At 40.5% G+C, this 71,642-nt stretch overlaps 6 protein-coding genes across 6 annotated transcripts; all 6 read right to left on the reverse strand.

Annotated features, from left to right (window-relative positions):
* Positions 1 to 14,447: 14,447 nt before the first annotated feature.
* LOC138902958 (uncharacterized) lies at positions 14,448 to 14,984 on the reverse strand. The gene has a single exon (XM_070190863.1). It carries the CDS (start codon positions 14,982 to 14,984, stop codon positions 14,448 to 14,450), a length of 537 nt encoding a protein of 178 aa, XP_070046964.1.
* Positions 14,985 to 29,989: 15,005 nt separating this feature from the next.
* Positions 29,990 to 31,249, reverse strand: LOC104100507 (late embryogenesis abundant protein 46-like). The gene is made up of 2 exons (XM_009607748.4): positions 31,068 to 31,249; positions 29,990 to 30,526 (listed from the first exon to the last, which is right to left on the reverse strand). The coding sequence occupies exons 1-2, from the start codon at positions 31,152 to 31,154 to the stop codon at positions 30,143 to 30,145; spliced, it is 471 nt and encodes a 156-aa protein (XP_009606043.1). The 5' UTR covers positions 31,155 to 31,249; the 3' UTR covers positions 29,990 to 30,142.
* A 746-nt stretch (positions 31,250 to 31,995) lies between these two features.
* On the reverse strand, positions 31,996 to 33,241 carry LOC104100506 (protein LE25-like). The gene is made up of 2 exons (XM_009607747.4): positions 33,019 to 33,241; positions 31,996 to 32,348 (listed from the first exon to the last, which is right to left on the reverse strand). Exons 1-2 carry the CDS (start codon positions 33,091 to 33,093, stop codon positions 32,169 to 32,171), a joined length of 255 nt encoding a protein of 84 aa, XP_009606042.2. The 5' UTR covers positions 33,094 to 33,241; the 3' UTR covers positions 31,996 to 32,168.
* Positions 33,242 to 55,214: 21,973 nt separating this feature from the next.
* On the reverse strand, positions 55,215 to 57,180 carry LOC138902959 (uncharacterized). The gene is made up of 4 exons (XM_070190864.1): positions 57,009 to 57,180; positions 56,228 to 56,925; positions 55,559 to 55,747; positions 55,215 to 55,331 (listed from the first exon to the last, which is right to left on the reverse strand). Exons 1-4 carry the CDS (start codon positions 57,178 to 57,180, stop codon positions 55,215 to 55,217), a joined length of 1,176 nt encoding a protein of 391 aa, XP_070046965.1.
* A 594-nt stretch (positions 57,181 to 57,774) lies between these two features.
* Positions 57,775 to 59,072, reverse strand: LOC104100505 (late embryogenesis abundant protein 46-like). The gene is made up of 2 exons (XM_070191900.1): positions 58,891 to 59,072; positions 57,775 to 58,313 (listed from the first exon to the last, which is right to left on the reverse strand). The coding sequence occupies exons 1-2, from the start codon at positions 58,975 to 58,977 to the stop codon at positions 57,930 to 57,932; spliced, it is 471 nt and encodes a 156-aa protein (XP_070048001.1). The 5' UTR covers positions 58,978 to 59,072; the 3' UTR covers positions 57,775 to 57,929.
* Positions 59,073 to 59,825: 753 nt separating this feature from the next.
* Positions 59,826 to 61,073, reverse strand: LOC104099154 (protein LE25-like). Its single transcript, XM_009606068.4, has 2 exons — positions 60,911 to 61,073; positions 59,826 to 60,190 (listed from the first exon to the last, which is right to left on the reverse strand). The coding sequence occupies exons 1-2, from the start codon at positions 60,983 to 60,985 to the stop codon at positions 60,011 to 60,013; spliced, it is 255 nt and encodes an 84-aa protein (XP_009604363.1). The 5' UTR covers positions 60,986 to 61,073; the 3' UTR covers positions 59,826 to 60,010.
* Between the last annotated feature and the right edge of the window lie 10,569 nt (positions 61,074 to 71,642).

Below are 71,642 nucleotides of genomic sequence, written 5' to 3' on the forward strand. Positions count from 1 at the left end.
ATATTTCTTTATTTATGTTCTTCCCTGTTACACCCTATATTTTCGTATGTAAAAATGCGTCGTAAGCAAACTAATGTAGGACAAAAAAATGAGATAATATTTAAAAGTATATAAAGTAAGTTAATCATGTTACCTCTGAGGTTACAAATATTGAAGATCATGAACAACAAGTACAAAGAGGGTTGGACAGTTCAGAAGCTAAAGCAATTAAATAAAACAATGTTTCATCGAAAGTCGACAAGTTGGGAATGTTATAACATGTACCTTTGGGGTGAGACTAGGGTGATTAACATGATAAAGAGATTATGTTATGATTTATATTAGTCGTATTACATCCGTGTGTTATGTTTTTAAGTCAAGCGAGTTGTGGAACAAAAGTCGATGAAAGTCATCACAAGTTACATTCATAAGTTTTACTGAAACTTTGGGTCAAATGTAACTGCAATTTTCTCCCAATATACTTAGAGTTATGGGGTGTTCCACCCATCAAATTAAAGATCTATGAGTCTATTTTCCAACGCATTAAACCATTTGTCAATACGACATCGGAGTAGAGAGATATGTGCATTTTTGCGATACTGCGCAAGCTGCTAGGTGACAAGTAGGTGTGTCACCTACTTGCTTAAATGAAAGCCCAAAAATGGGCCATTTCGGGTCGTCCAAAGAGGCCTTTTAAGGGCCTATTTTCTTCATATATTAGACTTAAAATAGAGCATAATAACCAGACATAAGCTCTGCAAAGAATCCTCCCAAAAATTTCCCACAAACCCTAATTGATTTTCTCTCCCTTTCAAGTTCCAATTGGAGGTAAAACTTAGAGTTTGAAGAACCAAGATAGGAGCTGAGTTATCCAACAAATAAGGTGAGTTTACTGCTCTCTTTCATCCATTTTTTCTTCTGTAAATTCATGGTAAGTCGTTCTATACTTGTAAGAACTCACGGGATGGTGATCGGAAGCCGTGAGTTCGAGTTATTCACTTGTAGCGGACTGTTTTGTGGACTGTTTTGTGTTGCTGTTGGGCTGCGTGTTTTATTACTATTTTGTGGAGTTTTGGAGGAGGAAGGGGGTTTATAAACACCATATAAATGTAGGGTGGTTGGCTGGTCGTTCGTCATAACATTTTCGGGTCGTTTGACACTACTACGGTGGTCGTTTTGTGTACGAAGAGATTGGGGTGTGTTGGGCTGTTTTGTAGTATTTGATGGTGTATATAGGGCTGGAAAATGATGTATATATGTTGTTATTGTTCTGTCCTTGTATTGTTGGTGTTATCTTGAAGTTGGAGGAAGGGCATATTATAGGGGAGATGCTGCCCGTTTTAATACAAAATAGGTTTGTCGTTCGTTGTGCGATAGTTGTACCTTTCGTAACTTAACGATAGTATTATTATCATTCTTGTAGATTAAGGTGCGAAGAGGTGAGTTCAACTTGGTGATTGAAAAGATTGTGATAAGGTATGTTAAGGCTAAGCCTTCCTTCATTTTGGCATGATCTCGTAGCTACATGTGTTAGTAATGAGACAAAAAGAGAAGTTCATATTCATGAATTTATTCACACTATTCTAGTCTCATAAGTTACAATATTATTCCTTATCGAGACTCTATATTCAATTTTAGTATTGTCTTCTTTCAGTCAAGAGAGCAGCAAGCCTATATATACAGTATTACAGTATTTTCATTACCATCGAGCTATAATCGATGGGCAGGCCCCTATTGGGCAACCTCTGATCAGATGGAAAGTTATATACCGAGCCTACTGTGGCCGAGCGCCTATGAGCGAGCCCAGCATGGCCGAGATACATAGCCTAGTATGGCCGAGCGCCTATAAGCGAGCCTACTATGGCAGAGCAGTTATATATACCGAGCCTTATAAGGCCGTACAATTATTTTACTTACTATATTGAAGGAGTTGAGTCAGTATCAGCAGGTAAGTATATCTCCAGATCATCTTTGACTCCCAGTTAATTTCAGTTATCATATTATCAGTTCAGTTTCAGATTTCAGTTATTTTATTGCCTTACATACTCGGTACATTATTTCGTACTGACGTCCCTTTTTTGGGGGCGCTGCATTTCATGCGTGCAGGTTCAGACAGACAGACGGGTAGACCTCCTCAGTAGGTGTTTTCCGAGTTCCGCCTGATCGGTAAGCTCCACGTCTTTCGGAGTTGCCAGGACTAGAGTTTTGTGTACATCTTATGTATATCTGTATATATGTTATGGGTAGGTCGGGGCCCTGTTCCGATCACAGTACATCTATCAGTAGAGGCTTGTAGGCATATCCTGTTGGTTAGTGCAGTATGTTGGGTTTGTATAAATTGGTGGTTTGTCAGCTGTAGTAGCTATGACGGCCTTGTCGGCCTAGCTTTATATTGATATTTAGTTAGTGCTAGTTTCCATTCAGTTTTATATTTTGCTTCGCAAATTGTCTTGCAAGGTGGCCCCATGGCCAAAGTATGACATTATGTGTTCAGAGTCCCTTGGTCGCAATTTGGTACGCCAGGTTAGGTGAGGCACCGGGTGCTTGTCTCGCTCCTAGGTTCGGGGCGTGACAAACTTGGTATCAGAGCAGTTCTGTCCTAGGGAGTCTACAAGCCGTGTCTAGTAGGGTCTTGTTTATAGATGTGTTGTGCACCACATTATATAAGCAAGGAACTACAGGGCATTTAGGAGTTGGTTACACTTCTTTGAAATCTAAATCGTGCTATAGAACTGAGTTATAGGAAATTTGAATTAAACTTATGTGTTGGTGTTTGCATGCACAGATGACGGTGACTAGGAAGACTACGGCTAGCCAGATGAGAGATACAGTAGTAGGTGAGGGGACCAACAGGGTACCTCCAGTAGATGGGGCCCAGTCTGAGGCTCAAGGGGAGACCCCTACTCAGCCATTACCGGCTCCTCCACCAACTACGGAGATTCCTAGGGAAACCGCACATCCAGTTCCCCCTCCACTTCCATCAGATCAGGACTTAAGGAGTGCGGTGCATTTGTTGACACAGTTGGTAGCTACCCAGCAACATGCTAGGGCATCAGCTAGTGCAGGAACTTCTGAGGGGTCTGGGAGTTCAAGGGTCCGAGAGTTTATTGCTTTGAGTCCCCCAGAGTTCACGGGGACAGATCAGAGGGAGGACCCGCAGGATTTCATAGATCAGCTTCACAGGATCTTTCGTGTTATGCATGCCACGGAGAAAGAGGCAGTTGAGCTAGCAGCTTTTCGACTCCGAGATATAGCCATCCTTTGGTATGAGGGATGGGAGAGGTCCAGGGGACGTGATACACCTCCAGCTATTTGGGAGAATTTTTCAGATGCTTTCCTTGACCAGTACTTACCGCGGGAGATCCGACAGGCTCGAGTCGATCAGTTTCTAGCCCTCAAGCAGGGTAATATGAGTGTTTGAGAGTATAGTCTCCGTTTTGACTCATTGGCCAGATATGCACCATCCATAGTTTCTACTATGCGGGACAGGATTCACAGGTTTATAGCAGGGTTAGCCCCAGAGTTAACCGAGGCATGTGCCACCGCTGCATTGCAGGATAGTATGGATATCTCCCGGATTCAGGCATTCGCCCAGAATATAGAAAGGGGTAGGCGTCGGCAGCAGGGTACAGAGAGGGCTGAGCAAGGGCAACGTAAGAGGATGAGATTTCCCAGGTCTCAGGAGCAATCTCAGGGTAGTTATAGGACCCAGTACTTCGGACGGCCACCTAGGCCTCCGCCACCTCAGTTACAGGGTTACGGGTATGACCGCTATACTCAGTCAGGACCAGGTGAGAGCTCACGGGCGTCGGGTTTGCAGCGACAACGAGGTTCTACGCAGACATGGTCATTTCCTCCGCGGTGTGACATCTGTGGTAGAGGACACTTGGGTCAATGCCGAGCAGGTTCTGATGCTTGTTATACATGTGGGCGTCCGGGGCATATGATGCGAGATTGCCCAAATAGAGATTCTGGGGGAATGGCACAACCAGCGAGTTCAGCAACAGGATCGTCTATGTCCGTGCATCCTTCAAGGCGTGAGTCTCAGTCTTCGGCTGGTAGAGGTCGAGGCAGAGGTAGAGGTTCCAGTTCAAGTGGTAATCAGAACCGTATCTATGCTTTAGCGGGTCGACAGGACCAGGAGTCTTCACCAGACGTTGTGACAGGTATATTAACCATTTGCTCTCACGATGCTTATGCTTTGATAGACCCAGGATCTACTTTATCGTATATTACCCCATTTGTCACGAGGAAGTTTGGTATAGTGCCTGAAATACTAAGTGATCCTTTTGCGGTATCTACACCGGTCGGAGAATCGATTATTGCTAGACGGGTTTACCGAGGTTGTACGGTGACAATTTGTAGTCGTCAGACCTCAGCTGACCTAGTTGAGCTAGAGATGATGGACTTTGATGCTATCATGGGCATGGACTGGTTGGCAGCTTGCTATGCCACAGTTGATTGCCGAGCAAAGGTAGCCAAATTTCATTTTCCGGGTGAGCCAGTCCTTGAATGGGTAGGTAATACACCAACACCAGAGGTAGGTTTATTTCCTATCTGAAGGCGAGGAAAATGATCGCAAAAGGGTGCATTTATCATATTGTGCGAGTTAGAGATGCAGATGCTGAGATACCTACACTTCAGTCTATTCCCGTAGTCAAAGAGTATGCAGATGTGTTTCCAGATAAGCTTCCAGGTATTCCTCCAGAGCGAGAGATTGATTTTAGCATCGATTTGCTTCCAGGAACTCAACCAATATCCGTCCCTCCGTATAGAATGGCACCTGCCGAATTGAAGGAGTTGAAGGAGCAGTTAAAAGATTTGCTGGAGAAAGGTTACATCAGGCCCAGTACCTCACCTTGGGGTGCACCGGTACTATTTGTGCGGAAGAAAGACGGCTCGCTGAGGATGTGTATCGATTATAGGCAGCTGAACAAGGTAACTATTAAGAATAAGTATCCACTTCCAAGGATCGATGACTTGTTTGATCAGTTGCAGGGAGCTAGATGCTTTTCAAAGATAGATTTGAGGTCGGGGTACCACCAGGTCAGAGTTCGGGAAAAAGATATTCCGAAGACAGCCTTCAGGACCCGATATGGCCACTTCGAGTTCCTTGTCATGTCCTTCGGGTTGACTAATGCACCCGCTATATTTATGGACTTGATGAATAGCCTATTCCGGCCATTTTTAGATCTATTCGTGATAGTATTTATTGATGATATTCTGGTTTATTCCCGTTCAGAGGATGAGCATGTGGACCACCTACGAGCGGTACTCCAAACCCTCCGTGATTGTAAGTTGTATGCTAAGTTTTCTAAATGTGAGTTCTGGTTGAAGTCTGTAGCATTCTTGGGGCATATTGTATCAGATGAAGGGATAAAGGTGGACACTCAGAAGATTGAGGCTGTGAAATCTTGGCCTAGACCTACCACTCTGACAGAGGTTCGTAGCTTTCTAGGCTTAGCAGGATACTATCGGAGGTTCGTAGAGGGTTTTTCTTCCCTTTCGGCACCATTGACGAAGTTGACACAGAAAGAAACTAAGTTTCAATGGACAGAGGCTTGTGAGCGGAGTTTCCAAGAGCTTAAGAACAAGTTGACCTCAGCTCCAGTTCTAACACTTCCAGAGGGTCTAGAGGGTTATGCCGTGTATTGTGATGCATCAGGTGTCGGGTTAGGATGTGTCCTGATGCAACATGGGAAGGTAATTGCATATGCTTCAAGGCAGTTGAGGAAGCACGAGAGGAATTATCCGACCCACGACCTCGAGTTAGCTGCGGTTGTCCATGCACTTAAGATATGGCGGCATTATTTATATGGTGTTCATGTTGATATATTTACTGATCATAAAAGCCTACAATATATTTTCAAGCAGAAAGAGTTGAATTTGCGACAGAGGCGATGGCTTGAGTTATTGAAAGATTACGATGTTAACATTCTCTACCATCCAGGGAAAGCTAATGTTGTAGCAGATGCCTTAAGTCGCCGATCTATGGGTAGCTTAGCACATGTAGAGCCCGAGAAAAGACAATTAGCTAGAGATATTCATCAATTGGCTTCGTTGGGGGTTCAGTTAGTAGATTCTGAGGATGGTGGAGTTGTAATCCAAAACACTGCAAAATCATCCCTCATAGCTGAAGTCAAGGAAAGGCAGTACGAGGACCCAGAGTTGGTCGAGTTGAGAGAGCGAGTTCCGCAGCAGAAGAAGCCATTGTTAGAGCTCAAGGGAGATGGGGTTCTCAGATACAAGGGTCATTTGTGTGTTCCAGATGTAGCAGGGCTACGAGACAGGATTATGTCAGAGGCACATTATTCATGGTATTCCATCCACCCTGGATCGACGAAGATGTATCATGACATTAAGGATATGTACTGGTGGAATGATATGAAGAAGAACATTGCTGAGTTTGTCGCCCAATGTACTAGTTGCCAGCAAGTGAAGGTAGAACACCAGAAGCCCGGAGGGCTAATGCAGACTATAGAGATCCCGACATGGAAATGGGAGGCGATAAACATGGACTTTATCATGGGTTTACCTCGTTCTAATCGTAAGTTCGATTCCATATGGGTGATAGTCGATAGGCTCACGAAATCAGCTCACTTCCTACCGGTCAGATCTACATATACAGCAGAAGATTATGCAAAGTTATATATTAAGGAGATAGTGCGGCTACACGGAGTACCAGTTTCTATTATATCTGACCGTGGGGCTCAGTTTACAGCACATTTTTGGAGGTCATTTCAGAGAGGTCTAGGGACTCAGGTGAATCTCAGCACAGCTTTTCATCCACAGACTGATGGACAAGCCGAGCGCACAATTCAGACGCTCGAGGATATGTTACGAGTATGTGTGTTGGATTTTAAAAGAAGTTGGGATGAACATCTACCTCTTATCGAGTTTGCATATAATAACAGTTACCACTCCAGTATCCAGATGGCTCCGTACGAGGCTTTGTATGGGCGTAAGTGCAGATCTCCTATAGGGTGGTTTGATGTTGGAGAATCTGGGTTACATGGGCCAGACCTGGTTCAGCAGGCCATAGAGAAAGTAAAGGTTATCCGGGAGCGACTGTTGACAGCTCAGAGTCGTCAGAAGTCATATTTTGACGTGCGGCGACGAGACTTAGAGTTCAGGATTAATGACTGGGTATTCTTAAAGGTATCACCTATGAAGGGCGTGATGAGGTTTGGCAAGAAAGGAAAGCTTAGCCCACGGTATATTGGGCCTTATAGGATCATTCGGAGAGTGGGCCAACTAGCTTATGAGTTAGAGTTGCCCTCAGAATTGGAGTCTGTCCATCCGGTTTTTCACGTATCTATGCTACGGAAGTGCATTGGCGATCCTACCCGAGTGGTGCCCACGGATGATGTACAGATTATAGAGGACTTGTCATACGAGGAAATTCCAGTTGCCATCCTAGACCGACAAATCCGCAATCTACGAAATAAGGAGGTAGCTTCCGTAAAGGTTTTATGGAGGAGCAAGAATGTAGAAGAGATGACGTGGGAATCGGAGGAAGAAATGAAGTCTAAATACCCCCACCTATTTCAAAATGAAGATATGGTTCGAGATGGGACGCTACAACATAGCTCTATGTAGGCTAGCAGGTCATCAGGTAAGCTTTTATTTTTCACTTTCAATATTTATGATTTACGGTCGGTGAGGCAAATTGCTGCTATTTATAAAGATTGGCCATGTGTGGCATGCATAGTATGTTTCTGGCTACGTGCAGGTTGGTTTTAACCTAGTGTACGAAGGATACTCTGGAAAAAGTTTCCAAAGTCTCCAAGAGTAAACATTCGAGGACGAATGTTCCCAAGGGGGAGTGATGTTACACCCTATATTTTCGTATGTAAAAATGCGTCGTAAGCAAACTAATGTAGGACAAAAAAATGAGATAATATTTAAAAGTATATAAAGTAAGTTAATCATGTTACCTCTGAGGTTACAAATATTGAAGATCATGAACAACAAGTACAAAGAGGGTTGGACAGTTCAGAAGCTAAAGCAATTAAATAAAACAATGTTTCATCGAAAGTCGACAAGTTGGGAATGTTATAACATGTACCTTTGGGGTGAGACTAGGGTGATTAACATGATAAAGAGATTATGTTATGATTTATATTAGTCGTATTACATCCGTGTGTTATGTTTTTAAGTCAAGCGAGTTGTGGAACAAAAGTCGATGAAAGTCATCACAAGTTACATTCATAAGTTTTACTGAAACTTTGGGTCAAATGTAACTGCAATTTTCTCCCAATATACTTAGAGTTATGGGGTGTTCCACCCATCAAATTAAAGATCTATGAGTCTATTTTCCAACGCATTAAACCATTTGTCAATACGACATCGGAGTAGAGAGATATGTGTATTTTTGCGATACTGCGCAAGCTGCTAGGTGACAAGTAGGTGTGTCACCTACTTGCTTAAATGAAAGCCCAAAAATGGGCCATTTCGGGTCGTCCAAAGAGGCCTTTTAAGGGCCTATTTTATTCATATATTAGACTTAAAATAGAGCATAATAACCAGACATAAGCTCTGCAAAGAATCCTCCCAAAAATTTCCCACAAACCCTAATTGATTTTCTCTCCCTTTCAAGTTCCAATTGGAGGTAAAACTTAGAGTTTGAAGAACCAAGATAGGAGCTGAGTTATCCAACAAATAAGGTGAGTTTACTGCTCTCTTTCATCCATTTTTTCTTCTGTAAATTCATGGTAAGTCGTTCTATACTTGTAAGAACTCACGGGATGGTGATCGGAAGCCGTGAGTTCGAGTTATTCACTTGTAGCGGACTGTTTTGTGGACTGTTTTGTGTTGCTGTTGGGCTGCGTGTTTTATTACTATTTTGTGGAGTTTTGGAGGAGGAAGGGGTTTATAAACACCATATAAATGTAGGGTGGTTGGCTGGTCATTCGTCATAACATTTTCGGGTCGTTTGACACTACTACGGTGGTCGTTTTGTGTACGAAGAGATTGGGGTGTGTTGGGCTGTTTTGTAGTATTTGATGGTGTATATAGGGCTGGAAAATGATGTATATATGTTGTTATTGTTCTGTCCTTGTATTGTTGGTGTTATCTTGAAGTTGGAGGAAGGGCATATTATAGGGGAGATGCTGCCCGTTTTAATACAAAATAGGTTTGTCGTTCGTTGTGCGATAGTTGTACCTTTCGTAACTTAACGATAGTATTATTATCATTCTTGTAGATTAAGGTGCGAAGAGGTGAGTTCAACTTGGTGATTGAAAAGATTGTGATAAGGTATGTTAAGGCTAAGCCTTCCTTCATTTTGGCATGATCTCGTAGCTACATGTGTTAGTAATGAGACAAAAAGAGAAGTTCATATTCATGAATTTATTCACACTATTCTAGTCTCATAAGTTACAATATTATTCCTTATCGAGACTCTATATTCAATTTTAGTATTGTCTTCTTTCAGTCAAGAGAGCAGCAAGCCTATATATACAGTATTACAGTATTTTCATTACCATCGAGCTATAATCGATGGGCAGGCCCCTATTGGGCAACCTCTGATCAGATGGAAAGTTATATACCGAGCCTACTGTGGCCGAGCGCCTATGAGCGAGCCCAGCATGGCCGAGATACATAGCCTAGTATGGCCGAGCGCCTATAAGCGAGCCTACTATGGCAGAGCAGTTATATATACCGAGCCTTATAAGGCCGTACAATTATTTTACTTACTATATTGAAGGAGTTGAGTCAGTATCAGCAGGTAAGTATATCTCCAGATCATCTTTGACTCCCAGTTAATTTCAGTTATCATATTATCAGTTCAGTTTCAGATTTCAGTTATTTTATTGCCTTACATACTCGGTACATTATTTCGTACTGACGTCCCTTTTTTGGGGGCGCTGCATTTCATGCGTGCAGGTTCAGACAGACAGACGGGTAGACCTCCTCAGTAGGTGTTTTCCGAGTTCCGCCTGATCGGTAAGCTCCACGTCTTTCGGAGTTGCCAGGACTAGAGTTTTGTGTACATCTTATGTATATCTGTATATATGTTATGGGTAGGTCGGGGCCCTGTTCCGATCACAGTACATCTATCAGTAGAGGCTTGTAGGCATATCCTGTTGGTTAGTGCAGTATGTTGGGTTTGTATAAATTGGTGGTTTGTCAGCTGTAGTAGCTATGACGGCCTTGTCGGCCTAGCTTTATATTGATATTTAGTTAGTGCTAGTTTCCATTCAGTTTTATATTTTGCTTCGCAAATTGTCTTGCAAGGTGGCCCCATGGCCAAAGTATGACATTATGTGTTCAGAGTCCCTTGGTCGCAATTTGGTACGCCAGGTTAGGTGAGGCACCGGGTGCTTGTCTCGCTCCTAGGTTCGGGGCGTGACATTCCCTTTGGTGATTTTGTTTCATTTAATATGTAAATTCGTGTCTTCTTCTGTGATGTACTATCAAACTTGCGCACCTGCGCTCCATTAGTTCCGCATCTACGCACCTGCGGCCTCTCTTCTGCAGGTGCGAAACACCAGAACCAGCAAAGACACCATATTTTTCCTAAGTCCAAATTCAATCCGTTAAGCATCCGAAACACACTCGAGGCCCCCGAGACCTCAACCAAACATACCAACCAATCCTAAAACACCATATGAACTTAGTCGAGCCTTCAAACCACATCGAACAACAACAAAATCATGAATTAAGCACGGATTCAAGCCTAAGAATTAAGAAATTCCAAATTCTACAAATGACGCCGAACCACATCAACTCTAGTCTAAATGACCTCAAATTTTACACACAAGTCACAATTGACACTACAAACCTACAGTCACTCGAAATTCCATTCCGAGCTCGATATCAAAATTTTCACTATCAGCCGAAATTGCCGAAAAACTAACTTTCACCAATTGAAGCCTAAATCTACTACAGACCTCCAAAACACCTTCCGAACGAGCTCCTAATCCCAAAATCACTCAACGGAGCTAACTGAGTTGATGGAATTCCATTTCGGATCTATCTTCACGCAATTTCGACTACGGTCCATACTCTAAGGCTTAAACTCACAACTAGGGACTAAGTGTCCCAAAACTCTCTGAATTTCATAACCAATCACTCCGGCAAATCACAATAGTGGAAACAAACATGAGGAAAACAGTTATTAGGGGATTGGGACTCTAACTCTCAAAATGACCGGCCGGGTCGTTACACGTCACCTAGCTCAAACCAACCCACCGGGGACCGGCACCGTCTCCCATACAAAGCCTTATACAGAGCCATATGAATACTCGACTGGTAGCTATTATTCTAAGCAAACTCCGCGAGTGGAAGAAATGTATCCCAAGAATCCCCAAAATCAATGACACAAGCGCGTAGCATATCCTCTAATATTTGAATAGTGCGCTCGGACTGTCCGTCTGTCTGAGAGTGAAATGATGTACTCAAATGAACCTGTGTGCACAATTCTCGCTGTACTGCTCTCCAAAACTATGATGTAAACTGCGTACCCCGATCTGAAATGATGGACACTAGTACACCGTGTAGGCAAATAATCTCGCGAATATAAATGTCAGTCAACCGCTCCAAAGAATAATTAGTACCAACTGGAATAAAATGCACAAATTTGGTCAACCGATCTACTATCACCCAAACAACATCAAACTTTCTCAAGGTCCGTAGGAGCCCAACTACGAAATCCATGGTAATACGCTCCCATTTCCATTCCGGAATCTCAAGTCTCTGAAGAAATCCTACCGGTATCTGATGTTCATACTTCACATGTTGACAATTTAAACACCGAGCTAAAAACCCAACTATATCTTTCTTCATTCGCCTCCACCAATAGTGCTGCCTCAAATCCTGATACATCTTTGCGGCACCTGGATGAATGGAGTACCGCGAACTGTGAGCTTCCTAGAGAATCAACTCACGCAAATCATCTACATTAGGCACACAAAGCCTGCCCTGCATCCGTAATACACCGTCATCTCCAATAGTGACTTCCTTGGCATCACCGTGTTGAACCGTGTCCTTACGGACAAGCAGATATGGATCATCATACTGCCGCTCTCTGATGAGATCATATAAAAAAGACCGAGAAACCACACAAGCCAAAACTCGATTCAGCTCGAAAACATCCAATCTAACAAACTGGTTAGCCAAGGCCTGAACATCTAAGGCTAAAGGCCTCTCTGCTACCGGTAAGTATGCTAAGCTGCCCAAACTCTTCGCCTTACAACTCAAGGCATCGACCACTACACTGGCCTTTCCGGGATGATAGAGAATGGTGATATCATAATCCTTAAGCAACTCTAACAACCTACGCTGCCGCAAATTAAGATCCTTCTGTTTAAACAAATGTTGTAAACTCTGATGATCGGTATATACCTCACACTGGACACCGTACAAGTAATGCCGCCAAATTTTTAAGGCATGAACAATAGATGCTAACTCAAGATCGTGGACTAGATAATTCTTCTCATGTACCTTTAACTGTCTGGACGCATAGGCAATCACCCTACCGTCTTGCATCAGCACTACGCCCAGACCAATACGCGACGCCTCACAATACATAGTATAAGACTCTGAACCTATATGCAACACCAATACTGGAGCTGTAGTCAAAGCTGTTTTGAGCTTCTGAAAGCTCTCTTCACACTCATCCGACCACCTGAACGGGGCACCTTTCTAGGTCAATTTAGTCATAGGTGATGCAATAAATGAGAATCCCTCCACGAAACGACGATAATAACCGGCCAAGCCGAGAAAACTCCGAATGTTAGTAATTGAAGATGGCCTGGGCTAATTCTGGACTGCCTCTATTTTCTTCGGATCCACCTTAATTCCTTCACTGGACACTATATGTCCTAAGAATGTCACCGAACTAAGCCAGAATTCACACTTAGAGAATTTGGCATAAAGTCTCTCCTCTCTCAATCTTTGTAATACAATACCCAAGTGTTGTGCAAGCTCATCCTGGCTATGTGAGTACACAAGAATATCATCAATAAATACTACGATAAATAAATTAAGATATGGCTGGAATACACTATTCATCAGATGCATAAATGCTGTTGGGGCATTGGTTAGCCCAAAAGACATCATAATAAATTTATAGTGGCCATAACGAGTTCTGAATGTCGTTGGTAGAATATTCGAATCCCGAGTTTTCAACTGGTGATACCCAGATCTCAAATCAATTTTGCAGAACACTCTCGCTCCCTGAAGCTGGTCAAATAAGTCATCAATACGCGACAAAGGATATTTATTCTTGATTGTAAATTTGTTCAGCTGCCTATAATCAATGCACATCCGCATAGTACCATCTTTAGTTTTCACAAACAAAACCGGTGCACCCTAAGGTGACACGCTAGGCCTAATAATCCCCTTTTCAAGGAATTCCTGAAGTTGCTCTTTCAATTATTTTAACTCAGTTAGTGCCATACGATACGGAGGAATAGAAATGGGCTGAGTGCCCTGCACCAAGCCAATACCGAGATCAATATCCCTGTCGGGTGGAATATCCGGCAGGTCTATAGGAAATACATCCGAAAAGTCTCGCACGATCGGTACTGAATCAATAATAGGAGTATCTGCATCCACATCTCTCACAAAGGGACAAATATGACAAACATCCCTTTCCAACCATACGTTGGGCCTTCAAATAAGAAATTACCCTGCTAGGAACAAACTCTAGAGAACCTCTCCATTCAACCTTTGGCAACCCCGGCATTGTCAATGTCACATTTTTTGCGTAACAGTCCAGAATGGCATGACATGGAGACAACCAATCCATACCCAAGATTATATCAAAATCAACCATACTGAGTAATAAGAGATCAACTCTAGTCTCTAGTTCCCCAATAGTTACCATACATGACCGATACACACAGTCCACAATAATAATATTGCCCACCAGTGTAGATACACAAACAGGTGAAACTAAGGACTCACAGGGCATATCCAGATAATGAGCAAAATACGATCATACATATGAACAAGTGGAACCAGGGTCAAATAATATAGAAGCCTCCTTGTGGCACACTGAAACAATACCTGTGATCACTGAATTTGAGGCAACAACATCTGGTCTGGCAGGAAAAGCATAGAATCGGGCCTGGCCGCCACCTGACTAGCCTCCCCCTCTAGGGCAACCCCTAGCTGCTTGACCCCCACCTCGAGCTGGCTGGACGGGTGGTGTAACTGTTGGTGCTAGTGCCGTCGGTCGAGAAGTTTGCTATAGAGCCCCACTCAATAGCCTAGGACAATATCTCTTGAAATGACCCAATTTTCTGCACTCGAAATAACCTCTCCTCTAAGAGAATTGTTGCTCCTGATAACCCGAAGAATTACCTATAGAAGCCTGAGCGAACGAGGCATGATGAGAACTCTGCTCTGGTTGTGCACTGAATGAAGACTAGCCTGAGTGTGCACTGTAAGAACCGTGGCTAGTTGATGCACCATGATGAGCTGGACGAACTGTCTGAGCATGTTTGTAAAAATGACCCCTACCACGGTAAAACTGACCCCCTGAAGGAACACCGCTCAAAATCACCTGAACCACAAGGCCTCTTAGCCTCCCTCTCAACCCATTCCTGACTGTGAACCATCTCAATCTGACGAGCAATATCGACCACCTCGTCGAAAGTAGCATCAGACACACTCTCTCTAGTCATGAGTAATCGCAGCTGAAAAGTAAGGCCATATATGAACCTCCTGATCCTTTTCCTGTCTGTGGGAATCAACCAGATAGCATGACGGGCCAACTCTGAAAATATCATCTCATACTGTATCACAGACATATCACCCTGACGAAGCTGCTCTAACTGGCTACGCAACTCCTCTCTACGGGACTGAGGCATGAACTTCTCCAGGAATAGACCGGAGAACTGCTGCCAGGTAAGGGGTGTTGCGCCAACTGGCCTACACCTCTCGTAAGCCTCCCACCATCTGAAGGAAGTCCCAGGAAATTGAAAAGTAGTGAACGAGATCCCACTGGTCTCCAGAATACCTGTCGTCCGAAGAATCCGCTGACACTTATCCATTAAACCCTGAGCATCCTCTAACTCAGCACCGCTGAATGGTGGAGGTCGAAACCTCTCAAATCTCTCAAGACTCCTCTGCTCATCATCTGCCATAACAGGAACTACTTGGGCCTGAGCAGCTGCAACCGGCTGGGCTGGTAGTGCCCCCGGTATCTAAAGTCCCTGTACTACCTGGTCTGGAGTACGGGCAACAGGTTTATAAGTACCTCCTCCGTCCTGAGAAGTGGCAGGTGTGGCCTGAGCCGAAACCAACTGAGCAAGACCAGTACAAACTGTCAATATATGGGTCAGAGCCTCCTGGAGGCCTGGAATCACAATAGGTGTAGCTGGTGCATGAGCTGGTCTCACTAGCTCAACTGTATCCGAAATCTGCGCCTGAGCTGGAGCAACTGGTGGTACTAGAGGTGCTACTCCAACTGCTACACGAGCTATACCTCGACCTTTACCTCGGCCCCGGCCTCTACCACGACCCCGACCTCTCGCGGCCTTAACTGGTGGCTGACCGTCCAATCCGGTAGTACGTGTTCTCACCATTTGTGAGATAATAGAATAATAGAAATTTAGTTTCCGGAATCAAAAATTTGCACGACAGAATACAAGAAAGTGATGTTTTTCCTAAGGGTTCTACAACCTCTCGAAGATAATTACAGACGTCTCTGTACCGATCCACAAAACTCTACTAAACCTGCTTATGACTCGTGAGACCTATGTAACCTAGGCTCTGATACCAACTTGTCACGACCCAAAATCTCAACCAGTCGTGATGGCGCCTATCTCGATACTAGGCAAGCCGATAATCTCAATAAACCACAATTTCTCTTAAGTTTGAAAATATAATATTTAAATACAATACAAAATCCCACAAATACTTATACGAACACTCCCCAAAACCTGATGTCACTGAGTACATAAGCATCTAATATGAATACAAGTCTGGAAAATACGGTCTATAAAAGTCTAAGACCAAATACAGTAAACAAGGAGGTAAGGAAAGAGAGACAAGGTCTGCGAAACACAGCAGCTACCTTTGAATCTTCGGAAAATCAATTGTGCGAGAAAATCAACACCCGCTATGTCCAGAAGCACCTGGATCTGCACACGAGGTATAGGGTGTAGTATGAGTACAACCAACTCATCATGTAATAATAATAAATAAGTAATTGAAGATAGTGACGAGCTACACAATTATAGTTCATTTTCAGTAGTTCCAACAGAGAATAGACATGCTTTCAAATCCAGCAGTTTAAGTCAAATCAATTTATACAGTTCAAGTTCATGTAATCCGGATATAAAAGCATTCAGAGAATTTTACAACAATGACAAATAGCAACTAAGTGCAACAACAAATGAAAAACAAGTACAGCCTCTCAGGGCAATAGTCACTCCACTCGTCACAACAACTCAACTACTTCGCTCTCAGCTCTCAGCTCTCAGCACTCACACTCAATGGGTATCCGCGCTCATTGGGGTGTACATACTCCGGAGGGGCTCCTACAACCCAAGCGCCATAATCCGCACGGTTAACTCACGTGCTATAATATTCTGCACGGACAACTCACGTGCCATAGTATCCTTACCTCACTGACAGGCCCTCGGCCTTACTCAGTGCTCAACCTCTCTAGTCTCTCGGGCTCTCGGAAATCATAAAGATCAGCCCAAACAAAGATAACATAGTGTATCAACAAATATCAAGAAAGACTGAAGTATGATACACAAGTAAAATCATGACTGAGTACAATACATCAATTAGCAAATAATTCAACAAGTACGCGACCTCGATGGGTCCCAACAGTGCTATCACATAGCCTAAGCATGATTTCTAACATGATTTACAGTCAAATTTCTTCAACACATAGAGAGCATATAGCTGACAATAAATTATTCAACTTTACAGTTTCACGGGATGAACCAAATCACAATCCCCTCGGTGCACTCCCACACGCCCGTCACCTCCAAAATAGTCACATGATACAAAAACAAGGGTTTCATACCCTCAGGACCACATTTATAACTGTTACTTACCTCAAACCGTAAAATTCTTTATTCTGTAATATGTTTTCCTCGTGAATTGGCCTCCAAACGCCTCGAATCTAGCCACAAATATTTTGATTCAGTCAATAAAATTTATTGGAATTAATTCCATAAGAAAATACTAATTTTCCATAAAAATCCGAAAATTAGCTCAAAATCACCCGTGGGGCCTACGTCTCGGAATTCGGCGAAGGTTACGAAATATGAACGCCCATTCAATCACGAGTCCAACCATACAAATTTTACTCAAATTCGACATCAACTCGACCCTCAAATCTCCATACTAAACCAAGAGGCTTTGCACAATTTTACAACTTAATTCACCAATTAAATGTTAAAAACGACCATGGATTCGGGTAATTTAACCAATATTGAGTTAAGAACACTTATCCCATTGTTTCCTCTGAAAATCTCCCAAAAATCTCCTCTTCCCGAGCTCCAATTCGTCAAAAATAAGAAAATGGGACGAAGTCCCATTTTCAGAACTTAAACTCTCTACCCAATCATTTGCTATACGTGATCACGGACATTCCCACACGATCGCGAAGTACAGTTTTCCACAGCCCAGATTTAACCCTACGCGATTGCGTTACATAACATCACAGACCTACACGATCGCGAAGCACAAAATGCGTGACTTCAATTCGCTCCACTTATTCTACGCGAACGTGACTTTCTTCACGCGTTAGCGAGTCACAAAATCTCAATGCTACACTATCGCATCCCGCTTCACGCGATCGCGAAGAACAAAACTTAGTAGCCCTCAATTAACCTTATGCGATCGCGGATATCCCCACGCGATCGCGAAGCACAAAACCTCTACTGACTAACTAAGCCTATGCGATCGCAGACGCATTCACGCGATCACGTATAAGGAAATCAGATATAGATATCAGAAAATTCCAGCAGCTGTTGAAGTCCAAATTTTGATCCGTTAACCATCCGAAACTCACCCAAGCCCCTCGGTACCTTAACTAATTATACCAGCAAGTCCTAACATCATACGAACCTAGCCAAACCCTCAAATCACCTCAAACAACACTAAAACTATGAATCATACCCCAATTCAAGCCTAATGAACTTTGAAACTTTCAATTTCTGCAAACAACGCCGACCTATTAAGTCACGTCCGATTGACCTCAAATTTTGCACACAAGTCATAAATGACATAACTGACCTATTAATATTTTCAGAATTGGATTTTGACCCCGATATCAAAAAGTCAACTCCCCGGTCAAACTTCCCAAAATTTTAACTTTCGGCATTTCAAGCCTAATTCCTCTACGAACCTCCAAATAATTTTCCGGACACGCTCCTAAGTCCAAAATCACCATACAGAGCTATTGAAATCATCAAAATTCAAATTCGAGGTCATTTACACATAAGTCCACATCCGGTCAACCTTTTCTTACTTAAAATTTTAATTATGAGACTAAGTGTCTCATTTCACTCTGAATTTCTTCTGGACCCGAACCAACTAATCCGGTTAGTCATAAAACAACTGTAAAGCATAAATTGAGCAGCAAATGGGGGAACTAGGTTATAATACTCAAAATGACCGGCCGGGACGTTATACCTACCTATCATTTTATTACTGTTCATTATACGATACAATATTATATTTTCTTATAGACTTTGTATTTAGTACTCTTACTAGCTCATGTACTTGTGACACCTAATCTTGGAAAGAGGTTTAGATAGCGTTGGGTTATGGCCTTATTATATATTTATGAGTCTTTTCTCTTTATCTTTATAATACTGTTGTTCACCGTTAAGTTTGATTTACTTATTATTGCTAAGTGTTAGCATACCTAGCAATCGGTGTTAGGCACCATCATGACTCCTTGGTTGAAATTTTGGATTGTGATATCTACTTAGTGTAATTATGAATATATAGGCTAATCAATCATTAACATTACTTAAGAATACCACTAAAACACTTCTATTTACTATAATTATAAAACTATTTAGATAAAAAATCACTAATATTTCTTATGAATACCATTAGTTCACATCTACTTAGTGTGTGATGATCAATGTATAGGATAATCAATCACTAACATCACTTAATGATACCATTAATTAACTTCTACTTAGTACAATTATCAATTAATAAGTTAATTAGCACTAACATACTTCTAATTAGTGTAATTACCATGAATACAATGCTACTTAGTGTAATTATTAATGAATAGGCTAACTAATCACTAACACACCTATGTAAGCACTTATCGACGGTCTCACTCGCTGCTATTTATTAAAAAAGGCAAGATAATTAAGTATAAAAATTATATATTTATATTGCCGGCAGAAGCCTATCAGTGAAGTAAAAAAATTACAAAAATAATTATGTACTATGTATTAGCTAGAGATTCCAGTTGACACAATGTATTTTTTATTTGTTTTTTGTTAATACACCAACGAAGACCATCAGTATTGTAAAATCAAAATCCAAAATAATTATAAATGCAGTAGCGTTGAGTTCATCTGTACATTTTATGTTCTTTTTCATTTATTTTTTAGATATACGAGAGAGACCATCGATACTGTACAATTATAATTCAAAAATGATTATACCTTAAGTAGCGAGAGAGACCCTCGGTAAGTTACTGACAGAGTTCAACATTATAACCAATTAAATTTTGATCTTTCAAAGTATCGTTATTTATCGAGAGCTATCTGTCGAAAAGCTTTTAAAAATATTAGAAATTAAAATGTTCAAATGTACCGAGAGACGCTAAAGAAAATCCACTCGGAATAGTAATCTAGATAAAGTCTGTCGGTACTCCTGCATCGGTAAACAACTGATTTTTAGCAGACCAAATTGTTCTTAATACACCAAAATTACTATTATATTCTTTAATATTTGAAATGTAGTAAAAACTGCTTCTAAATTCGCAAATTATCATTGAATTCACCTAAACTGCCATTAACTTAAGCTAAACAACCCCTTAAGTTCATTAACATATGAAGAGATAATCCAAACCGACGTTAAATGAACCTAAATTGTTACCTATATGTGCTCCGCACGACCAGTTGAACCTACTCATGCTCATCACGGCTACTTTGAACCCAATTCGAACTTTATCGTGCTTACTACATCCATTTTTAATCTTACCGTGCTTAGAACGCCACTTAGAATATTACCGTGCTCAACATGGTTTTGGAACCTAACCGTGTTCAACGGTATAACGATCCAACCGATCGTTTGAGAGTTGTAACCCCGTTCCCCAATTTACTGCTTATTTTGTACTTTTTAGCTATTATGTGACTTGCCAGAGTAGTCGGTTCGGGTCCGGTGAGATTTCAAGATGAAATGTGATACTTAGTCTCAAGGTTGAAAGCTTAAGTTTAAATGATTGACCGGATGTTGATCTTTATGTAAACGACTCCGGAATGAAGTTTTGATGGTTCCGTTAGATCAGTTAGGTAATTTTGGACTTAAGAGCATGACCGGATTGTGATTTGGAGGTTCATAGTGGAATTAGACTTGAAATGGCAAAAGTCAAAATTTTAGGAAAGCTTGACTGGGAGTGGACTTTTTGATATCGGGGCCAGATTCCGATTCCGAAAATTGGAGTAAGTCCGGGGTATTATTTGTGACTTGTGTGCAAAATTTGGGGTCAATCGTAATGTTTGTAGAAATTAGAAGTTCAAGGTTCATTAGGCTAGAATCTATGTGTGATTCATGTTTTTGACGTTGTTCGATATGATTTGAGGGCTCGACTAAGTTCGTATAATATTTTGGAACTTGATGGTATGTTTGGTTTAGGTCCCGGGGGGCCTCGGGTGGATTTCAGATGGTTATCGAACTTGAGAGCATGCCTACTTTCCTATGTTGAAATCTCTGTAATTAAACTTTAACTGTGAAGCTCGTCACTACTTTAAGTTCTTTATTTAGTCTTGTTACTTACTAAGTTGGTTGTACTCATGCTACACCATGCACCTTGTGTGCATACCCAGGTTCTTCCGATCACGGCGGTTGCTGAGTTGTGGAGTTCGGATTTTTGGAGACTATCAAGGTAGTTGCTTGGAGTTTCAGAGACTTTTTTTCTCCTTTCTTATCTTTCCATTTATTGTATTTTGGTTTCAGATTATCATAGACAGTATTTTCCGGACTTGTGATGTATAGATTCTCATGTACTCAGTGACACCCCGATGTTGGGAATTTCTGCGTTGTATTTTGGGTTTCTATCCCGTTTATGAAAACTCTTATTTGTTTAAACTGCTTTAATTCGCTTTCTGTTAAATGTCTTGGAAATATTTTTAAATGTCGGCTTGCCTAGTACCACGATAGGCGCCATCACGACATGTTAGGTTTTTGGGTCATGACAAGTTGGTATCAGAGCCTAGGTTACATAGGTCTCATGAGTCATGAGAAAGTTTAGTAGAGTCTTGCGGATCGGTACAGAGACGTCTGCACTTATGTTCGAGAGGCTGCCGAACCCTTAGGAAATTTCACATTCTTGTATTCTTGTCGTGCAGATTTGTTTATTCCGATAACTAAACTTCTGTATTATATTCTCTCATAGATAGTGAGGACACGTGTTATCGGACATGATGGACAGCCACCAGTACCACCTGCTAGGGCCACGAGAGGCCGAGGTCGCGGTAGGGGCAGAGGTGAAACTCGTTTAGCAGCTAGAGCAACACCTGCAGATCGACCAGTTGCTCCAGCTCAGGAGCAGGTTCCAGATGTAGTTGAGCTAGTGGGGCCAACTCAGGCACCAACTGTGCCCATTGTGATTCCAGGTCTTCAGGAGGTGTTGGCCCAAATATTGACAGTTTGCACTGGTCTTGCTCAGGTGGTTTCGGCTCAGGCTGCACCAGCAACTTCTTAGGCTGGGGGAGGTACTCATACCCCACTGCCCATACTCTAGAGCAGGCGATGCAGGGACTTCAAACACCAGAGGTACTACCAGGCCAGTCAGTTGCAGCTGCTCTGGCCCTAGTGGTCCCAGTTATGGTTGATAATGAGTAGAGGAGATTTGAGAGATTTGGGAGGCTTCACCCACCATCATTTAGCGGTGCTGAGTCGAAGGATGCCCAAGGCATCTTAGACAAGTGCCAGCGGATGCTTCATACAAAAGGTATTCTGGAGACCAATGGGGTCTCGTTCACTACTTTTCAGTTTTATGGGGCTGCTTTCTGATGGTGGGAGGCTTATTAGAGGTGCAAGCCGGTCGGTGCATCACCACTTATATGACAGGAGTTCTCCGTTCTCTTCTTGGAGAAGTTCGTGCCGCAGTCTCGTAGAGAAAAGCTGCGCAGATAGTTTGAGCAGCTTCAGCAAGATGGCATGTCTGTGACCCAGTACGAGATGAGATTTTCTGAGTTAGCTAGCCATGCAGTTTTGTTGGTTCCCACTGATAGGGAGAGGATGATGAGGTTAATTGATGGCGGCCAAGAGGCCTCGAGGCTCGGGCGGTTTCGGTGGTGTACCTTCCAGGGGCAGTCCTACCATATCAGGGATCATCTTTATAGGCCCGATCAGATGACTCGTCCAGCCCATCATGGTGCATCAGCTAGCCACGGTTCTTACAGTGCTCATTTAGGCCAGTCTTCATTCAGTGCACTACCAGCAAAGAGTTCTCACCATGCCTTGTCCGCTCAAGTTTCTATAGGTAGTTCCTCGGGTTATCAGAAGCAATAGTTCAGTTAGAGGGGGGTTGTTTTGAGTGCGAAGACTTTGGTCATATCAAGAGAGATTGCCCAAGGTTGTTGAATGGGGATCCACAACAGAGTTCTCGGCCGATGGCACCAGCACCAGCAGTTACACTACTCACTCAGCGAGCTCGGGGTGGGGCTCAGTTTACTAGGGGTCGCCCTAGAGGGGAAGGCTGATCAGGTAACGGTCAATCCCAATTCTATGATATCCCTACCAGCCTAGATGCAGTTGCCTCTGATACAGTAATCACAGGTATTGTCTCAGTATGCCACAAGGATGCCTCTGCATTATTTGACCCTGGTTCCACTTATTCTTATGTATCTTCGTATTTTGCTCATTATCTGGATATACCCCGTGATTCCTTAGTTTCATTTGTTTGTATATCTAAGCTAGTGGGCCACACTATTGTTGTAGACCATGTATATCGGTCGTGTGCAGTGACGATTGGGGGATTGGAGACTAGAGCTTATCTCTTATTGCTTAGTATGGTGGACTTCGATTTGATCTTGGGTATGGATTGGCTGTCTCCATGTCATATTGTTCTGGATTGTCACTCTAAGACCGTGACGTTGGCGATGCTGGGGTTTCTGAGGATCGAGTGGAGGGGTTCTCTAGACTATGTTCCCAATATAGTGATTTCATATTTGAAGGCCCAGCGGATGGTTGGGAAGGGTTGTTTATCTTATTTGGCCTTTGGGAGGGATATTGGTGCTGATTCTCCTACTATTGATTCTGTTCCAGTGGTGCGAGATTTTTTGAATGTGTTTCCTGCAGACCTGCCGGGCATGCCTCTCGATAGGGATACTAGTTTTGGTATTGACTTGGTGCTGGGCACTCATCCCATTTCTATTCCACCTTATCGTATGGCACCGGCTGAGTTGAAAGAATTGAAGGAGAAGCTTCAGGAACTCCTTGATAAAGGGTTTATTAGGCCTAGTGTATCACCTTGGGGTGCACCGGTTCTATTTGTGAAGAAAAATGATAGTTCTATACAAATGTGCATTGATTACAGGCAGTTGAACAAAGTTACAATCAAGAACAAGTATCCTTTGCCGCGCATTGATGATCTATTCAACCAGCTTTAGGGAGCGAGGCTGTTCACTAAGATTGACTTGAGGTCTGGGTATCACCAGCTGAAGATTTGGGACTCGGATATTCTAAAGACAACATTCCGGACCCGTTATGGTCATTATAAGTTCCTTGTGATGTCTTTTGGGCTGACCAATACCCCAGCAACAATCTTGCACCTGATGAACAGTGTATTTCAGCCTCATCTTGACTCATTTGTCATAGTGTTCATTGATGATATCTTGGTGTACTCTCGTAGCCAGGAGGAGCATGCCCAACATTTGAGGATTGTGTTGCAGCGGTAAATGGAGGAGAAGTTTTATGCTAAGTTCTCTAAATGTGAGTTTTGACTTAACTCAATGGCATTCTTGGGGCACGTAGTGTCCAGTGAGGGGATTCAGGTGGATCCGAGGAAGATAGAGGCGGGTCAGAGTTGGCCTAGACTGTCCTCAGCTACGGAGATTCAGAGCTTTCTCGGCTTGGCAGGTTATTATCATAGCTTCGTGGAGGGTTTCTCGTCTATTGCATCGCCCTTGACCAAATTGATCCAGAAGGGTGTTATTTTCAGATGGTCAGATGAGTATGAGGAGAGCTTCTAGAAGCTCAAGACTGCTTTGACCACAGGTCCAGTTCTAGTTCTACCTTTAGCTTCTGGTTCTTATACAGTATATTGTGATGCTTCTCGGATCGGTATTGGGTGTGTCTTGATGCAGGGAGGTAGTGTGATTTCTTATGCTTCGCATCAGTTGAATCCTCATGAGAAGAAATACCCTATCCGTGATTTGGAGTTAGCTTCCATTGTTCACGCATTGAAGATTTGGAGGCATTATCTCTACGGTGTGTATTGTGAGGTGTTTACAGATCATTAGAGTCTCCAACATTTGTTCAAACAAAAGGATCTAAATTTGAGCCAGTGAAGATGGTTGGAGATGCTAAAGGACTATGATATCACTATTCTCTATCATCCTAGGAAGGCTAATGTGGTAGTCGATGCCTTGAGTAGAAAGGCAGTGAGTACGGGTAGCCTTGTATTCATTCCTGTTGGTGAGAGACCTCTTGCAGTTGATGTTCAGGCCTTAGCCAACCAGTTCGTGAGATTAGATATCTCGGAGCCCAGTCGGGTTCAAGCTTGTGTGGTTTCTCGGTCTTCTTTATATGATCGCATTAGAGAGCGCCAGTATGATGACCCTCATTAATTTTCTTGTCCTTAAGGACACGGTTCAGCACACTGATGCTAGAGATGTTACTATTAAGGATGATGGAGTATTGAGGATGCATGGTCGGATTTGTGTGTGTTATGTAGATGGACTACGTGGGTTGATTCTTGGGAAGGCCCACAGTTTACGGTATTCCATTCATCCGGCTGCCGCAAAGATGTATCAGGACTTGAGACAACATTATTGGTGGAGAAGAATGTAGAAGGATATAATGGTGTTTGTAGCTCAGTGCGTCAACTGTCAGCAGGTGAAGTATGAGCATCAAAGACCGGGCGGATTTCTTCAAAGCTTAGAGATTCCAAAGTGGAAATGGGAGCGGATCACCATGGATTTTGTAGTTGGTCTCCCACAGACTTCGAGGAAGTTTGATGCTATTTGGGTGATTGTGGATCAGCTGACCAAGTTCGTGCACTTCATACTAGTTAGGACTACTTATTCTTCGGAGCGGTTGGCTAAGATTTAAATACGAGAGATTGTTCGCCTCCATGGTGTGCCAGTGGCCATCATTTCAGATCGGGGCACGCAATTCACATCACAGTTTTGGAGATCCGTGCAGCGAGAGTTGGGTACCCAGGTTGAGTTAAGCACAACGTTTCACCCTCAGACGGACGAACAGTCCGAGCGCACTATTCAGATATTGGAAGATATGCTACACGCTTGTGTCATTAATTTTGGGGGTTCTTGGGATCAGTGTCTGCCACTCGCGGAGTTTGCCTATAACAACAGCTACCAGTTGAGTATTCAGATATATCTGTATGAGGATTTGTGTGGGAGACGATGTAGATCTCCGGTGGGTTGGTTTGAGCCTGGTGAGGCTAGGCTGTTGGGTACTGACTTGGTCTAGGATGCTTTGGACAAGGTTAAGACGATTCAGGAGCGGCTTAGCACGGCACAGTCTAGACAGAAGAGTTATGCCGACAGGAAGGTCCGTGATGCTGCTTACATGGTTGGGGAGAAGGTACTGCTAAAGGTTTCACCCATGAAGGGTGTTATGAGGTTCGGGAAGAAGGGAAAGTTGATCCCTCGACATATTGGGTCATTTGAGGTACTTCAGAGGATAGAGGAGGTGGCTTACAAGCTTGCCTTGGCATCTAGTTTGTCGAGTGTGAGTATTTCATTTTTCTATTCTCTGGAAGTATGTCGGCGATCCGTCTCATGTTTTAGATTTCAGCACAGTTTAGTTGGATGGCGATCTGACTTATGATGTGGAGTCGGTCGATTGGTATGTTCGGAAGTTGAGGTCAAAGGACATAGCTTTAGCTAAGGTGCAGTGGAGAGGTCAGCCAGTTGAGGAGGCTACTTGGGAGACCGAGCGGGAGATGCACAGTAGATATCCACACATATTTGAGACTCCAGGTATGTTTCTAGACCCGTTCGAGGACGAACATTTGTTTAAGAGGGGGAGGATGTAACGACCCGGCCGGTCGTTTTGAGAGTTGTAGCCCCATTCTCCCATTTACTGCTCATTTTGTACTTTATAGCTGTTATGTGACTTGTAGGAGTAGTCGGTTCGGGTCCGGTGAGATTTCAGGATGAAATGAGACACTTAGGCTCAAGGTTTAAAGCTTAAGTTGAAATGATTGATCGGATATTGATCATTGAGTAAACGACTACGGAATGGAGTTTTGATGGTTTCGTTCGCTATGTTAGGTAATTTTTCACTTAGGAGCATGACCGGATTGTGATTTGGAGGTCCGTAGTGGAATTAGGCTTGAAATTGCGAAAGTCAAAATTTTTAGAAAGTTTGACCGGGAGTGGACTTTTGATATTGGGACGGATTTCGATTCCGTAAGTTAGAGTAGGTTCGTGGTGTCATTTGTGACTTGTGTGCAAAATTTGGGGTCAATCGGACGTGGTTTGATAGGTTTCGACATCGTTTGTAGAAATTGAAAGTTCAAGGTTCATTAGGCTTGAATTTATGTGCGATTCGTGTTTTCGATGTTGTTTGATGTGATTTGAGGGCTTGACTAAGTTCGTATGATATTTTGGGACTTTATGGTATGATTAGTTGAGGTCCCGAGGGGCCTCGGGTTGGTTTCGGATGGTTATCAGATCGAATTGAAGTTTAAGGGAATGCTGAAGCTTACTAGCTTCTAGTGTAATCGCACCTGTAGAGTGGGGATCGCAGGTGCGTTCTCGCAGAAGCGATAAGGGAGCCGCATAAGCGGCCAGGGAGGAAGTGAGAAGAGGTCGCAGGTGCGAGGTTATTTCCGCACCTGCGTGGTCGCAGATGCGGCGTTAAGAGCGCAGAAGCAGAGGGCTCGCAGGTGCGATGGGGAGTTCTGCACCTGCGGTTGCGCAGATGCGAGGCGAGGACCGCAGAAGCGGAGGCCCAGCTTCAGTGGTTCAACGCAGAAGCGGAATTTTGGTCTCTTCTGCAATACCGCAGATGCGCTTAAGTGTCCGCAGAAGCGGAAAGGGCGGACAGAAAGTTAAATACAAGTATTCGCGATTTTGGCTTCATTTCAAGCACGATTTAGGCAATTTTTGAGAGGGTTTTCGAGGGGATTCTTGAGGTAAGTCCCTTGTGCTCATTTTTGATCAATAATATTTCTTCCCCGTTGATATTCCCACCTAGTTGGTGTGTATTTAAGGTGTTGATTGGGAGTTTGAGGCTAGGGATTTAGAGAGTTTGATTTGGGGATTTGGGTGACGATTTGGTGTCGGATTTTGATAAATTTAGTATTAGACTTGTGGTTGAGTGGGCTTTTTGGTTTTGTGACTTTTATCGAATTTCGAGACGAGGGCGTGGGGGCCGACTTTTGAGCCAATTTTTTATTTTGATTAATAGCTTAGCATTTTCTTATGGAGTTGATTAGTTTTTGCAGGTATTGATTTTATCGCATTGTTATGGCTAGATTCGAGGCATTCAGATGCCGTTTCGCGAGTTGGAGTGGAGATTTGCTCGAATTGAGGTAAGTAACAGTTCTAAATTTGATTCTGAGGGTACGAAACCCCGTATTACGTGTCATACATTTGGTTTTGAGGTGACGTACATGCTAGGTGACGGGCGTGCACCGTGGAAATTGTGACTTGGTCAAATTCCGTGGAACCGTGTAGTTGTTTAATCTGTTGTTATCTGTACATTCTCCATGTGGTAGAGAAATTGTACCACAAATCATGTTAGAAATCATATTTAGATTATGTGTTGGAACTGTAAGGACCCATAGAGGTCGTGTACATGTTGAATTATTTGCTAAATTGTTGTTTTGTACTCGGTGACAGTTTTACTTATTTATTATATCTTAGTCTTTAATGTTCCTTGTTGATATATTATATAATTTCTGTTGGGGCTGATTTTCATGATTACTAAAAGCCCGAGAGACTGGAGAGATTGATGATTGAGTGAGGCCAAGGGCCTGATTGTGAGTTATTATATTATAGCGCGTGAGTTGTCCGTGCGGATCCAGATATTATACTATAGCACGTGAGTTGTCCGTGCGGCACGTGAGTTGTCAGTGCGGATCCAGATATTAAACTATAGCACGTGAGTTGTCCATGCAGATTATAGCGCTTGGGCTGAAGGAGCCCCTCGAGAGTCTGCACACACCCACAGTGAGTGCGGGCACCTATTGAGTGTGAGTGCCGAGTGCCGAGTGAATGGGAGGGCTGAGTAACTGTGGTCCTGAGAGGATGCATTTGATTTCATTATTGTTGCACTTAGCTGCCATGTATCACTGTCTTGAAATTTCTGATAGATATTACACACTGTTTTACTTAAACTTGTCATGGAATAACTATTTGACCTAATTTATCAAACTTGAGAGCATGCCTACTTTCCTATGTTAAAATCACTGTAATTGAACTTTAACTAAGAAGTTTGTCATTACTTTCAGTTCTTTATTTAGTCTTGTTACTTACTGAGTTGATTGTACTCACGCTACACCCTGCACCTTGTGTGCATACCCAGGTTCTTCCGGTCACGGCGGTTACTGAGTTGTGGAGTTCGGATTCTCGGAGACTATTGAGGTAGCTGCTTGGAATTTCGCACACCTTGTTTCTCCTTCTCTATCTTTCCACTTATTGTATTTAGTTTCAGATTATCATAGACAGTATTTTCCGGACTTGTGATGTATAGATGCTCATGTACTCAGTGACACCCCGATGTTGGGAATTTCTGTGCTGTATTTTGGGCTTCTATCCCGTTTATGAAATCTGTTATTTGTTTAAACTACTTTAATTCGCTTTCTGTTAAAAGTCTTGAAAATATTTTTAAATGTCGGCTTGCCTAGTAGCACGATAGGCGCCATCATGACATGTTAGGATTTTGGGTCATGACAAATTGGTATCAGAGCCTAGGTTACATAGGTCTCAGGAGTCATTAACATGTTTAGTAGAGTCTTGCGGATCGGTACGGAAACGTCTATACATATTTTCGAGAGGCTGCTGAACTCTTAGGAAATTTCTCATTCATGTATTCTTGTCGTGCGGATTTGTTTGTTCCGGTAACCCACTTCGAACGTTATCGTGTTTACTACATTTATTTTTAATCTTACCGTGCTCAGAACGCCACTTGAAATATTACCGTGCCCAACATGATTTTGGAACCTAACCGTGTTCAAAGGCCACTTGGAACCTTCTCGTGTTCAGCATGACCACTTGATATCTGCTCATGCTATGCAGGACCACTTAGTACTTATTTGAACTGTGAACGGGCACTTAGAACTTACCCATACTTTGCATGATTCTACTCGTGCTCAACACGACCACTTGGAGCCTACTCGTACTGAGCACAACTACTAGAAACTTTCTCGTGCTCAACATGATACCGACTAGTACTCAGCACGACCACTTGAAATTTACCCGTGCTTATCAACGTTTATAATACCACTACATGATTAGAATACTTACTATTAGTTGTTCTAACAATGTTTTATTAGACATGTACCTTTTGAAAGTACTCTTAAATGAATTGATTATGTCAAATAGTTGGTCATCTGCGCTACAAGATTTTCTAAGTTGATAGAAGTTAAAAAGAAAAAGTAGAAAGAACAAAATTACCAATTGGATCAATCAAAACATTGAATAAACTTTACCTATTTGTATTTCTTGAGATAGAATAAACCCATAGAACAAAAGTTCTTTATCAAACACCAAACATGAAGCACCAAAACGAAATGTCCTGAAACAACAAAGGATTAAAGCCAAACATTTCAACTTATTCTGATCATATCCTAACTATAGTTACCACCAATGCCATAGCCCTGGTTTACCCCACCACCTACATGGGTGTTATGTGCAGCGGAGGCCCTTTGAGTTCTAGTGGCTGTTCCAATGGGGTGAGATTGCACCACCCCGTCTGTCACTTGACCCATTGGCTCCCCCGTGCCGTGTCCTGGCAAGGCAGACATCTGGTGTGCACCAGTTGAGTATCCAGTGGCTCCGGTGGTCGAGTTGGAATAATGTGGCCTGCCTGTGCCCGTGCCCCCGCCCTGGTGAATAGCTGCATTGCGGTCGTGAGTTGCCTGCTTGCTCATCTCTGCTTGGTTGATTCTTTCTTCCTTCTTTCCTGTTGCCATCTCCTTCTGTGTTGGATCATGGGCTGTCATTCTCTCTACCTGTTGAATACGGAAAACTTACGGTAAAATGGTAACACTCTACACAAAGATGAACGAACACTACATCGAGGCGAGTTGAATTTAACTTTGATATGTTTGATCTTTAAGGTTCTTAGTATGACACTTGTTCTATAAGTTCAAATCTAACATTGACATTGAAATTTTGTTAGATTTTCACATATATAGTTATGTTCCGCGGAATTCAGATAGAACATAAAAATACTGAATTCAGATTAGCACCTTGCTCAAAAATCATAACATGATATGTTTTGGCGCCATCGACAATTCTTGAGTTTACCTACAATCCGTTCCCCACTAAGGTACCAGGTAACTTTATTATTCAACATTTAGGTAGATTATCTAACATTTTTATTTTTACTAAGATCTAAACACCAGTCTTCCCTAATTTTTCACTCACTTTATTGAATGCTATACCAAAGTATCACTGCAAACCTAAGAATATGAATGTTTTACAAGAAAAATTACAATTTTATGCTTTGTGACATTAATGGAAATGAAAGGGGAAAGAAGAATAAAAAACCTTCTCTTGGACAACAGCTTTGGTCTTTTCCACGCCAGATTTTGCCGAAGCGGCCACGTTAGAAGCTTTTTCCTTCACGGACTGCATTTTCACTCTCTTTTACTCTTAAATTTCCTTCTTTGCAATTCTTAAAAATAAAAATTCTGCAAATGTTCGAAGACAGTTATTTGTGTTCAATTTATGGAAAGGACGTTATGTAGGGCAGTTTAAATACGCTGGTCTAAGGTTAACTGTATGACACATGTCTTAATGCTGCATCTTGCATCATCGATCTTCATTCTGCTTTTAACATCTGTTAAGACAAGTGTCGGTTACATCATAATGTTAGCAAAATAGGCTTTTTTCTGTGGTTGGATAAGATATTTTAGATAAAATGAATTTGTGTACTAACGTGTCGAATAGTTATGTATCGAATATTTTTTTCACATCATCTATTCTCAATTTATTCCATATTCAATTCATACTACCCATTCCATATATGATAATTTTGCATAATAATGTATGCCTTTCTAAAAATGTTTCGTCAATTATACTAAAAGCTTGAGTAGGGTATTGACGTCTCAATAACTCACCCTAATATTAAATAGGAGTTCAAATGAAACTCATTAAAGTTCCAATCGGTGATTTGTTTTCAACCAAAAGGGCCACGTCTAACTTGTTTAATAAGATCTAGTCCGGTGTTCAGAACCAATTTAAATGCTCAGTTGGGAATTCAACTATATAGATTACTGGGCGAGTTTGCTTCGAGTAAAAATAATTTATCCGCCACCCATTGTGCACACCTAATATATGTATATACAGACACATATACACACACACGTGTGTCTGTGTTACACAGATGCACGTAAATTCTTACGGTTAACCCCATCTCGTAGATTTGTAGGAGGAGAGGGCAAAAGTCAGAAGGAAGGAATTAAGAGACAAAATATAGACGATGACACAGGAAGGTTTACTTTATTTATATAATTTGGTGTCATCGATCATAAAAGCCAACACCAACATCCACATACAAGTGGGATCGTAACTCCTCTGACAATACACAAAACAAAAAAAGCCAAATACATTAATGAAAGTTGGGGGAAAACCCAGAGCTTCATTTTTCTAAAAGGTAGAGCCAGTTCCAGTTCCTCCACCAACATGGGGATGTTGAACTCCATGTCCTGCAGCTGCAGTGTGTTCTTTGGCCTCTCTCTTTTCCAGCTCTGCTGCTGCTTTCTTGTCCTCTTTCTTGTCCGTCGCCATTTCTTTCTTCAGTGGATCCCTAGTTGTCATCCTCTCCGCCTGCTCATTTTTAAGAAACAAAAAGTTTCTACATTAGATATGATTCAAAACATAAGTTCACTCGTGGAGTAATAAGTACTTCTTCATCCTTAACCAGAAAGATCGGGATCGGGTTTGATCAGGCCACATTAATCCCGGATTTAATCAGGCCACATTATGGGGTACCGAACACCAGGTGAAAAACCAAAAAAAAACTTAAATTCAATAATTCTACTTTTAAAGCGTTCTTTAAGTTGAAAACTTAATACTCCGTATAGCTACTTCATATTATGTGTTTTAATTTGAATAGTCACAAACTATAGCTAGGCCCCAAGTTCAATATTAACATACATAAAGACACAAAAAGTGTGATGTCGTGTGTATATATAACATACCAAAAAAGGAAAAATACATTTTAAACACATGATCCAAGAAATATCATGTCATGTCTAAAACAGGAATATTGAAATTTAAAAATTCCCTGAAAAAGAAAGTGCAGCCATATTTTTCTTAATAGACCAGAAAAAACTAGAAGCATAAATTGAAATGAATAGTGAATATTTCAATAATTGTTTTTTATATATGTATATATATTATATTATGTTGTGTCAAAAATACTGGAATTCTTTTACTATAACTAATAAATGAACCTGAATAATGGCAGAATCAAAATAAAGAAAGTATAGGGAACCTTTTCTTGAACAGTGGCTTTGGTCTTCTCCATACCAGCCTTTGCTGAGGCTGCTCCGTCCTTTGCTGTCTGCATTTTCTTCCTTTCTTCTCTCTGATAATTAGATAAGATTGTCTTAGTAGCGTAATTTGGTTGTTGTTGTTGTTACAAGATGAGAGAAGAAGTCGAATTTGTAAGGGTTTATATAGGAGTTGGATGGAGAGCCAAGTGATGCCACGAACATAATGTAACTCTACGCGTGGAGACTCGTGAGATGTAGGATTGCTGAGGTTTTGACACGTTTGCAGTAGTTGTCTAGATAAGCATGTTTTGTTGGATTTGTATCAACTGTTTAGTGGCTGAAAACTAATACTATATGAATATGTTTAGATAGTAAATATTACTCTTTTGTGCCATTTAATGTTAGATGATTTTAATTTCGAGAATCAAACTTTTTAAATTTTAATTTTAAATTTAAACGTATTTTTTTTGAAATAAAATTTATATATTTAAAAAATATATAAATAATACATTCTATAACTTATAATAATTAATTATTTAAAAAATATATATAAAAACTCGTTTTACTCTTGAAATTTGAATGCTACATAAATAGAAGAGAGAATAATATCATTTATACTACATAAATAATATATTAGGTACAATTTTATTAGTTTCACGAAATATTTTAAATCTGTGACGATATAGTTGTTTATCCGTAAAACGGTACAGTTGAACTTATACGTGGTTTCTAGATAAGTGAACTAATTTGATCCTGAAATAATTTAATAATTGAAGAAATACACAATACTTAGCCTTAGAATGTAGATGAAATAGCAAAGATGATGATTCCGTGAATATGGTTCCCGAACACAACAATGATGAGATCTAAAAGCAAGAAAGTGAAATCGTATAAACCTTTGTATAAAATATAATATATGTTCTTGCTAGAAAAGTTGTGTCCTTTAGAATGGTAACTCAGCTCATTATATATTTATACCTATGCCTAGTCCTAGGATCATGCCCTCCTTTAATGCCAATTAAGAGGGTCATTGATGAAGGTGTAACATTGAGTATAAATGCCAAATTCTCTGTAACGGACCGTTTCTCTTAATATTGTAGAATATTCCTTAGTAAATGCTCCTGTGCGTAGAGCATTTAATACACTTTTATGAACGTTATCCGTTCCGGTGACAAGCGCAGTGGCTGCGTTAGGTCCTCAACTATCCCATCTTGGATTCCACGTGTCCTCTTTTTAGTCAGCCGTGTGTCATATCATATTTTACCCTATACATATAGTCCCCCAGCTTTCCGGTGACATAACTTTGTGTTACCGGAAAGCTGGTAGAAACACTTTTTTTTGGCGGAAATTACTATATATAACTCCCTCTGAAGGTCTCTAACAGTTGATTAGACGCACGCCTCTCCGCATTTAATGCCCCGAACACGCGTCATTCTATGATTCAATACAGCTTTTGCCGATTATCGAGGTAATCATGGCCATGAATTTAGCCACCGGAATTTTACTTATACGCAACTTTCTTTTCCTTTACGTTTCACAATTGCTTGAGTTTCTGATTTGCATCCTTGTTTTCCTATTCTTTTCCTAATTTTCTTTAAACACAAACTCTTTACCTTATTCTTTTCCAATTGCTTCTTCTTCTAAATGTAGTGGTTCTTCAAAGAATAAGAACAAAGTCGAGGACTCCATTCCTCCAACAGTGGATTCCATCATCCCAAGGAGGCTTAGTACTTCGAAATATTTTGATGAGAAATTTTCTACTGCTAACCCTCGTACATGGGCCTTTAGTAGGTACCTTTCTTCCATTCGTCCTTTCAGTATCCAAGATGTGAAGGAGGACTGTCGCTGCAATGAGTTGGAAATTATTGCTCTTGATCCATCGGAGCGAGTAACCCTTCCGAAGGAAGGTTTTACATACTTTTTCATGTATACCTTTACTTTGGGTGCGTTTTCTTTGAGCGGAGAGCTTGATTCCATGATTGCGGAGTTTTGCCTTCGCTACCAGGTATGTTTGGCACATGTAATTCCTTCAGTGTGGAAGATGATCGCTAGGAGCTAACCTTAGCTCATGTGATGAATCTCTATTCTCCCAAAATCTTCCGTGGGAGAATGATAAACCTTTGCAAGCGTGGCCACCATGCTTTGTTGTCTAGCTTGGATGATGACAATGATCGTGGGTGGATGGAACGGTTCGTTGTAGTGGCCACCAGCAATATCATTCGGACAACAACTTCATCTTTTTCGGTTACTTGGAACCGCACTCCTAAGTTCTTTGTATAATATTCCTCTTATTAGATATTCTTCTATAGCCGTATCACCTCTTCACCCTTCGCTTAAAGAACATCATACAGTTTTTCTGCTTAAAGAAAAAAACTTTTTTTCTTTTCTTTTGAGAACCTTTTTTTTCGGGAGAGAGAAATTGTTGGAATTGAGATTAACAAGGCGTCATGCGGAAGATAACAATGCAAACCTTGGTGATGATAAATCTGACAACAAAGAGTATTATATTAAAAGATGTAAAATATATTTTATATGGTTTAGTAAATTGACCTATATATAAAAAACTAATACAAAAATATAAAAACTTATCGAGAGAATAATATCTCTCTAAACAAAATTCTCTTACGAGCTACATTGTGGATGTTATTATTTTTTTTCTCTGTGAAGGAGAGATCCTCAATTTATAGAGGTCACAACTTTTTTCTCTTAGAAAAGGATCTATCAAATAAGAGAACTATATTTTCCTTTCAGGAAAAGTAAAAGTAATTATGGTACTTTCCTTTGAGAGAAAAGTAAAACTCAAATATGGTAAGAAAATCAAGGCAAAAAACCCTAACAAATATCCCCTTTTTGGCTTGATTCTTAGGACAAGATTTGATCCACTTTCTTCACGTGCATTATCTTCATCACTGCTGCTTGTCATGGTTAAAAATAGGTATGGGTTAAAAGTTGGAATCTCGTGCATTAAGAGTGAACACGAGTTAAAAGTATTGGAGCCCTGCATTAAAAGTAAGCATGGTTAAAAGTGAATCCCTACGTTAAAAGTGAGTAGGGTTAAAAGTGGGAGCACATACGTTAAAAGTAAACATAAGTTTAAAGTTGTAACGACCCGGCTGGTCGTTTTGAGAGAATTAGCCTCGAACCCCTATTTATTGCTTCCTCTATTTTATTTTTGGGTTTTGTGACTTGTCGGGAGGATTTGCTTTGATTTCGAAGAGAAATGGAGCACATAATCCTTAAAAGGGGGAGTTTAAGTCGTAAGAATTGACCGTAGGTTGAATTGTATGAAAACAACTCCGGAATGGAGTTTTGACCGTTCCAATAGCTCCATAGTGTGATTTTGGTGTTAGGAGCATGTTCGGATATCGAATTGGAGGTCCGTAGGTCATTTTAGCGTCAATTGGCGAAAGTTAGAAAATGGGATGATTTTTGAGAAGTTTGACAGGGAGTGGACATTTTGATATCGGGGTCGGATTCCTATTTCGGAAGTTAGAATAGGTCTGTAATGTCAATTATGACTTGTGTGCAAAATTTGAGGTCAATCGGACTCCATTTGATAGGTTTCAGCGTCGGATGTAGAAGTTTGAAGTTTTAAAGTTCATTAGGCTTGAATCGATGTGCAATTCGTATTTTTAGCGTTGTTTGATGTGATTTAAAGGCTCGACTAAGTCCGTATGATATTTTGGGACTTATTGGTAAATTTGGTTGAGGTCCCAGGGTCCTCGGGTGAATTCCGGATGGTTAACAGATCAAATTTGGACTTGTGAGAATGGCTGAAGGCACCCGTTCTGGTGTAATCGCGCCTGTGCAAGATTGACCACATGTGCGAGCCCACAGAAGTGAGCAATTGGGAGTAGATGTGGGGCTGGGGGACTTGTCCAGTGGTCGCAGATGCGACGTGAATACTTCAGGAGCGAAGTCGCTTCTGCGGACGAATGAACGCAGAAGCGGAAAGGCCTGGGAGGCATGTTGGTCGCAGAAGCGGAAGCGCAGATGCGCGTTTGTGTCCGCAGAAGCGTACGTTCCTGGACTAAATTAGAACCGAACCTGCGATGGAAATTTCGCAGGTGCGGATTCGCAAATGCGGTTGTGGACTCGCAAAAGCGATTTTGCTGGGCAGAAAAGGGGCAATTCCGAGGGTTTATTTCATTCTTCATTTTGGACATTTTGAACTCGGTCTAGGGCGATTTTTGAGATCACTTTTGAGGGATTTCTTGAGGTAATCCACTTGTGAACATTTTTATTCAATAATTTTGTTTCCCCATTAATTTTTCCACCTAGTTAGGGTGTATTTAAGGTGAATTTTGGGAGTTTGAGGCTAGAGGTTTGAAGAGTTTGATTTGAGGTTTTGAGTGAGGACTTGGTGTCGGATTTTGATAATTTTGGTATGGGTGAACTCGCTATCAGATGGGTGTTTGTATTTTGTGACTTCACCGGATTCCGAGACGTGGGCCCGGGTCGACTTTTTGGGGTGATATTTCGATTCTTTACTAAAGTCGTAGATTTATGATTTAAATTAGTTTCTTGTAGCTTTATGCATGATATGTAATTACTTCTGGCTAGATTTGGGCTATTCAGATTCGGAAAATCGAGGGAAAGGCATTCTTACCGATTGATTGAGCGAGATTTGAGGTAAGTGACTTATCTAACTTTGAGTGGGAGAAATCCCCTTAGGATTTGGTACTGGTGTAGCACTTTATGATATGTGAGCGCCGTGTACGCGAGGTGACGAGTGCTTACACGGGTTAATTATGGAAATTTCGGTTCTTGTTGAGTTATTTTCTTTTAAATTCCTTAATTGAGTTACCTTAGCATATGTAGTGATCATGTTTAGCCTAGTACCGCATGTCTACTTGCCTTAACCCTTACTTGCAATTTTTGTGCAACATGCTTAGTTGAATTACCTGCTTCCCTTAATTTAAATTAAAAACTTTACTTGTAAGTTTTCTTGCCATAAATTCATTGTTCCTTTGGTTATCTGTTGCATATTTACTTTGGGACTACGAGGCGGTTCCTCGGGAGATCCGTTGCATTGCATATTTACTTTGGGACTACGAGACGTTTACTCGGGAGATCCCTCATGTACTGCATATTTACTTTGAGACTACGAGGCGTTTACTCGGGAGATCCCCTTGTACTGCATATTTACTTTTGGACTACGAGGCGTTTACTCGGGAGATCCTCTTGTCTTGCATATTTACTTTGGGACTATGCGGCGGTACCTCGTGAGTTTTCCCTGTCGTGCATATTTATATTTGGGATTATGATGCGGTACCTCAGGAGTGCCCCTGTTGTTTACCTCTATTTACTGTGCTGATATTTTCTGAAACTTCTTATGGTTTAAATTCTCAGTCATTTCAAAATATTATTATATCTTCTGCCTTACTTTTTTTTTAAACCAGTAGAGCCCTGATCTGACCTCGTCACTACTCTACCGAGGTTAGGCTTGGCAGTTACTGGATACCGTTGTGGTGTACTCATACTACACTGTTTCACATCGTTTTGTGCAGATCCAGGTTCTTCCCACCAGACTAGAAACTAGTGAGTTGGACCGCACGTGGAGACTTCAAGGTATATTTGCCAGCGTCCGCAGACCTCGGAGTCCCCCTCTATCCTTAATACGTTGTTTTCCTTATTTTTCTTAGACTCTGATGTATAGAGACCCATAGTATTTGCTCTTAGAAGCTTGTGACTTATTTCTACCGGGTTTTGGGAGTTGTAATTATTGAATGGCAGTTTTATAATTATTTCATGTGTTGAGAATTGGGCTTCAGTTTTATATTATGTATTTCCGCAAATTTATTAGGCTTACCTAGTCTTAGAGACTAGGTGCCATCATGATATCCTACAGAGGGTGAAATGGGGTCGTGACAAAAGTATAGGAGCCTTGCGTTAAAAATCATGAACATGGTTAAAAGTGATGCCCATGCGTTAAAAGTAAGCATGAGTTGAAAGTTAATTCCCATAAACATAGGTTAAAAATGATTTTTGTTTTAAAGATGCAGCAACAGGGTATGTTGAAAATATATGGTTGATAGTGTCTCCACATATACTACTCAGACTTTGTTTTTGGATACAAATATTTTTTATCGTCAAATTGGTTATTGCTTGATCTGAATCCACCTTGAACTTGTCTCCAACCTCGTTGAACCATTGACTCTGATACAACTTATTGTGATCGAAATTAATAAGGCGTCATGTGGAAGCTAAAAATACAAACCTCGGTGACGATAAATCTGACAACAAAATGTATTATACTAAAAGATGTAAAATATATTTTATATAGATTGGTCAATTGATCTTATATGAAAAAACTATAGAGGTCACAAACGTTTTCTCCAAGAAAATGATCTATCAAATAAGAGAACTATATTTTCCTTTCAAGAAAAGTAAAAGTAATAATGGTAATACCTTAGACTTTTGCACATATGATAAAAAAAATAAGGATAAAATAACTAACAGAAATATGATCATATTTACTGTCATCAATTTTGCACAGTCCCACTATCCGATGATAATTTGACCACTACTGTTTTTTATTCTTCCATTTTGAGACACCTTCTATTGATGTAAGTATAATTATGTTATCAGTGAAACTTGTGTTAGAAGTTACTTGAAAGATTTTCCCAAGTTCATTGCTTATATGTTAGCGTTAAACAAAAAACAAAACTATCTGGCATTTCCTTTTTCAATATAAGAAAAACCTTTTCCCCTCCATTTTTCTCTTATTCATAGTTAACTAGACAATGAAAAAATGCCCTGCCACATGTAAAATTGTTTCCTAAATGTATAAGGTAAAATATGCTATGACACGTGTCCATCCAAAAAAGGGACACGTGAAACCCAAGACGGGGATGGCCAAAGATCGAAGACAACTGTTTTATTTGTCACTGAAAATAATAACGTTCATAAAGATGTGATAAATGCTCTTCGCCCGGTAGCATTTAATAGAGAATATTCCATGGCATTAAGAGCAATTACCCGTTATAGAGAATTTGGTATTTATGTTCACCGTTACATCTTCATCACTGTCCCTCATAATTGACATTAAAAAAGGGCACGATCCTAGGACTTCCTTCATAGCTATAAATAGTGAGCTCAGTTGTCATTGTAAAGGACACGAATTTTCTATCAAACTAATGCTACATTCTATACAAAGCTCAATACAATCTTATCTTCTTACTTTTTGATTTCGTTGTTGTGCCCGGAAATCCTATTCTCGAAATTGTTGCTTCTTCCGTTTCGTCTATATCCCAAGGCTAAGTATTGCATAATTCTTCGATTATTTTATTATATCAGGATCAAATTAATTCATTCGTCTAGAAATCACATATAAATTCAACTGTACTATTTTACGGGTAAACAGTTTGGCGCCCACAGTGGGGCCTAGACAGCCGTGTAATTAAATTAATCCTTACCTTTTTTACTAACGTGTTTTTATTATTTTGTCTTAGAAAAAATCATAAGAAATGGCAGATAACACTGTTACGACATGCACTACTCCGAGATTCGAGGGGATCAATCTCATTTCGAGGACTCAATCAGTGACACCCATAATGAGGGGAATGGCGCTACACTGGTGCATGACATGCAATATCCTCGACATGTTCGGGAGACAACTTCCGATGATGTTGATGTTGAACAGATCGTTGACGCGGTAAGGGTCTTGCAAGAGCAACATGCAATCATTGTAGGCCACCTCACGCGACAATATAATGTTATGACGGAGTTAAAGTAGGCGCTGTCAGGAGCTTCAAATAATGCAAACAGACAAGATCCGGTTCCTCCCGGGGTTCCCGAATCAAACGACGTAGGGGGTCGATAAAGACACTCTCAGGGGTGAAATTGGATCCGATGGGGCAGGGGGAACGTATCCGGACTCAACAACGAGAATGAACCTTTAAGGAATAAACTTTTACGGTTTATGAGGGAAGTGAACGCCCGCATGGACCAGATCCCGGGCGCACCACCAATGCTGAAAGGTCCAGACTCGAAAAAGTATACTCAATTTCCATACAAGCCAAGTGCGGCACCAGAGTTAATCCCGAAGCGGTTCAAAATATTTGAAGTGCCAAAGTATGACGGAACTTCAGACCCCCAGGAGCATATTACCACTTACACAATGGTGGTAAAGGGAAATGATTTAGCTTCTCACGAAATTGAATCTGTGTTGCTAACAAAATTTGGAGATACCCTCACGAGGGGAGCCTTGACGTGGTTTTCGTTGTTACCCGAGCATTCCATAGACCCCTTTGAAATACTCACGGATTCTTTCATCAAGGCTCATACCGGGGATAGGAAAGTACATGCTCGAAAGGCTGACATATTCAGAATTGATCAAGGAGAGTCTGAGCTGCTACGAGAGTTTGTTACCCGATTCTAGAAGGAGAGAATGTTGCTCTCGATTGTCCCAGATGAATGGACACCTGAATCATTCACCAAAGGATTGAATCCGAGGAGTTCAGACGCTTCCTGAAAATTGAAGGAAAGCCTACTCGAGTTTCAAGAAATGACCTGGGTGGATGTCCACAACCGGTATGAATCAAAAATAAGGATCGAAGATGATCAAGTTGGTTTTCCATCGTCGACCAAAGGATGAGAAAAGAACAAAGAAAAATCAAAGGATGATTATGACGCAGACAGACGGACTTCGAGGGGCCGATTTTTACCCTACGAACAGACCAGAGGCCAGAGTAGAGGTTTCCAGATAGAGGACAGGTCCGCCGTTGACAGAAGGACTGATCGCGGTCGGAACAATCGATCACTGTAGGATAAAGAAGTGTAAGGATCGCGGGATACTTCTTACCCCCAAGTTATCGGGATACAACTTCAACGTAAGTATAATAGAGTTGGTATCGGCCATGAGAAACATCAAAGAAACACAATTCCCGAAACCGATGAGATCTGATTCTAGTAGAGGGATATCAACTTGTGGTGTGAATAGCACGGGACGAATGGCCACTGGACAGGGGACTGTCAACACCTTCATAAAGAAGTGGCAACATTATTGAAGAATGGTCACCTAAGAGAATTCTTGAGTGATCGAGCTAAGAAATATTATGGTCGTAACCGGGACAATGCAGAACCCTTGAAAGCAGGAGAAGATCCCCCATGTCAAAAAATCAACATGATCTTCGGAGGGACCGAGATTAACAGGGTCACCTTTGAAGCAGCAAAGAAGATGAAAGTACCAATAACGCATAGCAAAAGACTTCGGGAAGGCGATATCACTTTTACGGAGTAGGACGCAGACGGAATGCTTCTACCACACAACGACGCACTGGTAATTTCTTTAAATGTGGTAGATTTTAAGATTAAACGTGTTCTAGTGGATCCAGAAAGTTCATCTAATATCATACAATGGAGAGCATTGGAGCAAGCTAAACTCATCAGAAGCATTATTCTGGCCACAAAGCTCCTTGCCGGATTCAACCTCACTAGTGTGACAACCCGGGGAGAAATTTTATTACTCACGAACACTGAAGGGGTAATGAAAACATCTCTTTTCGAAGTAGTAGATGGTGATATGGGATACAACATCATTTTGGGAAGTCCATGGTTGCACGAGATGAAAGTTGTACCATCAACGTATCATTAGTTGCTGAAGTTTCCAACGCCCGAAGGAATTAACCAGATAAGGGGTGATCAACCGGTGGCAAGGGAGATAAATGCAATTTTGGTCTCCAGTAGCAAAGGAAAAGAACACGTGGCATAGCAATTACAGGGACAAACACCTACTCCCGAACTAGATGAAGTTAGCGCGGGAAAGAGGCATCAGAATATTATCAGGTGCTGAGATATTTCCAAGTTCCAGAAGAGACCGATGCACCGAAGTCCACAGCGGAAGAGCTGGAGAAAGTGGCATTGTTCAAAGAATTCCTAGAAAGGAAATTCCACTTGGGGACATGACTACACCCAGAACTGAGTTCCGACTTTATTAAATTCCTTAAATCTAACGCCGATTATTTTGCATGGTTGCATCAGGATATGACAGGCATCCCGACAGAGGTATCCGTACACAAGTTAAGCATGGATTCCAACATACCTCCGGTAAGACAAAATAAATGCCCGATTGCTGAAGCCAAGAATAAATTCGTCAAAGAAGAGGTAACCCTCTTACTTAATATCGGTTCGGTCCGAGAGGTAATATATCCATACTAGCTAGCCAATGTAGTAGTAGTTCCTAATAAGAACAATAAGTTTCGCATGTGTGTAGATTATAAAGATGTTAACAATGCGTGCCCGAAAGACTCGTTCTCACTGCCAAACATCGATCAAATGATTGATGCCACAGCCGGGCACGAGTTAATGAGTTTCCTCGATGCTTATTCTGGGTACAACCAAATTAAGATGAACCCGTAGGATCAGCAAAAAACTTCGTTTATAACGAATTTTGGTATATATTGCTACAATGTGATGCCCTTCGAGTTGAAAAATGCCGGAGCCACTTATCAATGGCTGGTGAATAAGATGTGTTAAAATCAAATAGGAAAAACTATGGAAGTTTATATACACGATATGCTCGTTAAGTATTTAAATGCAGGTGATCATCTTAAACATCTGCAAGAAACTTTCGACATCCTAAGGAAGCATAATATGAAGCTTAATCCCGAGAAATGTGCGTTCGAGGTCAGCTCTAGTAAGTTTCTGGGATTTCTGGTATCACAAAGGGGAATTGAGGTAAATCCCAATAAGACCAAAGCCATAGAAGACATCCCGGACTAACTATCAAACGTGATGGAAGTCCAAAGTCTTACCGGGAGATTGGCAACTTTGAGCAGGTTCATTTCCCGGTCATCAGAAAAGTGTCATCGTTTCTTCGCACTTCTCAAAAAGAAAAATAATTTCAAATGGGGCTCGGAGTGTCAGCAGGCTTTGAGGGATTTAAATAAATACTTGTGAAGCGCTCCATTACTTTCAAAACCAAAAGAAGGTGAAACGTTACTGGTTTATCTTGCGATCTCAGAAGTTGCGGTAAGTACGATTTTTGTCCAAGAGAATGAAGGTACGCAATCTCCCATTTATTATGTTAGTAAAATTTTAATGGGAGCAGAAACTCGTTACCCACATTTGGAGAAACTGGCCTTAACTCTCGTAGTCGCCGCTCGGAAGCTGAGGCCCTACTTCTAATGCCACCCGATAGCCGTGGTGACTACTTTTCCTTTGTGGAACATCCTACATAAACCCGAGCTCTCGGTAGATTGGCCAAATAGGCCTTCGAAATGAGTAAATTCGACATAGAATATAAACCAAGGACTGCAATTAAGTCGAAAGTCTTGGCTGACTTCGTGGTCGATTTCAGTCCGAGATTATTTCCCCCGGCAACCAAGGAGGCAGTAATGGTGTCGGAATTGACATCAGGGGTTTGGACCTTATTTACGGACAGAGCTTTTAACGTAAAAGGATACGGGCTCGGTATAATCGTAATCACGCCTTCAAGGGAAACCCTAAGGCAAGCCATCAGGATGGTCCATTTAACTAACAATGAAGCAGAGTATGAAGATTTGATTGCAGGTCTCGAATTGGCCGGGGGACTTGACTATGAGGTCATCGAAATCAAATGCGACTCACAGCTTGTGGTAAATAAGGTCTACGGGATCTTCGAGACCAAAGAGGAGCGCATGCAACAATACGTGGTAAAGGTTTAGGCTCTGTTGGCGCGATTCCGGGAGTGGTCAATTACTCATATCCCAAGGGAAGATAATGCAGAAGTAGACGTATAGGCAAACCTAGGATCATCGACGGAAATAAAGGGATCAGAGTCCAGGACGGTAGTACAACTGATGAACTCAGTCCTGGATAGAGATAGTTACTGTGAGGTAAATTCAACTAATCTGTTCTAGGACTAGAGGAATGAAATCATCGATTATCTCAAACACTGGAGGCTACCTAAAGACCCTAAACTATCATGATCGTTGTGCACCAAAGCAGCGTGATATAGCTTCAAGAGAGGCCAATTGTATATAAATTCTTTTCAAGGCCCGTTGGCCCGATGCTTAGGGGAATCTGAAGAAAAATATGTCATGGGAGAGATTCTCGAAGGAAAAAGACACCAAAGACTTCGTACGAAAATGTGTTAAGTGTCAACGCTACGCACCATTGGTGTATTAACCGTTAAACCCCTTACATTCGATTCTATCTCCATGGCCGTTCATGAAATGGGGAATGGACATTGTCGGACCACTGCCACCGGCTCACGGAAAGGTAAGATTTCTTTTAATTTTGAGTGACTATTTTTCTAAGTGGGTGGAAGCAGGCCCTTATCAGAAGATCGGAGAACACGAAGTTGTGGATTTCTTGTAGGAAAATATAATTTGCAGGTTCGGAATACCACAAGAGATAGCATGCGACAATGGGCCACAATTTATCGGCGCAAAAATTACAAAGTTTCTCCAAGACTTAAAAATAAAGAGGATCACATCTTCACCTTATCATCCGAGCGCAAACGGTCAAGTGGAGTCGACGAACAAAGTGATTATTCAAAACCTTAAGAAAAGGTTGTAAGCGACTAAGGGTAACTAGCCCGAGGAACTACCCGGATTTCTATGGGCATACCGAACTACGGACAAGTCAAGCATAGGGGGAACCCCTTTTTCCCTCGTGTATGGTGCAGATGCTTTAATCTCGGTGGAAGTAGGGGAATCCACCTTGAGATATTTCCAGGCAGATGAAGAATCGAACAAAGAAGCAATGTTAGTCAACTTGGAACTGCTCGATGAACGCAGGGACTTGGCGCATGTAAGAATGGTAGCTCAAAAGCAGAGAATGGAGCGGTATTATAATCGAAGAGCCAACCTCTGTTATTTCAAAGTAGGAGACTTGGTCCTAAGGAAAGTAGCTCAAAACACCTGGGAGCTCAACGCAAGGAAGCTATGTCCAATATGGGAAGGCCCATACCGGGTTTCAGCTATTGCTGGGAAAGGTTCATACGAGTTGGAAAACCAAAATGGAGAAAAGTTGCCCAGTAATTGGAATGTGCCACACCTCAAAAGATATTATTGCTGATGAACATTATCCGATTAGAAAGTATGTGCTGCACTTTTTTTCCTTCGTTCAGTTTTTGTCCCAATTGGTTTTTTCTAGCAAGGTTTTTAACAAGGCAACAACAGAAAGCATACTACAAAGACAGCAACAATAAGACCTTTAATATCAAGGCACACAAGAAAAGATCTACTCGGGGATGGTTAGATAATCTTTTGCTCTATAGCAAATTCCCAACGGGAAGTTAAGTTTGATATTGAGGAAAGTTTACCTGATCGCTCACGAGCACAAACCACTAGAGGGTTGTTAGATAGTCCTTCGCTCGATAGCATAAATTCCTAAGGGGAAGGAAAGTGTGTTACAAAGTTAAGGATTGTCCAGCAATGCATTAGTGAAATCTTCGAAGATACAAGACTTCCAGTGTTCCAATTCGCACTCCTCGCATTCGAACACTGGGGGGATGGGGGAATGATATGAGGATACAACAAAAATGACTACAACGCCGACCGGGAAATGAAAAACCAAAAATATAATTACATCATCGGGACTGGGGACTGCGCGGCCAGCCCCATAGAAATAAGTTGTACAAGTTAGCCACAAGTAATGGCAATTTGTTTTCAAGATAGCAAATGCTTATGTACTTTTTGAAAATAGAAGGAATAAAATGAAATCCTTTTATTTTTATCTTGTTTCTTGTCTGAACGATGAATTAACTTTGTCATTTGAAAGTTGAACAAGTACTTCAAATGCTAGTGACATAATAAACAAGATATGTCCTCTTCAAGAGCACCATAAACATAAGAGGGCTCTCTCTTATAAAAACCCTCACGTTAAAGGGTTGGCTCCGGAAGAATTTATGTCTGGAATCAAAAATGCCTTCGGGGAAAGATACACCCGAAGTCGTATACAAAAGGACGCAAGAAGTAAACTTGCGCAAATACTTATCAAAGCCCTCACGAAAAAGGGCTGATGCCCATAGCCAAAAATTCTTTCGGGGAGAATACACCCAAGGCTTCACATAATAAAACGCAAAACAGAAAAGCTTGCGCAAAATTCTTAAGAAAAAGGAAGAAAATGCAAAGATTAAAGACTTGCATGAATATTCAAACGAAAGGAAGACTCAAACAATACTTGAGCAAGAGATGTTTTTATTTACAAAAATATGTCAAAATGGAACAGGTACAAGAATTGGAAAAAGAAAAGAAAACCTAAACTGCAGTATCTCCGGAACCAGGAAGAGAAGTGTCCGCGCCCCTGGGAGAAGTAGACGGACCCACCGATGGCTCAACATTTTCACCAGTTTGGCCTTCAGCATCATCATCCTCCAATTCTTCTTCAGTTTTCGAGAACTCGGAACCAAAACCAGAAGGACCAAGTGCATCAGACCTCATTGGGAGTCCATTTTTAGCATCTAACTCAAGTTCACGGGCCTTAGGAATTTCGGCATCAAAATCAATGACACCAGTTTTGGCCACTTCAAGGTTTTTCTCCTCATGTTATGCATATCATAAGTTTTCTCAACAACGAGGGAAGCCACTCAGCGCTTAAGTTCTTCTTTGAGTTGGGTTACCTCAGTAGAAAGGTTTTCCCGGATGGACCTAGAAGAATTGAGGCTAACATCAAGGTCACGAATAGTTGAACTAAAAAGCCTATTATGCTCGACATATTTCCTGTACTTCTCTTCCAGCTGGGCGTGTTTCGCCCCCGTAGCAGCAAGCTCTTCAATTTTAGATTTCAATGCTGCCTCTAAGTTAATCACTCTTTCAGCGGAGGCAGCGTCGCGTTCGGTTGCAGCAAGAACGACATTATGGACTTCAGACCATTTGGACCTGGCTTTGTCAAATCTAACCCTCAGCGGCCCAATTTATTGGCTAAGGGTTCCACTTCTTGCTCGCTTTGCCGCAAACGAGACTCTAATACAATAGCCTCAGTAGCTTTGGCTTTTAGTTCTGAAAGGCGAGCGACATTTTGCTCCTGCGGCGTTGTGCATGACGTTGTTCAACAAACACTCTCACGAGAATGCTTGAATCTTTTTCGAGTCTTTTTCTAAAGCTAAAGGCTTCAGATAATTAGCAAGCTCCACTTTTGTAACATTCCTCCTCTTTTGTGGATCTTCAGAAGGGGCAGCTAATTTTGCCCCATATTCCCATGTATTGGGGACTGTGGAAGAGAAACATCTTCTACATGGTCAGGTGTGGCCGGAGGAGATGATGTAGCAATTGCTGGTGAAAGAGTGGATGAAGATAGAAGTGATGTAGCAGTTGCTGGTGTTGGTGAAGATAGAGATAAAGTTGATGGAGTTGAAGAATGAGAAACAACTACATCAAATGCCGTGATGGTTGTTGGATGCTCGCCAATCAAAGATGGCAAGGACCCGGTACTCTGCCCTACAGTCGCGGGCAGAACAATTGGGGCCCGAAAACGGAAGTTGACATTATCTACCAAATCAAACTCTCCCCAAAGTGTCGAGGCATCGTCTTCGGTTGGTGTAACTATTTCAATAGGTCGAGCATCCTATTGAGATGAGGAGGATCGTCGTCTTCTATGTAGAGAAGCTCCCTCATCACTAGCTTCTTCATCATCGTCGATCATCACAGTGTCTATGAGCGGCCTAGAAGGAGGGCCAGTCACCATCACTACCGGAGATGACTCGGGGGCATCGGTCCTCGCCCTCTTATTCTTTTCCCCGGCTACGGATGAGCATCTTCTCTTTGGTTGTTTGTCTTCCGGCTGGGGACTACGTAAAGAAACATTCCCGAAGCAGGCCTGGAGACACCTGTTTGAGTAAGTGCCTCCTGAAGCAGCCTCGCAACATCATGAGGATCAACCAAGACATCCTTCTTGAGAACAACAACAGATCCCACGGGTAGACTTAATTTCATAGACAGGTTAGAAAGGATCAATCAAGTTCTTCACATGAAAAATTGAAACAAGGTGAGTTTGAATTACCATGATTCTTGGCCTTCCACCCGTATTTAGGGGCCAGTTCTTTCCACAAGCGAGTCTCGAGTGTCGTAACATCCAGGATCTTTTGTACCCACCGATCCAAACCTTCAACCACCGGTGGGATCCATCTAGTTGCTGAACCATGTGAAGGATAGAGGATCAATACGACTATAGAAAAATATTTAGTAAAAGGAAATACTAAACAAAGAGCTTACAAGTGCGGTTCCAAGTGGCCAGAAAGGATGGAGCTGTTGCCGGAATGATGTCATTGGTGGCAGCTGCAAAGAACCGTTTCATACACCCTTGGTCATTGTCATCATTCATGCCAGACAACAAAGCATGGCGGCCACGTTTGCAGAGGTTTATCATTCCCCCACGGAAGATTTTGGGAGAATAGAGATTTATCATATGAGCTAAGGTTAGCTCCTCTCCATTCTCCTGGCAAAAACACCAAAGGCAAGTAACTGTCCTCCACACAGAAGAACTTACTTATGCCAAACACACTTGGTACCGGAGGCAAAACTCCGTAATCACGGAGTCATGCTCTCCGTTCATAGAGAACGCACCCAAAGTAAAGGGATACGTGTAAAAATATGTAAAACCCTCCTTGGGTAGAGTGACTCACTCCGATAGATCAAGAGCAATAATATCCAAGTCATGACAGCGACAGTCTTCCTTCACAGCAGGAATGCTAGAAGGACGTATGGAAGAAGGGTACCTACTGACGACCCATGTACGAGAGTTAGCAGTAGGAAATTTCTCTTCGAAGTCTTTTATGGTAATAAGACTTCTAGGGATGATGGATCCCACTGTAGGAGGAGCAGAGACCTCGGCCTTGTTCTTGCTCTTTGAAAAACCGGTACACTTTGAGGAAGAAGCCATTGTATGGAAAAAAGAGAAGATTTTTTGTTTGAAGAGAATTAGAGAAAAGATGAAGAGCAAGATGCAAGTTAGATAAGGGAAGCTTGAAAAATTATGAAGTATAAGGGAGAAGGTTGATACGTATAAGTAAAAGTTTTGGCGGCTAAATTCATGGCCATGATTACCTCGATAATCGACAAAGGTTGTGCTGAATCATAGGATGATGCGTGTTCGGGGCATTAAATGCGGAGAGACATGCGTCTAATCAACCGTCAGAAGCCTTCAGAAGGGAATTATAGTCATTCCCGCCAAAATATGCTATGATACGTGGCCGTTCAAAAAAGGGACACGTGGAACCCAAGACGGGGGATGGCCAAAGATCTAAGGCAACAATTTCGTTTGTCACCGGAAAGAATAACGTTCATAAAAATGTGATAAATGTTCTTCGCCCGGTAGCATTTAATAGGGAATATTCCGTGGCATTAAGATCAATTACCTGTTACAGGGTATTTGGCATTTATGTTCCCCGTTACGTCTTCATCAATTTCCCTCATAATGGACATTAAAGAAGGGCACGATCCTAGGACTTCCTTCATAGTTATAAATAGTGAGTTCAGTTGTCATTGTAAATGACACGAATTTTCTAGCAAACTAATGCTACATTCTATACAAAGCTCAATACAATCTTATCTTCTTACTTTTTTATTTCATTGTTGTTGTGCTCGGAAACCCAATCACAAATAATCCAAAGCACGAACAATCTTCCTATTCCTAACTATTATCGTGTATTGTATTACATAATATAGACACATGACATGATCACAACAAACTAATTTTGCAACTTATTTACCAAAACAAGGAAAAATAAAAACACACTATTAACTATTCTTAGCTAGTACTCACTCATTTCAATTACTCCAAAAGCACCTCCCATCCTAATTAAAAGGCAGAACCGGTGGTAGATCCATGACGTCCACCAGTTTTAGGACCTTGAACCGTAGCACTTCCAGTTCCAGTAGTGGTCCTCGGTGGGTACTGTGACCCAACCACGCCCGTTGTTGTCCCAGTATCCGCGGTAGTGGTCCCATAGGCCCCGGTGGTGTGACCCGGAGCCACACCACCGCCGCTAGCACTATAAGCAGTAGTTCCTCCGGTGGCAGCTGCTTGTCTCGAGGCCGCGTTCTGCTCCTGCGCCGCCAGCTTATCCATCTCCACTTGATGGATCCTCTCTTCTTTTTTCTCAGTAGCCATTTGTTTTTGCACTAGATCACGTATCGTCAATTTCTCCGCCTGTTCAACAAAAGTTAAGATATAAATATAAAAATTTAAACTATACACATTTGAACGCACTAAATGTTTTTTACACTATCAATTTAATTTAATCCGCTATAACAAATTAGTACTCTCGTCGTCTTGTATCACTTAATTATACCATTAGTTTACTTTTACTTAGTACAATTATTAATTTATAAGTTAATTAGCACTAATATACTTCTAATTAGTGTAATTATCATGAATACTGTGCAACTTAGTGTAATTATTAATGAATAGGCTAACCAATCCCTAACATACCTATGTAAGCACTTATCTGGGAACTTATCGATGGTCTCCCTCGTTGTTATTTATTTATAAAAGGCAAGATAATTATATATAAAAATTATATATTTATATTGCCAACAGAAGTCTATCAGTGAAGTAAAACAAAATACAAAAATAATTGTGTACTATGTATTAGCGAAAGACTCCAGTTGACACAATGTATTTTCTATTTGTTTTTTTGTTAATACACCAACAATGACCATCAGTATTTTAAAATCAAAATCCAAAATAATTATAAATGCAATAGCGTTGAGTCCATCGGTACATTTTATTTTTTTTTCATTTATTTTTTTAGATACACGACAGAGACCATGGATACCATAAAAATATAATTCAAAAATAATTATACCTTAAGTAGCGAGAGAGTCCCTCAATAAGTTACCGACAGAGTTCAACATTATTACCAAATAAATTTTGACCGGTCAAAGTACCGTTATTTATCCAGATCTATCTGTCAAAAAGCTTTTAAAAAGATTGGAAATTAAAATGTTCAAATGTACCGAGAGACTCTAAAGAAAAGCCCCTCGGAATAGCGATCTAGATAAGTCCGTCGATACTCCTGCATCGGTAAACAATTGATTTTTAGCAAATCAAATTGTGCTTAATGCACCTAAAATACTTATATTCTTTAATATTTGAAAGTGTAGTAAAAACTGCTTCAAAATTCGCAAATTATCACTGAATTCACTTAAACGGCTATTAACTTAAGCTAAACTGCCCCTTAAGTTCATTAATATATGAAGAGATAAACCGAACTGCCGTTAAATGAACCTAAATTGTTACCTACATGTGCTCAGCACGGCTAGTTGAACCTACTCATGTTCATCAGCTACTTTGAACCCACTTCGAACTTAATTGTGATTACCACAATCATTTTTAATCTTACCGTGCTCAGAACACCACTTGAATATTACCGTGCTCAACATGGTTTTGGAACATAATCGTGTTCATCATGACTACTTGCTACTTGCTCATGCTCAGTAGAACCACTTAGTACCTATTTGAGCTGTGAACGGGCACTTAGAACTTACCTTTTGCTAAAATGCTAAGATTTTGTCGCAATTATGAGCTTCAATGCTCAAGAACATTATGAGAAGAAGATAAAGAAGAGAGAGTAATTGCAAAAGGAGAAATGGAAATCCCACCATTTCCTTGCTACTGACACGCGCATATATACAAAATGTCCTAACCAAGTAACAACTTGATTAACCAACTAACTATATCTCTTAACTAATTACAACTAGATTAAATTATCCTTGTTGGCATCCAGCTTGGCAACCAGTTGTACACAACTTGCCACACATCTACTACCACAGTGCATCTCGTAATACTCCCCCTCAAGCTGGAGGGTGCAAAATGTTCAACACTCCCAGCTTGCTTAATAGGTGAACATGTGCTGCATGACCTAACCCCTTAGTTAAAAGTTCTGCTAGTTGATCCCTTGTAGGAACATATACAGGCTGATCATTCCACCTTTAATTTTGTCTCTAATAAAATGGCAATCAATGTCTATATGTTTTGTCTTTTCATGAAAGATCGGATTGGCTGCTATTTGCATAGCAGCCTTGCTGTCAGTATGCATAACTACAGGTTCTCTAACTGCAATTCCCAGCTCCTTGCATAATCTCAGTAGCCAAGTAATTTATGTTATTGCTAAAGACATGCTTCTGTATTCTGCCTCTACTGAACTCCTAGATACTGTTTGTTGTTTCTTTGATTTCCAAGAGATCAAAGAATCACCAAGCTTCACAACATACCCTATCACTGACCTTCGTGTATTTGAGCATGATGCACAATCTAAATCACACCAACAGGTCAACTCACTAGCTTCTGTAGCCTACAACCAAATTCCTTGACCTGCTGTACCTTTTAGATATCTGACCAACCTTGTTGCAGCCTCCCAATGAGATTTATTTGGTGTTTGCATCAACTGACTAAAGGTCAGGACTGCATAATTGATATCAGGTCTTGTGATGGTAACATATATTAGTCTACTAATTAACTTCTGGTATTTGTTGATGTCTTCTAATATTTCATCACCTTTGATCCCAATTGCCTTGTCATATTCCATAGTTGTTAGTTTTAGATTGGATTCCAAAGGTGTGTTACCCACCCTAGCACCACTCAGGCCTAGATCAGAGACTAACCCTAGGACATAATTTCTTTGAATTAAGATGACACTTGACTTAGACCTCAAAACTTCTATGCCAAAAAAGTAACTAAGCTCTCCTAGGTCTTTCAATTTGAACTTTTGGTGCAGCACCCCTTTAGCTTCATATATCAGCTCAGTACTACTTCCAGTGTTGAGTAAATCATCCACATATACTAGAACAATCACCACATCTTGTCCCCTTTTTAATGTAAATAGTGAATAGTCATAGCTTCTTTGCATGAAGCTTGCTTCCACTAATGCATCCGTTAGTTTAATATTCCATTGCCTAGATGCTTGTTTCAGCCCATATGCTTGTTTCAGCCCATATAAGGATTTAAGCAATCTGCAAACTTTTTTCTCCCCTATCTCCTGAATCTTTCTGCATCTTCATATAACACCTTGCAAGAAGGCATTATACATATCCATTTGATATAAGTTCCAGCTCTTGGAGACTGCTATTGCAATCATTGTCCTCACTGTAACCATTTTGACCACAGGAGAGAAGGTGTCATGATAATCCAATCCTTCTCTTTGACTGTAGCCTTTGCAACTAACCTTGCCTTAAACCTTTCAACCTCACCATTGACCTGGTATTTGATTTTGTATACCCATTTTGAACCAACTACGTTCTTAACCTTAGGAATAGTCACCACCTCCCAAGTCTAGTTTTCTTCCAAGGCTTTAATTTCTTGCTTTATAGCTTCTACCTATCTTTCATCCTTGATTGCCTCCTTAAAAGTCCGAGGTTCAATTAAGGTGGAGAACTTGGCAAGATACCTGTGATATGTTGGTGTAATCTTATCATACAACATGTGATTGGAAATGGGATGTTTGTTGCCAGCTTTGCCACTTTGGACTACATAATCCTTCATCCAAATGGGTTGCTTGCTTGTTCTGGCAGATTTCTTGATGATTGTAGGTTGATCATATGTCATTACTTCACCCTCCTAGACCTGCAACTCTTCAAGGGATGGATCTGTATCTGTAACTGTTATTCATTAGTAGGTGAGAGTTCTTGTTCTGCACTACTGATATTCTACCATTCAACATGTTCTTCAATGACATATTCATGTTCTACAATATCAGGTTCTTGATCAGCACTGCCATTAGGCTATTCCTCACCTGCAAAATAGTCATCAAACAAGTTGTTCTGCTCAAAAGGAGCATGAATGTCGTGGTGTTTGGCCTGAGCTATCATGGATGACTTGGCAAAAGGAAATTCAGTTTCTTTGAATATGACATCTCTATTTACAAAACTGGTGTGTGTGAAGGTCCAGTAGTATGTAGCCCTTCTGAGTCTCTGAATATCCTATCAATACTGCAGCTCTAGCCCATTATCCAAACTTGTCTCCTTTGGCAACATTTGTTGAATAACATAGACATCCAATAATTCTCAGATGTGTTAAAGAAGTCTTCTTTTACAGAAGCTCATAGGGACTTCTCCCTTGAATCACAACAGAACTCAGTCTGTTCATCAAATATACTGCAGATTGAATGCAAATACCCCAGTATTTAATTAGAATTCTAGATTGGAATCTCAATGCTCTGGCTATGTTAAGAATGTGTCTTGATTCCTCTCTACCGCCCCATTGTTTTGGGGTGTATGCACATAACTACTCTGATGAACTATCCCAGATCTTGAAACAATGAATTGCATTATAAATTGAAGAATTCTGTGCCATTATCAGTCCTGGTCACTTTCACCATGACCCCAAACTGAGTCTTAACCATGGCAAGGAAAGACTTAATACTAACTATAACTTCAATCTTAAGCTGCAACAAGTAAATCTATGTGTATCTACTATAATCATCCACCACAGTTAAAAAGTAGTACTTCTTGTCAAAGGTTGGTATTTCATAAGGTCCCAAAGGTCCATGTGTACAAGGAAAAATATAGAATCATCTCTTGAATTACTAGTAGGGAACACCAATCTAGTCTGTTTTGCTAAGGAACACACTAAACACTTATTTATCGAAGTACTATCTACATCGCTATGTACAATTTTCATATGCTTCATTGCTGACAAGGAAGGGTGACCCAGCCTCTTGTGCCACAAGCTGCAGTCCTCCTTGTAGGCTATTGCCATTATTCTGTGTCCAGTGTCTTCTTTAATACCAAGTCCCTTCTTGAAGATGTAAAGACCACCTCTTTCTCTACCAATCCCCTTCACCCAACCACTGTGAAACTCCTAAAAGATGCTGAAGTGAGGAAAAAAGGCTACTGAACACCTCCTTGGTCAGTTTTGATACAGATAACAAATTGTACTTAAAGTCTGGGACAACTAGCGCATTTGTAATTCTCTTGTTATCAAATAGAGAAGCTTGACCGGTATGTGTTATATCTACCTTAGCTCCTGTAGGTAAGTGTACTTTGTCACATGTGTGTGATTGTGAGAAATGACCTGGTTCTAATAGATCTTTGTTTGACACTACATGATGTGATGCTCTTAAATCAACAATCCATTCATCATTGATTAACCTTGGCAAAAATCAATTTATGGCATTACGTGTCATGTTAACCTCAGTATTTTCCCATGTATCCAAGTTCAACAAGTTGAGAATATGATTGTACTGTTCCTCAGTGAAGTGAGGAAATTTTCCTTCTAAAAACCCTTCAAGGCTGTGTTATACTTGTGTCTGCTTTTCTATGTTGCTGGAGGCATATTAACAGCAGAAAATGGTTGTCTACCATTCCCAAGTTGTCCTCCATATCTAGCTGGACCTCTATACTCAGCTTGACCTGCAGCATTTTCATTTCCATAAGCAACATTTCTATTTCCATAAGGTCCTTTCTTCCTTTGCTTGAAATCATCAGGGTATCCAACTAGTTTATAACAATTCTCCTTTGAATGCCCCTTCATGTTGCAATATTCACACACTATAAAGGACCTCTTGCCTTTATAAGCCTGTCCACAATTCATCTGCATAGCCATTGGATCTGCTTTCTCAGCAGACATATTCAAACCCACAGAGTGTTGGCTTTCATCCTCAACTATCATGGCATAAGCTTGATTAAGTGTGGGCACAGTAATTTTCAACAAAATTTGCCTTCTAGCTTGGTCGTACGAATCATCTAAACCACTAAGAAACTGCAGTAACCTCTGTTGGTAGACGTGTTCAATGTAATCTTTGGACTTAGCACAATCACAACCGGGTGGAGGTACCACTGCATCATAATCAGCCCACAACTCCTTCAATTTGGAGAAATACACAGAGACTAAATTAATACCTTGTGACAGAGTCGCAATTTGCCGGTGAATTTGAAAGATCCTCATGCGATTGACCTTGTCAAATCGTTCCTGCAAGTCCTTCCAGACGGCGTGTGAGTCAGATGCATACACAATGCCACTGAGGAGGTCGACTAACACTGTGTCATGATCCATGAAAGGACTATTGCATTGCATGTGTCCCATTGCTCATGCAACTCCTTATTAAAGGATTCTCGCTTACAAGTACCAGTTACTAACCCTAATTTCCTCTTCGCCATGAGCGCAATGCGCATTGATCTGCTCCACATTCCATAATTATCCGATCCAGTAAGTTTCACAAGAATCAGCATTGTACCAGGTGTATCTCCTGGGTTCATGAATAGGGGATGAGTGTAGGTAAGTTTGTCCGCCATAGTTGAGCAAATTGAGCAAACTTCGACTCAATTTCTTCACTGCTAATCTGTAATCGTAAACTTCGAATTTCTATTTGGCAATCGATCGCTGTGATACCATGCTAAAATGCTAAGATTATTTTGCAGTTCTGAGCTTCAATGCTAGCTCTAGAACATTCTGAGAAGAAGAAGAAAAAGAGAGTAATTGCAGAAGAAGAAATGGAAATCCCACCATTTATTGCCACTGACACGCGTATATATATATATATATATATATATATATAATGTCCTAACCGTCTAACAACTTGATTAACCAACTAACTACATTTCCTAACTAATCACAACTAACTTAAATATCCTTGTTGGCATCCAGCTTGGCAACCAGTTGTACACATCTTGCCACACATCCACTACCACAGTGCATCTCACAATACCCATACTCTGCACAAATCTACTCGTGCTCAGCATCATATACCAACTAGTACTCAGCACGACCACTTGAAATATACCCGTGCTTATCAACGTTTATAACACCACTACATGATTAGAATACTTACTATTAGTTAAAAAGAAAAAGTAGAAAGAACAAAACTACCAATTGGATCAATCAGAACATCGAACAAACTTAACCAGTGTGTATTTCTTGAGACAGAGAATAAACCAATAGAACATGAGTTCTTTATCAAACACCAAACACGAAGCACCAAAACGAAATGTCCTGAAACAACAAAGGCTTAAAGCCAAACATTTCAACTTATTCTGATCATATCCTAACTATAGTTACCACCAGTGCCATAGCCCTGGTTTACCCCACCACCTACATGGGTGTAATGTGCAGCAGAGGCCCTTTGAGTCCCAGTGGCCGTTCCAATGGGGTGAGATTGCACCACCCCGTCTGTCACTTGACCCATTGGCTCCCCAGTGCCGTGTCCTGGCAAGGCAGACATCTGGTGTGAACCAGTTGAGTGTCCAGTGGCTCCAGTAGTCGAGTTGGAATAATGTGGCCGGCCTGTGCCCGTGCCCCCGCCCTGGTGAATAGCTGTATTGCGGTCGTGAGTTGCCTGCTTGTTCATCTCTGCTTGGTTGATCCTTTCTTCCTTCTTTCCTGTTGCCATCTCCTTCTGTGTTGGATCATGGGCTGTCATTCTCTCTACCTGTTTGAATACGAAAAACTTACGGTAAAATGGTAACACTCTAAACAAAGATGAACGAACACTACTACATCGAGGCGAGTTCAGAATTTAACTTTGATATGTTTGATCTTTAAGGTTCTTAGCATGACACTCGTTCTATAAGTTCAAATCTAACATTGACATTAAAATTTTGGTAGATTTTCACATATATAGTTATGTTCCTCGACAGAAATACTGAATTCAGATAGAACATGAAAATATTAAATTCGGATTAACACGTTGCTCAGAAATCATAACATGATATGTTTTGGCACCATTGACAATTCTTGAGTATACCTACAATCTGTTTCACTAATGCAGGTAGCTAGGTACCATGTAACCCTATTATTCAACATTTAGGCAAATTATCTAATGTTTTTGTTTTTACTAAGATCTAAACACCAGTCTCCCCTAATTTTTCACTCACTTTATTGAATGTTATTATACCAAAGTATCACTGCAAACCTAAGAATATGAATATGTTTTGCAAGAAAAATTACGTACAATTTTACGCTTTGTGACGTTAATGGAAATGAAAGGGGAAAGAAGAATAAAAAACCTTCTCTTGGACAACAGCTTTGGTCTTTTCCACGCCAGATTTTGCCGAAGCGGCCACGTTAGAAGCTTTTTCCTTCACGGACTGCATTTTCACTCTCTTTTACTCTTAAATTTCCTTCTTTGCAATTCTTAAAAATAAAAATTCTGCAAATGTTCGAAGACAGTTATTTGTGTTCAATTTATGGAAAGGACGTTATGTAGGGCAGTTTAAATACGCTGGTCTAAGGTTAACTGTATGACACATGTCTTAATGCTGCATCTTGCATCATCGATCTTCATTCTGCTTTTAACATCTGTTAAGACAAGTGTCGGTTACATCATAATGTTAGCAAAATAGGCTTTTTTCTGTGGTTGGATAAGATATTTTAGATAAAATGAATTTGTGTACTAACGTGTCGAATAGTTATGTATCGAATATTTTTTTCACATCATCTATTCTCAATTTATTCCATATTCAATTCATACTACCCATTCCATATATGATAATTTTTCATAATAATGTATGCCTTTCTAAAAATGTTTCGTCAATTATACTAAAAGCTTGAGTAGGGTATTGACGTCTCAATAACTCACCCTAATATTAAATAGGAGTTCAAATGAAACTCATTAAAGTTCCAATCGGTGATTTGTTTTCAACCAAAAGGGCCACGTTTAACTTGTTTAATAAGATCTAGTCCCCGGTGTTCAGAACCAAATTAAATGCTCAGTTGGGAATTCACATATATTGATTACTGGGCGAGTTTGCTTCGAGTAAAAATAATTTATCCGTCACCCATCGTGCACACCTAATATATGTATATACACACATATACATACACGTGTGTGTGTGTGTTACCAGATGCACGTAAATTCTTACGCTTATACGCTTAACCCCATCTCGTAGGTTTATAGGAGGATAGGGCAAAAGTCAGAAGGAAAGAATTAATAGACAAAATATAGACGAAGACACAAGGTCACTTTATTTATATAATTTGGTGTCATCGATCATAAAAGCCAACACCAACATCCACATACAAGTGGTATCGCAACCCCTCTGATCATACACAAAAAAAAGAAAAGAAAAAAAAAAGAAGCCCAAATACATTAATGAAAGTTAGGGTAAAACCCAGAGCTTCATTTTTCTAAAAGGTAGAGCCAGTTCCAGTTCCTCCACCAACATGGGGATGTTGAACTCCATGTCCTGCAGCTGCAGTGTGTTCTTTGGCCTCTCTCTTTTCCAGCTCTGCTGCTGCTTTCCTGTCCTCTTTCTTGTCCGTCGCCATTTCTTTCTTCAGTGGATCCCTAGTTGTCATCCTCTCCGCCTGCTCATTTTTAAGAAACAAAAAGTTTCTACATTAGATATGATTCAAAACTTAAGTTCACTCGTGGAGTGATAAGTACTTCTTCATCCTTAACCAGAAAAATCGGGATCGGGTTCGAGACTCTAGGTATGAAATCGCCTTTGGCTTTACCCATTTACCCTAATGTGGGACTTCCGGATTTAATCCGGCCACATTATGGGTACCGAACACCAAGTGAAAAATCAAAAAAAAAACTTAAAATACTTAAATTCAATAATTCAACTTTTAAAGTTTTCTTTAAGTTGAAAACTTAATACTCCGTATAGCTACTTCATATTATGTGTTTTAATTTGAATAGTCACAAACTATAGCTAGGCCCCAAGTTCAATATTAACATACATAAAGACACAAAAAGTGTGATGTCGTTTGTAAATATAACATACCAAAAAAGGAAAAATACATTTTAAACATATGATCCAAGAAATATCATATCATGTCTAAAACAAGAATATTGAAATTTAAAAATTCCCTGAAAGAGAAAGTGCAGCCATATTTTTCTTAATAGACCAGAAAAAACTAGAAGCATAAATTGAAATGAATAGTGAATATTTCAATAATTGTTTTTTATATATATGTATATATATTATATTATGTTGTGTCAAAAATACTGGAATTCTTTTACTATAACTAATAAATGAACCTGAATAATGGCAGAATCAAAATAAAGAAAGTATAGGGAACCTTTTCTTGAACAGTGGCTTTGGTCTTCTCCATACCAGCCTTTGCTGAGGCTGCTCCGTCCTTTGCTGTCTGCATTTTCTTCCTTTCTTCTCTCTGATAATTAGATAAGATTGTCTTAGTAGCGTAATTTGGTTGTTGTTGTTGTTACAAGATGAGAGAAGAAGTCGAATTTGTAAGGGTTTATATAGGAGTTGGATGGAGAACCAAGTGATGCCACGAACATAATGTAACTCTACGCGTGGAGACTCGTGAGATGTAGGATTGCTGAGGTTTTGACACGTTTGCAATAGTTGTCTAGATAAGCATATTTTTTTTGTAGTAGTAGTTGTCTATTACTTTTTAATCCGTGTAAAAAAAAATAATTACTTTTTCTATTTGAAAATAATTTACCTTTATGTAATGATTTATATTTATATAAAATATATGTGACTTATTTTATCCCACAAATTCAAAAGTCTTTTCTTTTTTCTTAAACTCCGTACCGAATCAAATTGATTCACATAAATTGAAACGGAGGGAGTTTATACTTACTACTCCCTCGGTACTGAATGACTTATAGTCAGTGTTGTATATGTTCCGGGATGGATTTTCATGGGCCGTATGGGCCATATACAGTACCGAGTGGTTGAGCATGATGAGTGGAAAGTGTGAGACAGTGAGATTGAGTACTCTGAGAGTGTGAGTACATGATTCATCTTTGAGATACATGACATTGGCATGCACACATGACATACAGGCATAGAGATACATTTTTTCTCATGATGTATGGTATAACGTCATTCATGACCTTTTACACACATTGATATGTGGGCATAAAGAAGTATTTCACACTTGTTATCTGGAAAGAAAACGAAACATTTAATTTATTGTGGAAATGAATTTTGGAAAAATTTACAGTTTTCAAACTATCTCATATTTTACGACGATTTCGGTAAAGGATTTGAGTTTTCACTGATATTCTTGAAAAGTAAAACTATTTTCGAAAAACTGTGAAAAAGCTGAGCATTTTTATCTCTGAGTTACTTTCTTATTTATATGCTTTACGTTGTTATGAACTGCTATTGGTTATTGGTGTTAGACCCGACCTATGTTCTAGCTCGTCACTGCTTTCAACCTAAGTTTAGGTTTGTTACTTACTCAGTACATGAGGTCGGTTGTACTGATACTACACTTCTGCACATTGCGTGCAGATGTTGGCTGTTGTTGTTGTTGTGCTCGATGGTTGCTGGATTTAAAGATGTACCTGCGTTCCTATTGTAGCCGCCCCTTGTTCATGGTAGCCTTAGATTTATAAAAACTCTGTTTATATACTTTTCAAAAAGAAGTTGTATTTACTTCATATCAGTTTTGTAAATTATATTCTTAGAAACTCATGATTTGTACTACCAGTCCTTGGGGAATGTATAAGATTTAGATAATACCTTTTGTTTAATTGTCTTATTAATATTAGTGGAATTGGATAGTTATTAGTTGGCTTACCTAGCGGGTTGGGTTAGGTGCCATCACGACTAGTGGATTTTGGGTCGTGACATGACGAGTCCGAAAACATGATTTTCGGGCACGATAATAATGAGATCAAAGAGCGAGAAAGCAAAATTGTATTAAAATTATGTATAAAATGTAGTATAAGTTAGCCAGAAAATTCATGTCCCTTACAATGATCATTGAGCTTATTATTTATAGTTATAAAGAAGGTACTAGGGTCGTGTCCTTCTTTAATGTCAATTATGAGGAGCATTGATGAAAACGTAACGGTGAATATAAATGCCAAATTTTTTGTAACGAGCCATTGCTTTTAATGCTGTGGAATATTCCTCATTGATTACTACCGGATACAGAGTATTCAATGCCTTCATGAACGTTATCTTTTTTGGTGACACACGGGATAACTGCGTCGAGTTTTTTATCCTCCTAACTTAGGTTCTACGTGTCCCGTTCTTAGATAATCACATGCCATAACATATTTTACCTAATACAGATAGTCCTATACTTTTCGATGATATAACTTTGTGTACCTGATAAGATAAGATAAGATTGTCTTAGTAGCGTACTTTTGGTTGTAATTATTACAAGATGAGAGAAGAAGTCGAATTTGTAAGGGTTTATATAGGAGTTGGATGGAAAGCCAAGTGATGCCACGAACATAATGTAACTCGACGCGTGGAGACTCGTGAGATGTAGGATTGCTGAGGTTTTGACACGTTTGCAGTAGTTGTCTAGATAAGTTTTTTTTTTTCGATAATTGTCTATTTTTTTTTTAATCTGTGTAAAATAGAATGATCACTTTTTCTATTTGGAAATAATTTATATTTATGTAATAATTTATACCTACACAAAATATATGTGTCTCATTTTATACTATAAGTTCAAAAGTCTTTTCTTATTTCTTAAATTTTATGTCCAAACAAATGGATTCACATAAATTGAAACGGAAGGATTATACACGTACTATATATCAGCTCCTCATTGGGACTAATATGTTTCGGTAGCGAATATTACTCATTTCGTCAATTGTTTCAATTTAGAGTATTAAACTTCTTTAAACGTAATTTTTTAAAAATAAAATTAATATATTTAGCAAGTATATAAAAATAATTTAAATTATAATAATTAATTATCTAACATATTTAAAAGTCATACGAAAAATTTTATGATCAAAAAATAATTTATTTGACCCTTGAAATTCGAACAGACACATAAATTTGAAACAGAGAGAATAATATCATTATCTGCCCAATTAGATTAAATAATTTTTGGAGTGAAGAAAGTTCACTAGACCATTTTTATTTTATTTTTTTCTCTTTTAGATGTTTGTTTAATAGGTACTACTATTAGGTTTAATTTTATTAGTTTCACGAAATATTTTAAACTTGTGACGATATACTAAAGTCTCTTCTATCTTAACTTTGGGGTGGTACTGGTCCTATAAGTTTGTTGGTTAGAAAATACACAGTACAAAATTACAGCATTTAGCTCCTAAGAAGTGGGGTTTACCCTTAATTTCGCGACTGAAAAATAGTACAATATATAAAAACACATTAGGTCTCCACAGATCTTTCTGAGATGTATTTGATTTCACAACTTTTATTTTAACCGTACTTTCATTTGTCTGATATAAAGACAACATGTTATCCTAGGTAAAGTTTTGATTTGCAACATATATAAATAGTCTCTAATATATCAATTACTTCATCGTCATATTCATACGCGGTTCAGATTCCCGCATATTTTTGCTTCCCTTTACTTTAGTTCATAACGAGGTTGCCCCTTCTCCTAACATAAATTTAATATATGAACAAAATTTCAATCAATGATAGTCTATTTCTTTCTATTTAGAAATTACTCTTGATATAATTTCTGATAAATTGCAGAATGATAGAATAATTTCACCTTAAAGTTTCTAACGAGATGAGATGATGATGAAATAAAATTTATATGTGTAAATAGTATATAAAAATACGTACTATTAAACATAATAATTAATTATTTAAAATATATATATATAAAAACTCGTTTTACTCTTGAAATTTGAATGCTACATAAATTGAAGAAAGAACAATATCATTTATACCACATAAATAATATATTAGGTACAATTTTATTAGTTTCACGAAATATTTTAAGTCTGTGATGACATAGTAAAGTCTCTTCTATCTTAACTTTGGGATGGTACTGGTCCTACAAGTTTATTTTACTAGAAATTAGAAAATACGGAGTACAAAATTATAGGATTTAGCTACTATGAAGTGGAGTGTACCTTACTTTTGAGACTGAAAAAATAATACAATAAGAAATGCACATTAAGTCTCTGTCAGATCTTTCTGAAATGTATTTGATCTCACTATTTTTTATTTTAACTGTACCTTCATTTGTCTGTTATAAAGACAACATGTTTTCGTGCGGAAAGTTTTGATTTGCAACATAGGTATTATCAATCACTTCATCGTCATATTCATATGCGGTTCTTTGCAACCTATTTGCTCAATTACCCCCATATTTTTGCTTCCCTTTAGTGTTGGACCTTTTTCCAAACATAAATAGAATATTACTCCTATATGAACAAAATATCAACCAGCAATAGTCTATTTCCTTCAATTTAGCAATTAATCTTGATATAATTTCTGATAAAATGCAGAACAATAGAATAATTTCACCTTAGATTTTCTAACGAGATGAGATAGATGATGATGAAAGGGTAATAAAATTTAATGGTAATTAAGTTGTTCGTCGCGAGTTGAGTTTCACTATATTGGAAACAACAAATAATTTTTCTGCTTGAAGAAAAAACTTTTTTTATTTTCTTTTGAGAACCTTACTTTTTTCTTCGTTTTCCTTTTCGGGAGAGAGAAATATGATCATATTTAGGCCCCTTTTGTTGATGCAAGTATAATCATGTTCTCGGTGTTAGAAATTACTATTTCTCCATAAAACGGCACAGTTGAATTTGTTCGTAATTTTTAGATAAGTGAATTAATTTGATCCAAAAAGTAATGAAATAACTGATGAAATATAAAATACTCAGCCTTAAAATGTAGATGAAATGACAGAGCTGACGAGTCCGGGAACTATGTATTAAAAGCAAAATTGTATTAAAACTATGTATAGAAGTAGGTCGTGCCCTTCTTTAATGTCAATTATGAGGAGCATTGATGAAGACGTAACGGTGAACATAAATGCCAAATTCGCTGTAACGGGCCGTTGCTTTTAATGTTGTAGAATATTCCTCATTGAATGCTACTGGGCGCAGAGTAAGCAATGCCTTCATGAATGTTATCTTTTTCGGTGACACACGGGATAGCTGTGTCCGGTTTTTTGTCCTCCCGGCTTAGGTTCCACGTGTCCCCTTCTTGGGTGGCCACGTGCCATAACATATTTTACCTAATACCAATAGTCCCCCTACTTTTCGGTGACATAATTTTGTATTAACGGAAAGTTGGTAGAAATACTCTTTTGGCGGGAATTACTATAATTCCTTTTGAAGGCCACTGACGGCTGATTAGACATCTGTCTCTCCGCATTTAATGCCCCGAACACGCGTCTTCCCATGATTTAGCACGCCTTTTTCCGATTATCGAGGTAATCTTAGCCAAGGATTTAGCCGCCAAACTTTACTTATACGTGTGATCTTCCCCCCTTGTATTCCAACTTCTTTCATCTTATTCGCCTACTGAGTCTTCATCTTCTACAAACAGAAAAAATCCTTTCTCTTTTTCGATGGCTTCCTCCTCAAAACGTACTGGTTCTTCAAAAGGCAAAAACAAAACTGACAACTTTGTCGCTCCAACCGTAGACTCCATCATACCAAAAAAACTTAACACCGCAAAAGATTTTGAGGAGAAATTTCTTTCTGCTAACCCTTGTACATAGGCCGTTAGCAGGTACCCTTCTTTCATTTGTACGTCCAGTATTCCCGCTGTGAAGGAAGATTGTTGTTGCCATGAATTGGAAATTATCGCTCCTAATCTATCGGAGCGAGTGACCCTTCCCAAGGAAGGTTTTACATACTTTTACACGTATCTCTTTACTTTGGGTGCGTTTTCTTTGGGTAGAGAGATTGATTCCATGATTGCGGAATTTTGCCTCCACTATCAGGTGTGTTTGGCACAGGTAAGTCCTTCTGTGTGGAGGACGGTTGCCTGCCTTCGACGCTTGTGCCATGAAACTGGAGAAGCGCTAACATTAGCTCACATGATGAATCTCTACTCCCCAAGATTTTCCGGGGGGTATGATAAATCTCTGCAAATGAGGTCATCATGCTTTATTGACTAGCATGGATGATGATAGTGACCGCGGGTGGACGTAACAGTTTGCCGCAGTTGCCACTAGCACTATCATTCCAACAACGACTTCATCCTTTCCGGCTGCTTGGAACGCGCTCGTAAGATCTCTAATATTCCTCCTTTCATTAAATATTCTTCTATGACCGTGTTTTCATTCTTCGTATATTTTAACAACTCGAAGGGTCCCACCGGTGGTGAAAGGCTTAGACCGATGGGCTCAGAAAATTTTGTACCTCACAATACCCGAAACTCGCTTGTGGAAAGAGCTGGCCCGAAATACGGGTGGAAGGCCAAATATCATGGTAATTTGAACTTACCTCTCTTCCATCTTTCTCTGCTTTGCATATCGATTGAACCCTTCTGTCTTGTTTATGAAATTAGGTCTACCTGCGGGCTCTGATACTGTCCCCGAGGAGGACTTTATGGCTGATCCCGCTGATGTAGCGAGGCTGCTTCAGGAAGCTCTCACTCGAACAGGTATCTCCGGGCCTGTTTCGGGTGTAACCACATCTCCAATGAGTCATCGGCCAAAAGATAAGCAACCGAAGAGAAGACGTTCCTACGTGGCCGGGGAGATGAATAAGCGGGCAAAAACTGCTGTCCCCGAGCTATCTCCGGTGGCGATGACGCCTGGTCCTCCTTCCGGGCCGGTCATAGATACTGTGATGATTGATGACGATGAAGAAGCTAGTGATGAGGGATCTTCTCTTCATAGAAGGCGACGATCTTTATCATCTCAACAGGATGCTCAACCTGTTGAGAGAGTCATACCAACCGAGGATGATGTCTCGACACTTTGGGGAGAATTTGATTTGGTAGATAATGATAACTCCCGTTCTAGGGCCCTAATTATTGTGCCCGGTACTGCGAGGTAGAGTACTGGGTCCTTGCCGTCTTTGGTTGGCAAGTACCAAACATCCAGTGCTGCTTTTGACATAGCTCTTTCTCATTCTTCTACCCCATCAGCTTCATCACCACCTTCTCTAACACCAGCAACTACTACATCACTTCCATCTTCATCCATTCTCCTACCAGCAACATCATCTCCAGCGGCCGCTCCTGACCTTATGAAGGCGTTCCTCTTCCACAGTCCCCAGTTCATGGGAATTTGGGGAAAAATTATGCTGCCCTTTCTGAAGATCCTCAGAGGAGGAGGAATGTCACTCTATCGGTCTCTACCGAGTGCAATCTTCTTTCCCGACTGGTGTAGCTTGCTAACTATCTGAATCCTTTAGCTTCAGAGAAGGATTGGGAAAAGATTCAGACACTCTCGAGAGAGTGTTTGTTGAACAATGCTATGCATAACGTCGCAGCGGTACGTTTCTTACTTCTTATGTTATTTCTCTTACTTTTGAATGAATGTATTTTAAGTTTTACCTCTTCTTATTTTGCAGGCCAACTTTCTTGCTTCTGAGGGCCTTCAAAGGTTGATTTGTGAGAAGGAAGGACTAACTTCTGAACGGGATCAGCTTTTGGTGGAACGGGACCAAACCAATCTCCGTCTCTTAGAACTGGAAACCAAAGCCACCAAGGCCGACGTTTTGGAAGCTCGTTTGCAAAAAAAATGAGCAAGAAGTGATAACCCTCAGCGAAGGCTGAGTTGGCCTGCTGAGGGTTAGATTTGATGAAGCCAAGGCTAAATGGGCTAAAGTCCAGGACGCCATTCTTGCTGCAACCGAGCGCGAGGTTGCTGCTGCTGCTGAAAGAGTAACTAACTTGGAAGCAGCCTTGAACTCCAAAGTCGAAGAGCTTGCTGCCGCGGGGGAGAAACATGCCCAACTAGAAGAGATGTACAGGAAAACTATCGAGCATAATAGGCTCTTTAGTTCAACTGATCGCAAGCTTGACGTCAGCCCTAAATCTGTTAGGTCCGCTCGGGAAAATCTTTCTGCCAAGATAACCCAACTCAAAGAAGAACTCAAGCACCTAGAGGCTTTCCTCATTGTTGAAAAAACTAACGCCATGTACAGCGTGAGGAGAAAAGCCTTGGAAGAAGCCAAAGCTGGTGTCATTGATATTGATACCGAAACTGCTAAGACATGCGAGCTTCAGTTAGCCTCTAAGAGTGGCCTTCCATCGAGGTCTGATGTATCTGGACCATTTGGTTCTAGTTCCGAATTTTTAGGAACTAAAGAAGAATCGGAGGGCGACAATGTTGAAGATCAGACTGGGAAAAATCTCGAGCCATCGGTGGAACCGTCTACCACTCCCGGGGGCGTGGACACTTCTCTTTTTCCTAGGCCCGGAAGTACTGCAGTTTAGCTTTACTTGTCTTTTCCCATTTTGTATTTCTTTTGGCACGTTCTTGTAAATGAAGACATATTTTTGCTCAAATGTTTGCTTGAGTCTTATTTTTGCTTGAATATTTGTGCAAGTTTTTTAACCCCTGTATTCTTTTAAGGATTCTGCGCATGTTTTTCTGTTCATATTTTTCTGTATGTGATCTCGGATGCATTTCTTTCGATGCACTTTGTTTTCGAGAATTATCCCTTTTACGTAAGGGTTTCAATAAGTATTTGTGCAAGTTTGCTTTTTGCGTCCTTTTCATATGCGACTTCGGGTGTATTTTTCCCCGATAGCATTTTTGATTCCGGACATAAATTCTTCCAGAACCAACCCTTTAACATGAAGGTTTTAATAAGTATGTGCGCAAGATTTATTTTTGCGTCCTTTTCATATGCGACTTCGGGTGTATTTTTCACCGATAATATTTTTGATTCCGGGCATAAATTCTTCCGGAACCAATACTTTAACGTGAGGATTTTATAAGAGATGTCCCTCTTACATTTACGGTGCTCTTGAAGAGGACGTCTCATGTTCATTCCGGCACTGACATTTGAAGTACTTGTTTAATTTTCAAATGATAAAGTTAGTTCATCGTTCAGACAAGAAACAAGATAAAAGGAAAAGGATTTCATTTTATTCCTTTTATTTCAAAAAATACATAAGCATGTTGCTATGCAAAAAAGAAATTTCCATTACGTATGGCTATCTTGTACAACTTATTTCTGTAGGGCTGGCTGTGCAGTCCCCCGTCCCGATGAAGCATTTTATTTCCGGATTTTCGTTCCCGGTTGACGTGGCAGTCATTGTTGTCGTATCCTCATATTATCCCCCCTCCCCCAGTGTTTGAAGGCGGAGAGTGCGAATTGGAACACTGGAAGTCTTGCACCCTCGAAGGCTCCACCAATAAATTGCTAGGTAATCCTCCACTCGCAAACATACTTTGCTTCCCCATTAGGAATCCATTCTATCGAGCGAAAGAATACCTAACAGTCCTCTAGTGGTTTGTGCTCGTGAACGGTCAGGTAACCTCTGTTCGGCAGCAAACTTAACTTCCCAGTGGGAATTTGCTATCAAAGCAAAGATTATCTAATCGTCCCCTAGTGGAAACTTGTTTATTTGCCTTGTTATCAAAGGTCTTATCACTTATGTCTTCGTAATATTCTTTCCGTCGCTGCCTCGTTAAAATCCTTGCAAACAAAACCTAATTGGGATAAAAACTGAATGAAGGGAAAAAGAGTGCAGCACATACTTTCCGTTTGACTGTTGTTCGTCAGCAGTAATATCTTTTGAGGTGAGCCACGTTCCAGTTATTGGGCAACTTGTCTCCGTTCTGGTTCTTCAACTCGTATGATCCTTTCCCAGTGATAGATGAAACCCGGTAAGGGCCTTCCCATGTTGAGCCTAACTTGCCCACATTAAGTTCCTGGGTATTTAAAGTTACCTTCCTCAAGACCAAGTCTCCTAATTTGAAATATCGGAGCTTGGCTCTTATATTATAATATGGCTCCATTCCCTGATTCTGAGCTGCCATTCTTACATGCGCTAAGTCCATACGTTCCTCGAGTAGCTCCAAGTTGATTAGCATTGCTTCGTTGTTCGATTCTTCATCTGCCTAGAGATACCTTAAGGTTGGTTCCCCTACTTCCACCGGTATCAAAGCTTCTGCGCTGTATACAAGGGAAAAAGTGGTTTCTCCTGTGCTTGACTTGGCCATTATTCGGTAGGCCCATAGAACCCTAGGTAATTCTTCGCAACAGTTACCTTTCGCTGCTTCCAACATTTTCTTGAGATTTTTAATAATCACTTTGTTTGTTGATTCCACCTGACTATTTGCGCTCGGATGATAAGGTGAATAGGTGATCCTATTTATCTTCAAATCTTCAAGGAACTTTATAACTTTTGAGCCGATAAACTGTGGCCTGTTGTCGCATGCAATCTCTTTTAGTATTCCAAACCTACAAATTATATTTTCCCATAGGAAGTCGACCACTTCGCGTTCTCTGATCTTCTGATAAGGACCTGCTTCCACCCATTAAGAAAAATAGTACAGTCAAAATTAAAAAGAAACCTTACCTTTCGAGGAGCCGGTGGTAGCGGTCCGACAATGTCCATCCCCCATTTCATGAATGACCACGGGGACTGAACCAAATGTAGGGGTTCTTCCGGTTGATGTACTAGTGGTGCATAGCATTGGCACTTATCACATTTTCGTACGAAGTCTTTTGCATCTTGTTCCATACTGGGCCAGTAATATCCTGCCCGAACTAATTTTAGCACCAAAGAATCTGCACTCGAGTGGTTGTCGCATATCCCTTTATGGACTTCTCTCATGACATAGTTAGCTTCTGATGCTCCTAAGCACCGAGCAAACGGGCCTCGAAAGGATTTTCTGTACAATTGGCTTTTCCTGAAGCTATATCGTGTAGCTTTGGCGCGTAACGCTCTTGATTCTTTTGGGTCTTCGGGCAACTTTCCATGCTCGAGATAATCGATTATTTCATTTCTCCAGTCCCAGCCCAAACTAGTCAAATTCACCTAATAGTAACCATCTGTGTCCAAGACTGAGTTCATCAGTTTTACTACCGTCTCTGATTCCGATCCTTGGATTTCTGTCGATGAGCCCAAATTTGCCAATGCATATTCTTCCGCATTATCTTCCCTCGGGA

The sequence above is a fragment of the Nicotiana tomentosiformis genome, chromosome 12, assembly GCF_000390325.3.
Source record: "Nicotiana tomentosiformis chromosome 12, ASM39032v3, whole genome shotgun sequence".
Classification (NCBI taxonomy): domain Eukaryota; kingdom Viridiplantae; phylum Streptophyta; class Magnoliopsida; order Solanales; family Solanaceae; genus Nicotiana; species Nicotiana tomentosiformis.

What these genes read in the sequence shown, in the direction of transcription:
- LOC138902958 (XM_070190863.1), bottom strand. Translation starts at nt 14,984, where the DNA reads ATGGATAAGTGTCAGCGGATTCTTCGGACGACAGGTATTCTGGAGACC.
- LOC104100507 (XM_009607748.4), bottom strand. Translation starts at nt 31,154, where the DNA reads ATGCAGTCCGTGAAGGAAAAAGCTTCTAACGTGGCCGCTTCGGCAAAA. An exon ending in AAGCTGTTGTCCAAGAGAAG is followed by an intron (nt 30,527 to 31,067) that starts GTTTTTTATTCT and finishes CGTATTCAACAG; the next exon opens with GTAGAGAGAATGACAGCCCA.
- LOC104100506 (XM_009607747.4), bottom strand. Translation starts at nt 33,093, where the DNA reads ATGCAGACAGCAAAGGACGGAGCAGCCTCAGCAAAGGCTGGTATGGAG. An exon ending in AAGCCACTGTTCAAGAAAAG is followed by an intron (nt 32,349 to 33,018) that starts GTTCCCTATACT and finishes AAAAATGAGCAG; the next exon opens with GCGGAGAGGATGACAACTAG.
- LOC138902959 (XM_070190864.1), bottom strand. Translation starts at nt 57,180, where the DNA reads ATGGCGGACAAACTTACCTACACTCATCCCCTATTCATGAACCCAGGA. An exon ending in AGGGTTAGTAACTGGTACTT is followed by an intron (nt 56,926 to 57,008) that starts GTAAGCGAGAAT and finishes ATCATGACACAG; the next exon opens with TGTTAGTCGACCTCCTCAGT. An exon ending in CAATGAAGCATATGAAAATT is followed by an intron (nt 55,332 to 55,558) that starts GTACATAGCGAT and finishes TACTTGTTGCAG; the next exon opens with CTTAAGATTGAAGTTATAGT.
- LOC104100505 (XM_070191900.1), bottom strand. Translation starts at nt 58,977, where the DNA reads ATGCAGTCCGTGAAGGAAAAAGCTTCTAACGTGGCCGCTTCGGCAAAA. An exon ending in AAGCTGTTGTCCAAGAGAAG is followed by an intron (nt 58,314 to 58,890) that starts GTTTTTTATTCT and finishes GTATTCAAACAG; the next exon opens with GTAGAGAGAATGACAGCCCA.
- LOC104099154 (XM_009606068.4), bottom strand. Translation starts at nt 60,985, where the DNA reads ATGCAGACAGCAAAGGACGGAGCAGCCTCAGCAAAGGCTGGTATGGAG. An exon ending in AAGCCACTGTTCAAGAAAAG is followed by an intron (nt 60,191 to 60,910) that starts GTTCCCTATACT and finishes AAAAATGAGCAG; the next exon opens with GCGGAGAGGATGACAACTAG.